Here is a 72,089-nt window from a genome sequence, read left to right as displayed (position 1 = left end):
CTCTTTGACACCCCCTCCTTGGAGTTTTGATGTCTTCCAGGAAGTGACGAATGTCGAAGAGAACCCAGGTCGCTCCGATCCTCAGCTGGATGAACTGTCGGTTCTTCAGGATGTGGAAGATTCCTTAGGAACATGTTGATGGGCCAATGGGCTGAGGCAGAAACCTCCAAAAAAAAAAAAAAAAAAATCTGGAAGTTCAGCATAACAAAGCAAAAAGCATAAGCAGCATGATGCTTTATCCACAGTCGTAATCCTTTTCCGTCGCTGGAGGTCGTCAAGGGGTACTGGAGTTGTCGGAGGCATCAGAAGTTGTCCAGGTCCTGGGAGGAAACTGTTGATCCTTCCCCTTCCAGGTGTTCAATGCTTTGTTGCAGGATTGATCTTGATGGTTGTCTATGATGCCACTCCTTCCTCACGACTTCAGTCCCTTTTCCAGTTTAATCCATCCGTTTGTGACAGGAGTTCTTCTTTAGCGCTGTTCAATTTCCTCAGGGCTCTTCCTGTCCACAACCCCGAGGGTGTTCTTCTGATCACAACCACCCCTTTTATCGTGGCCAGTTCGACGTAGGGTGGAATGTTACATGGTCCGCTGGCCATCACCGGCTTCTGGTTACTTTAGTTAGGAACTGGCTTCAATTGCTCAACTCCTTGGATCCCCAGAGCACTGCACACTTGCTCCAGCATGCCGACAACACTGCTGCCGTTCGCTCTCCTGGCCGCTTTCATGATGACAAATCCCGACATAGAATCCACAATCACTAGGAGGTATCTCTCACCTTTCCTCCCCTTCACCCCCATGGGGCCAGCCACATCCATGCAGATTGAGCCCCAGGGGACGGTGCTCTTGATGGTCAACCCCTCCATACGCTGCCCTCGGCGGCCTGCGTTGTATTGACCACACACCTCGCAGCCCCTCAGCACGCGTTGGACCTCTCTCACCGGGATCCACAAGTTTTGTTCCACCAGTTCCTCACGTGTAGGTCGCACGCCTGCGTGTCCTAAGGCCTCATGCACGCTTCGCACGACCTCCTCCACGTGTTCTTCTGGGACCTCCCGTCCTCTGGGAGTTCTGTCCCACTTCTCGATTCCGACAAACACAACCTTTCTTGATCTTCTTTTCTTGCTTACTTCCACTGGATGCCGAACCACCACAAGACAGGTCCCATAGTTGTAGCGGGTGCAGTTGTAGTGGTCTTTCATCTGCAGCATTGTCTTCAGGTGTTCTTTCAGTTGTTCTTGATTGGTGCCATAATAGTACTGATGAAACATCCTTTGGTTCACTTGAGTCCATGTCTCGAATCCCTCTCTACACAGCATCACTCTCACTGGGGCTGACTGGAGCAGGGATTTAGACAGGGATTGTTCTCCTTCTTTTCTCTGGCTTTGCCCTCCTGGGCCTTGATCATCACTTCCTCGTGGGATGGCTTCCATCTGCTGGACGTACGAATGCGCGTCGTCCTCCTCATTCTCCATGTTGTCTTTGTCCTCGAGTTGCCTGACCCCAAAGCCTCTCTAGGGCCCTTGGAGCAGGGATGGGTTCAAGCTACTTTGGCTACTAGCTGCACTGTTTGGACGTGGTCACTGTCCACAGTGAGCCCCCCTCACCCACACGCCGTGTAGTTACTGCGAGGGTGGTGACTGAGGCCTTTCAGTCACCCACAACTCCACTCCTGTAGAGCTGCTTCTCTAAGTAGGTTGCAATTTGTTAATTTTCAGTATTCAGCCACGCCCTGAACTCCTCCCAACTTTAGCAGACTGACTACTGACCAGCTCTCCGTCTCACGGGTCCGAAAAGACTCTAATTCACGGGTATTACCGCAGATAAGAATTTAGAGAACTTTTATTTAAGCTGGCAGCGGAGATGATTCGTCCAAGTTCTAACTACCTTCATCCAGACGTTATGCCCCGCTTCAGTTCATAACCCAGACATCGGAGTAGCCCCGCCGATGTCCGAACTCATGAACCACACCTGTTCACGGTAGCTCATCTCCTAATTATTAACGTGCACTTGGTAACCGACTTGGATAATTTTAGCGACTAGGAATAAGTCCCAGGGACATTATTTATCTGAACTAAAGAACGTACGAAGCCACCATAAGTTACTAGGACCATAAACATTGATTGTACAACGATCAGAGAAATTAAATCTAGATGACTCAATTAATTTAACTGTCCACAACTTCAAATTAGACTTTAGTATTTTATTAGCAAGCTTTAGCAAGGGAAAAGGACATACAGCATTTTAATAAAAAATATAAGAAATTAAAACTTTTAAGAATCATCAGAAATTACTCCTACTTCTAACCCTACGCTGTGTCTTAATCTAAATAGAGGCTTTGGGGGGAGGCAGAAATACTCAAACCCAGATGCAGAGACGATCTTGGCAGCAGAAACTTTAACATCCATGGATGGAGTCCTGTCGTTGTCTTGGCAGAATCCTTTTAGAATAAATCCAAAGTTGAACTGGTGTGAATCCTCAACGAACTCAGTTCTTTATCCAAAAAGGATCTTGGTATATTCCCCATGTCCACTGCAGCATCGATGAAATCCTTTGGGTTGAGCGTGAGGCCACAGTCGAATCAGAGTCCCGGGTTGTGGGTAAACGGATCTTGTCCCTTTCACTGGCAGCGAGCAGTCATCCCGGGAGGTCATCACGCAGCCCTCCGTTGATTCTGCATCTCCATCTGCTCGACTCGAACGCTGCGGAACAAAGAACCTCGATCCTCCTGTGTTGTATCTTTTTATACCTTCTGCATCCATTCATTTCCCTTATCTTTGCTTTTTCCATCTCCTACGTGTCACTGACCCACGGCCCACACAACTTTCCTCACGTCAACTTTTTCCTTGGTTAACAAAAACCTTTAGTTAACCCTCTTTCTTTCCGAGTTGCACTCTCAGTTCTTCTTCTTCCATCTGCACCTGTTTCCTATGTGCATCTTACACAGTTTCACTTCCTGTTACTTCCCATACTGACTGCTTGGACAGATGATCTCATATCCATCACCATCTTGGAGACATGATGTCTGTTCTGATGACCTAATGTCTTGGTCACCTCTGCTCCCCTTTCGGTTCCTCTTTTCCCCTGACCCTTCACCTACCATCTACCTCCAACACAACATCAGTGACCTTTAGTTACAGTTACACATTTTATACCATTTCAAGTTCAATGTCAAAATCACATTTATAACCTTTTAGTTTCTCTGATTTAGCATTCATTTATCATTTTATAATAACCATTACTTATTAGTTACTCTTATTATAATCATGATGTGAGTTATTACAGACATTTCTGAAAATAAACCAAGAATAATCCATTATTCTAATTATTTGACACCATGTTAAAGTTACTTGTTTCACCTGTAAGTACTTCCATAAGTTTAAGAGTAAGTGCAAATATTCTTATAATCAAACCAACATTAACCACTGCTTAAACCAATATTAATTATTGGTTTAATCATAAGTTATCATTATTAATTTAAGTATTTTACTCTGGGTTTTATCCAATTACTCAAAATGTTTAGATTTTATTCTTTAAACCTTTAATGCTCCGAAATGAGCACTCTGAACTATTTTTAATCACTGCAGGCTGGAAACTTCCTCTTTCTCCAGGAAACCTGCTTTTCCTGTCATATGACTCTCTATCTGCCTGATTATGATTTTTTATGATTAAATAGAAAAAAGTAGAATTAAAGCAAAGTTTGCAGGACACAATAACAACACACACAACCAGATTAATTTTATTACCGTCTGACTCTACTGTTGGGTCTTGATGTCACCTGTGTAATCAGTTTTAAAGATAACTTTATTCATTCTTATTATTAAACTAAATCTCCAGCATGGGGAAGTGGGATGATCTCGACTTTTCTCGACACCCCCTCCTCGAGGTCAGACCTTTCACATGCTGGGAACCCAATACCCTCCTACAGGTCTGCGTCCTCATTCTCTGGAAAGAGAAGATGGTCCTCTGGGATGTGAAGATGCAGATCCTCTGTCCTCACCAAGGCCACAGCAGCTTGGGATGTGAAGATGCAGATCCTCAGTCGTCACCAAGGACTCAGCAGCTTGTGATGTGAAGATGCAGATCCTCAGTCGCCACAAAGGACTCAGCAGCTTGTGATGTGAAGATGCAGATCCTCAGTCGCCACAAAGGACTCAGCAGCTTGTGATGATGCAGATTCTCAAAACTCCACTGCTCTTTGACACCCCCTCCTTGGAGTTTTGATGTCTTCCAGGAAGTGACGAATGTCGAAGAGAACCCAGGTCGCTCCGATCCTCAGCTGGATGAACTGTCGGTTCTTCAGGATGTGGAAGATTCCTTAGGAACATGTTGATGGGCCAATGGGCTGAGGCAGAAACCTCCAAAAAAAAAAAAAAAATCTGGAAGTTCAGCATAACAAAGCAAAAAGCATAAGCAGCATGATGCTTTATCCACAGTCGTAATCCTTTTCCGTCGCTGGAGGTCGTCAAGGGGTACTGGAGTTGTCGGAGGCATCAGAAGTTGTCCAGGTCCTGGGAGGAAACTGTTGATCCTTCCCCTTCCAGGTGTTCAATGCTTTGTTGCAGGATTGATCTTGATGGTTGTCTATGATGCCACTCCTTCCTCACGACTTCAGTCCCTTTTCCAGTTTAATCCATCCGTTTGTGACAGGAGTTCTTCTTTAGCGCTGTTCAATTTCCTCAGGGCTCTTCCTGTCCACAACCCCGAGGGTGTTCTTCTGATCACAACCACCCCTTTTATCGTGGCCAGTTCGACGTAGGGTGGAATGTTACATGGTCCGCTGGCCATCACCGGCTTCTGGTTACTTTAGTTAGGAACTGGCTTCAATTGCTCAACTCCTTGGATCCCCAGAGCACTGCACACTTGCTCCAGCATGCCGACAACACTGCTGCCGTTCGCTCTCCTGGCCGCTTTCATGATGACGAATCCCGACATAGAATCCACAATCACTAGGAGGTATCTCTCACCTTTCCTCCCCTTCACCCCCATGGGGCCAGCCACATCCATGCAGATTGAGCCCCAGGGGACGGTGCTCTTGATGGTCAACCCCTCCATACGCTGCCCTCGGCGGCCTGCGTTGTATTGACCACACACCTCGCAGCCCCTCAGCACGCGTTGGACCTCTCTCACCGGGATCCACAAGTTTTGTTCCACCAGTTCCTCACGTGTAGGTCGCACGCCTGCGTGTCCTAAGGCCTCATGCACGCTTCGCACGACCTCCTCCACGTGTTCTTCTGGGACCTCCCGTCCTCTGGGAGTTCTGTCCCACTTCTCGATTCCGACAAACACAACCTTTCTTGATCTTCTTTTCTTGCTTACTTCCACTGGATGCCGAACCACCACAAGACAGGTCCCATAGTTGTAGCGGGTGCAGTTGTAGTGGTCTTTCATCTGCAGCATTGTCTTCAGGTGTTCTTTCAGTTGTTCTTGATTGGTGCCATAATAGTACTGATGAAACATCCTTTGGTTCACTTGAGTCCATGTCTCGAATCCCTCTCTACACAGCATCACTCTCACTGGGGCTGACTGGAGCAGGGATTTAGACAGGGATTGTTCTCCTTCTTTTCTCTGGCTTTGCCCTCCTGGGCCTTGATCATCACTTCCTCGTGGGATGGCTTCCATCTGCTGGACGTACGAATGCGCGTCGTCCTCCTCATTCTCCATGTTGTCTTTGTCCTCGAGTTGCCTGACCCCAAAGCCTCTCTAGGGCCCTTGGAGCAGGGATGGGTTCAAGCTACTTTGGCTACTAGCTGCACTGTTTGGACGTGGTCACTGTCCACAGTGAGCCCCCCTCACCCACACGCCGTGTAGTTACTGCGAGGGTGGTGACTGAGGCCTTTCAGTCACCCACAACTCCACTCCTGTAGAGCTGCTTCTCTAAGTAGGTTGCAATTTGTTAATTTTCAGTATTCAGCCACGCCCTGAACTCCTCCCAACTTTAGCAGACTGACTACTGACCAGCTCTCCGTCTCACGGGTCCGAAAAGACTCTAATTCACGGGTATTACCGCAGATAAGAATTTAGAGAACTTTTATTTAAGCTGGCAGCGGAGATGATTCGTCCAAGTTCTAACTACCTTCATCCAGACGTTATGCCCCGCTTCAGTTCATAACCCAGACATCGGAGTAGCCCCGCCGATGTCCGAACTCATGAACCACACCTGTTCACGGTAGCTCATCTCCTAATTATTAACGTGCACTTGGTAACCGACTTGGATAATTTTAGCGACTAGGAATAAGTCCCAGGGACATTATTTATCTGAACTAAAGAACGTACGAAGCCACCATAAGTTACTAGGACCATAAACATTGATTGTACAACGATCAGAGAAATTAAATCTAGATGACTCAATTAATTTAACTGTCCACAACTTCAAATTAGACTTTAGTATTTTATTAGCAAGCTTTAGCAAGGGAAAAGGACATACAGCATTTTAATAAAAAATATAAGAAATTAAAACTTTTAAGAATCATCAGAAATTACTCCTACTTCTAACCCTACGCTGTGTCTTAATCTAAATAGAGGCTTTGGGGGGAGGCAGAAATACTCAAACCCAGATGCAGAGACGATCTTGGCAGCAGAAACTTTAACATCCATGGATGGAGTCCTGTCGTTGTCTTGGCAGAATCCTTTTAGAATAAATCCAAAGTTGAACTGGTGTGAATCCTCAACGAACTCAGTTCTTTATCCAAAAAGGATCTTGGTATATTCCCCATGTCCACTGCAGCATCGATGAAATCCTTTGGGTTGAGCGTGAGGCCACAGTCGAATCAGAGTCCCGGGTTGTGGGTAAACGGATCTTGTCCCTTTCACTGGCAGCGAGCAGTCATCCCGGGAGGTCATCACGCAGCCCTCCGTTGATTCTGCATCTCCATCTGCTCGACTCGAACGCTGCGGAACAAAGAACCTCGATCCTCCTGTGTTGTATCTTTTTATACCTTCTGCATCCATTCATTTCCCTTATCTTTGCTTTTTCCATCTCCTACGTGTCACTGACCCACGGCCCACACAACTTTCCTCACGTCAACTTTTTCCTTGGTTAACAAAAACCTTTAGTTAACCCTCTTTCTTTCCGAGTTGCACTCTCAGTTCTTCTTCTTCCATCTGCACCTGTTTCCTATGTGCATCTTACACAGTTTCACTTCCTGTTACTTCCCATACTGACTGCTTGGACAGATGATCTCATATCCATCACCATCTTGGAGACATGATGTCTGTTCTGATGACCTAATGTCTTGGTCACCTCTGCTCCCCTTTCGGTTCCTCTTTTCCCCTGACCCTTCACCTACCATCTACCTCCAACACAACATCAGTGACCTTTAGTTACAGTTACACATTTTATACCATTTCAAGTTCAATGTCAAAATCACATTTATAACCTTTTAGTTTCTCTGATTTAGCATTCATTTATCATTTTATAATAACCATTACTTATTAGTTACTCTTATTATAATCATGATGTGAGTTATTACAGACATTTCTGAAAATAAACCAAGAATAATCCATTATTCTAATTATTTGACACCATGTTAAAGTTACTTGTTTCACCTGTAAGTACTTCCATAAGTTTAAGAGTAAGTGCAAATATTCTTATAATCAAACCAACATTAACCACTGCTTAAACCAATATTAATTATTGGTTTAATCATAAGTTATCATTATTAATTTAAGTATTTTACTCTGGGTTTTATCCAATTACTCAAAATGTTTAGATTTTATTCTTTAAACCTTTAATGCTCCGAAATGAGCACTCTGAACTATTTTTAATCACTGCAGGCTGGAAACTTCCTCTTTCTCCAGGAAACCTGCTTTTCCTGTCATATGACTCTCTATCTGCCTGATTATGATTTTTTATGATTAAATAGAAAAAAGTAGAATTAAAGCAAAGTTTGCAGGACACAATAACAACACACACAACCAGATTAATTTTATTACCGTCTGACTCTACTGTTGGGTCTTGATGTCACCTGTGTAATCAGTTTTAAAGATAACTTTATTCATTCTTATTATTAAACTAAATCTCCAGCATGGGGAAGTGGGATGATCTCGACTTTTCTCGACACCCCCTCCTCGAGGTCAGACCTTTCACATGCTGGGAACCCAATACCCTCCTACAGGTCTGCGTCCTCATTCTCTGGAAAGAGAAGATGGTCCTCTGGGATGTGAAGATGCAGATCCTCTGTCCTCACCAAGGCCACAGCAGCTTGGGATGTGAAGATGCAGATCCTCAGTCGTCACCAAGGACTCAGCAGCTTGTGATGTGAAGATGCAGATCCTCAGTCGCCACAAAGGACTCAGCAGCTTGTGATGTGAAGATGCAGATCCTCAGTCGCCACAAAGGACTCAGCAGCTTGTGATGATGCAGATTCTCAAAACTCCACTGCTCTTTGACACCCCCTCCTTGGAGTTTTGATGTCTTCCAGGAAGTGACGAATGTCGAAGAGAACCCAGGTCGCTCCGATCCTCAGCTGGATGAACTGTCGGTTCTTCAGGATGTGGAAGATTCCTTAGGAACATGTTGATGGGCCAATGGGCTGAGGCAGAAACCTCCAAAAAAAAAAAAAAAAAATCTGGAAGTTCAGCATAACAAAGCAAAAAGCATAAGCAGCATGATGCTTTATCCACAGTCGTAATCCTTTTCCGTCGCTGGAGGTCGTCAAGGGGTACTGGAGTTGTCGGAGGCATCAGAAGTTGTCCAGGTCCTGGGAGGAAACTGTTGATCCTTCCCCTTCCAGGTGTTCAATGCTTTGTTGCAGGATTGATCTTGATGGTTGTCTATGATGCCACTCCTTCCTCACGACTTCAGTCCCTTTTCCAGTTTAATCCATCCGTTTGTGACAGGAGTTCTTCTTTAGCGCTGTTCAATTTCCTCAGGGCTCTTCCTGTCCACAACCCCGAGGGTGTTCTTCTGATCACAACCACCCCTTTTATCGTGGCCAGTTCGACGTAGGGTGGAATGTTACATGGTCCGCTGGCCATCACCGGCTTCTGGTTACTTTAGTTAGGAACTGGCTTCAATTGCTCAACTCCTTGGATCCCCAGAGCACTGCACACTTGCTCCAGCATGCCGACAACACTGCTGCCGTTCGCTCTCCTGGCCGCTTTCATGATGACGAATCCCGACATAGAATCCACAATCACTAGGAGGTATCTCTCACCTTTCCTCCCCTTCACCCCCATGGGGCCAGCCACATCCATGCAGATTGAGCCCCAGGGGACGGTGCTCTTGATGGTCAACCCCTCCATACGCTGCCCTCGGCGGCCTGCGTTGTATTGACCACACACCTCGCAGCCCCTCAGCACGCGTTGGACCTCTCTCACCGGGATCCACAAGTTTTGTTCCACCAGTTCCTCACGTGTAGGTCGCACGCCTGCGTGTCCTAAGGCCTCATGCACGCTTCGCACGACCTCCTCCACGTGTTCTTCTGGGACCTCCCGTCCTCTGGGAGTTCTGTCCCACTTCTCGATTCCGACAAACACAACCTTTCTTGATCTTCTTTTCTTGCTTACTTCCACTGGATGCCGAACCACCACAAGACAGGTCCCATAGTTGTAGCGGGTGCAGTTGTAGTGGTCTTTCATCTGCAGCATTGTCTTCAGGTGTTCTTTCAGTTGTTCTTGATTGGTGCCATAATAGTACTGATGAAACATCCTTTGGTTCACTTGAGTCCATGTCTCGAATCCCTCTCTACACAGCATCACTCTCACTGGGGCTGACTGGAGCAGGGATTTAGACAGGGATTGTTCTTCTTTTCTCTGGCTTTGCCCTCCTGGGCCTTGATCATCACTTCCTCGTGGGATGGCTTCCATCTGCTGGACGTACGAATGCGCGTCATCCTCCTCATTCTCCATGTTGTCTTTGTCCTCGAGTTGCCTGACCCCAAAGCCTCTCTAGGGCCCTTGGAGCAGGGATGGGTTCAAGCTACTTTGGCTACTAGCTGCACTGTTTGGACGTGGTCACTGTCCACAGTGAGCCCCCCTCACCCACACGCCGTGTAGTTACTGCGAGGGTGGTGACTGAGGCCTTTCAGTCACCCACAACTCCACTCCTGTAGAGCTGCTTCTCTAAGTAGGTTGCAATTTGTTAATTTTCAGTATTCAGCCACGCCCTGAACTCCTCCCAACTTTAGCAGACTGACTACTGACCAGCTCTCCGTCTCACGGGTCCGAAAAGACTCTAATTCACGGGTATTACCGCAGATAAGAATTTAGAGAACTTTTATTTAAGCTGGCAGCGGAGATGATTCGTCCAAGTTCTAACTACCTTCATCCAGACGTTATGCCCCGCTTCAGTTCATAACCCAGACATCGGAGTAGCCCCGCCGATGTCCGAACTCATGAACCACACCTGTTCACGGTAGCTCATCTCCTAATTATTAACGTGCACTTGGTAACCGACTTGGATAATTTTAGCGACTAGGAATAAGTCCCAGGGACATTATTTATCTGAACTAAAGAACGTACGAAGCCACCATAAGTTACTAGGACCATAAACATTGATTGTACAACGATCAGAGAAATTAAATCTAGATGACTCAATTAATTTAACTGTCCACAACTTCAAATTAGACTTTAGTATTTTATTAGCAAGCTTTAGCAAGGGAAAAGGACATACAGCATTTTAATAAAAAATATAAGAAATTAAAACTTTTAAGAATCATCAGAAATTACTCCTACTTCTAACCCTACGCTGTGTCTTAATCTAAATAGAGGCTTTGGGGGGAGGCAGAAATACTCAAACCCAGATGCAGAGACGATCTTGGCAGCAGAAACTTTAACATCCATGGATGGAGTCCTGTCGTTGTCTTGGCAGAATCCTTTTAGAATAAATCCAAAGTTGAACTGGTGTGAATCCTCAACGAACTCAGTTCTTTATCCAAAAAGGATCTTGGTATATTCCCCATGTCCACTGCAGCATCGATGAAATCCTTTGGGTTGAGCGTGAGGCCACAGTCGAATCAGAGTCCCGGGTTGTGGGTAAACGGATCTTGTCCCTTTCACTGGCAGCGAGCAGTCATCCCGGGAGGTCATCACGCAGCCCTCCGTTGATTCTGCATCTCCATCTGCTCGACTCGAACGCTGCGGAACAAAGAACCTCGATCCTCCTGTGTTGTATCTTTTTATACCTTCTGCATCCATTCATTTCCCTTATCTTTGCTTTTTCCATCTCCTACGTGTCACTGACCCACGGCCCACACAACTTTCCTCACGTCAACTTTTTCCTTGGTTAACAAAAACCTTTAGTTAACCCTCTTTCTTTCCGAGTTGCACTCTCAGTTCTTCTTCTTCCATCTGCACCTGTTTCCTATGTGCATCTTACACAGTTTCACTTCCTGTTACTTCCCATACTGACTGCTTGGACAGATGATCTCATATCCATCACCATCTTGGAGACATGATGTCTGTTCTGATGACCTAATGTCTTGGTCACCTCTGCTCCCCTTTCGGTTCCTCTTTTCCCCTGACCCTTCACCTACCATCTACCTCTAACACAACATCAGTGACCTTTAGTTACAGTTACACATTTTATACCATTTCAAGTTCAATGTCAAAATCACATTTATAACCTTTTAGTTTCTCTGATTTAGCATTCATTTATCATTTTATAATAACCATTACTTATTAGTTACTCTTATTATAATCATGATGTGAGTTATTACAGACATTTCTGAAAATAAACCAAGAATAATCCATTATTCTAATTATTTGACACCATGTTAAAGTTACTTGTTTCACCTGTAAGTACTTCCATAAGTATAAGAGTAAGTGCAAATATTCTTATAATCAAACCAACATCAACCACTGCTTAAACCAATATTAATTATTGGTTTAATCATAAGTTATCATTATTAATTTAAGTATTTTACTCTGGGTTTTATCCAATTACTCAAAATGTTTAGATTTTATTCTTTAAACCTTTAATGCTCCGAAATGAGCACTCTGAACTATTTTTAATCACTGCAGGCTGGAAACTTCCTCTTTCTCCAGGAAACCTGCTTTTCCTGTTACATGACTCTCTATCTGCCTAATTATGATTTTTTATGATTAAATAGAAAAAAGTAGAATTAAAGCAAAGTTTGCAGGACACAATAACAACACACACAACCAGATTAATTTTATTACCGTCTGACTATACTGTTGGGTCTTGATGTCACCTGTGTAATCAGTTTTAAAGATAACTTTATTCATTCTTATTATTAAACTAAATCTCCAGCATGGGGAAGTGGGATGATCTCGACTTTTCTCGACACCCCTTTCATGTTATTGTTTACATCCAGACATTTTTTGCATGCCATCCATAGCCGCGCTGACATGGTAGAACAATTCTGTTAAAATTAAATCTGGGGATTTCTTTTATTAAACATCTTGAACAATTGTACAGAATCATGTGACATGTATATACAAGAAGATATCAAATTGCACATGTTTAAGACACACATAAAAATATTTCATGAAAAAATTGTATCAGGCATTAAACAGAAGGGAAAAAATGACAAAAATAAACAGCCCCTCCATGGGCTGCCCCCTTACCATGGTGGAAGGGTTTCAGTATCCCAGTGATCTATGCTGTTGGGGGCTTCATGCCCCTGGTAGGGTTACCCAAGGTCCTAGGTGAGGAGTCAGACAAAGGGCAGCGCAAAGATTCCTTATAATGAAGACAATCTTTGGAAACGGTGTTCCCTCGCCTGAACGTGGGTCATCACAGCTCCACTCTGGAGCCAGGCCTGGAGATGGGGCACATTGGCAAGCACCTGGTGGCTGGGCTTTAACCCACTGAGTCTAGCTGGGCACAGCCTAAAGAGGAAACATGGGTATCTCTTCTCATGGGCTCACCACATGTGGGAGGGCCCAAAGGGTTCGGGTTCAGTGTGGGATGGGTGGTGGCTGAGGGCGAAGACCTTGGCGATCCGATCCTCTGTGACCGAAGCTGACTCTCGGGACATGGAATGTCACCTCTCTGGTGAGGAAGGAGCCTGAGCTCTTGTGTGAGGTTGAGAGGTTCCAGCTAGAAATAGTTGGTCTCACTTCAATTCTTGAACCAGTCTCCTTGAGAGGGGTTGCACACTCTTTCACTCTGGAGTTGCCTATTGTGAGAGGTGCCGGCAGGAGTGGGCATACTTTTTGTGCCCCATCTTGGTCCCTGTATGTTGGGGTTCACCCCAGTGAATGAGAGTCTAGCCTCCCTCTGCCTCCATTCTGACTGTTTGTACAGTTCAGATTATTTCAAAGACCTCCTCAATCCCACCTACATTCCTTCCATTGAGGAAGCAGAACCTGGGGACTATGGGTTGGGCTATCTAATCTCTGGGGATGAGGTCGCAAAGGTGGTTAAAGAACTCCTTGGTGGCAGGGCCGCACGGGTGGATGAGATTCGCCCGGAGTTCCTTAAGGCTCTGGATGTTGTAGAGTTATATTGGTTGATGCGACACTGCAATATTGCATGGACATCAGGGGCAGTTCCCTGGATTGGCAAACCGGGATGATAGCCCCCCATTCCGAAAGGGGGGCCGCAGAGTGTGCTCCAACTACAGAGAGGTCACACTCATAAGCCTCCCTGGTAAGGAGGCTGGAGAGGAGGGTCTGTTGGACAGTCGAACCCCGGACTGAGCAGTGTGGTTTTCGTCCTGGTTGTGGAAAACTGGACCACTTCTACACCCTCAGTGGGGTCCTAGAGGGTATGTGGGAGTTTGCCCAACTATTCTACATATGTTTTGTGTACTTGGAGAAGGCGTTCGACCGTGTCCCTCAGGGAGCCATGTGGGGGGGGGTTCATCGAGAGTATGGGGTACCGTGCCCTTTGACACAGGCTGTTAGGTCTCTTTATGACCGGTGTCAGAGTCTGGTCCGCATTGTCGGCAATAAGTCCAGCTCGTTTCCAGTGAGAGTTGGACTCCGCCAAGGCTGCCCTTTGTCACTAATTTTGTTCATTACTTTTATGGACAGAATTTCTAGGCACAGCCAAGCTGTTAAGGGAATTTGTTTTGGTGATCTTAGGATCGCATCTCTGCTTTTTGCGGATATTGTGGTTGTATTGGCTTCATCAGGTTGTGATCTACAGGTTTCACTGGAGCGGATCGCAGCCAAGTGTGAAGGGACTAGGATGACGAACAGTGCCTCCAAATCCGAGGCCATGTTCTTAAACTGAAAAAGGGTAAAGTGCCTTCTCTGGGTAAGGGAAAATGTCCTTCCCCAAGTGGAAGAGTTTGTGTATCTTGGGATCTTGTTCACGAATGAGGGAAAAATGGAGTGGGAGATCAGGTGGATTGGTGTAGCGTCTGCAGTGAAGCAGGCGATGTACCAGTCTGTCGTGGTGAAGAGAGAGCCAAGTTATCTGCGTTCTACGTTCATACCCCCATCTATGGTCATGAGCTTTGGGTCATGACCGAAAGAACGAGATCACAGATACAAGCAGCCAAAATGAGTTTTCTCTGTGGGGTGTCTAAACTCTCCCTTAAAGATAGGGTGAGAAGCTCAGTCATCCTGGAAAGACTCAAAATAGAGCCGTTGAGAGGAGCCAGTTGAGGTGGCTTGGGCATCTAGGTAGGATTCCTCCTAGACGACTCCCTGGTGAGGTGTTCCGGGCTCGTCCCACTGAGAGGAGACCCAGGACACCCTTGAGGGACTGTGTTTCTTGACTGGCCTGAGAACCCCAGAGGAGCTGGCCCAAGTGGCTGGGGATAATTGGAAGAAGATGGATGGATGGACAAATAAATAGAAAAAGACATAGGGGCACTAATTCTCATCAATTGAGTTCAGGTTGTAGGTGTTAAAGAGCTGTATTCCATGCTTGCTTTTCATTAATTTTAACCCTCCTAGTACCAACCTGTCGGCGCCAACAGGATTCGGCTTGTGTAATTCTCTTAACCGTAATTCCTGAACGGTGCAACGTATCAGAAAAATTCCAAAAGTACAGAAAAGCTGAGACATTGCGCTTTCAAGGCATATATGATACATTACGGTAGCTACCCGGGAAAGTTTGATATGAGCTTGACCAATCAGAAGAAAGATTCATGGTTGCGTCACATTTGTCACCCAAGCTACTTTGTATCATAACTCGTGAATGGCTGGCCGAATTCAAAAAATTTCAAAAGTATCTGAAAGTGCATAAAAAGGGCTTTCCAACGGTGTATCACATCTGCATGTTGCAATAAGCTTTCCATAAGATTTTTCCGTTACGTAATTTCAATGCGAAGCTAAGCATTGCATCCTCGGAGCAGCGGTGCGAGAGAGAAAGGAGACGACGGAAAAGGAGACGGCAGAAGACAATTTGAAAGATATGTATAAACGAAAATCAGAAAGAATAATCAAGAGTCGCAGAAAGGAACATAACGAGGAATATATTACTGGGACAGAACCAGGGTATGTAAAACACGTCGTTTTTTCATATGTATGCTGCACAACGCTAGCTAAACGCTTAGCTTCATCTTCATTCCTGCATAATTTGTGCAATAATTATTTATTATGCTGAAAATAGGAAATTATTTCCTTTCAAATTTTATTTTTATCTTTTTCATAATCCTGCTATAAATTTACATTTGTAATGAGTAGGTTTTTTGTGATTTTACTGTATATTTCTTTTACTTTAGGCCAGGGGTGTCAAACTCAATTTCACCGAGGGCCACTTCAGCATATTGGCCACCCTCAAAGGGCCACATTGACGGTACAAATCAGGAGTGCCCAGCTGCAGTCCTTCAGACTGCAACTTTTAGATGCATCCCTGCTAAAACACACCCCAGGCAAAAGGTTGACTTCCCTCATTAGCAGCAACTCAGTTCTGTAGAGCCTTATAATGAGTAAATGATCCAGGTGTGTTAGAGAAGGAACGCATCTAAAGTTGCAGATGGTAGTGTAAGAGCGGAAATACTATCTAAGGAGTTGTTTGGCGGAAAAATGACACTGGCGCCTCGGCGAAGACTTTGGCTTCGCACCAGGTCAACCTGACCAAATTCTTTCCTTCCATTTGCGTGCAAAGCGCAAATGGAGCCAGAATTTACTGGAAAGGATGTCTGTTTGTGCAAGATAAAATCAACAATTTGAGATAAATTGTTCTATTCAGCAATTCTGAAATGGAGCAGATGTTGAGTTCGTGAGGTCCAAAATATTTTAAAGGTCGTCCAATACACACTCAGTATAAAGCGTGCCAGAATCTTTCTGCAAAACAACAGTTGCACGCCATTGGTTGAAACTTTCCAACACACACTGATGAAGATGGAAAAGTATAAAACAGGTCGAGATTAAGACTTCGAGGAGATTTTTTGTGACAAGACGATGATGATGAAGATTTTGTATTGAACTGAAGAAACTGTAAAGAGGAAGCCGTGGAAGTGTAATAAATCTCCAGCTCGTCTATGGCCTAGCAGCAAGAACTACGTCTCTGTGCGTTATTTCTTTTACTTAGATATTTAAGAGTATAGCCACCTTTCTAATCCTCAATAAAAGTGGTGACCCCGACGTTTGAATGAACAATTGAACAACCAGGAGAAGGAAGGTGACTCGCTTCAGCCTGACTGCGGACGGGAGCCGTCTGGGCCCAATCACAGGAAAGAGGTAAGCTTTTATCTCTTTTACTTGTTAAAAACAGAACGGTTTCCTGTCTGCTGGCGGTCTGAAGTGCTAAAAAGAGTGATTAAGTTCTTTCTGCTTACCATAGGCGAGTAATTTCTTTGCGCAAAGAACGAGCTGCCAAAAATCTGAGACTCATAGGTATCTCATACATTCTGGAAACATGCAGCTCGGAAAATAAGCACTTTTTCAGTCTGGTCTCACCCGTTTTGGTGACGGTAACAAGGAATTTCTTCCATTATAAGTTACCATATATCAGCCAATCTGGTGTAGTTCTTCTGAGCAGGCACTTTCATTGAGCTGACTAATAAATAATACATCACGATTTGTTAAATTTGGCAGGAGGCCAAGAAGCTTAACTTTAACATTAAACCAGCTGAGCCACGAAGAGAGATTGGGATCTCTGTGGAAAGCGCTATAAAAACAAAGAATAAGAATAAGAAGAGGCCAGGAGAGGACAGTTCTTCTTTTCTCTGTGAGACCACCGAATGTCTCCATGAGAGAGACAGCGGAGTTTCCTTAGCGGAGGGAACGTGTTTTTCTCCGAGGAGTGACCACGACATATCCCATCCACGAAGAGAGCAAAAAGCTCGTCTGGTGGGAGAAACCAAAGTCCTCCATGAGATGATGTGTGGCCTGAAATAGAGTTGAAAATGAGTAAAAAGTGAATAAAGAAGTTCAAGTGAAGAAAATAGAGTTTTACAGATTACTTTGTGAGTTAAACTGCAGTAAATGTTCTTTAATTTCATTCCCTTGAGTTTTTGGTGAGGAGTTTAAGTGTTTCTGTCAGCCTTGGCTAAAATAACTGAAGTCCTAATATAATTAATTGTGTGCACACATTAAAATTGGACAGCGGCTAAACAGCCAACTAAATTTATATATTTATAATAAATATATTAATAAATATAATTACACTAACTAGAATCCCCGGGGAGGAGAAGGAGTAAGGAAAGAATAAGGAGTAGAAATGCAAATGGAATGAATGTTGCTGAGATGAATGCTGAATAATTGGGAATATATGTTGTCTGTTGTGTAAGTATTTGATTGGCATGCCTGTATATATTGTAAAAATCTGAAATGTGCATGTTTTTGGCTTTTTGGCTTATTAAATAACTGACTGCTTTCAAAGTAATGTTGAGCATTAGAAGCCGCCGTGCTCTGTATTAAAGTTGAAATTTGGTCTTCATTTTGACTGCAATTGTTTAACGCTGTTTGTAACGTCTAATTTTATGCTGTGCAATATAGATAGGAAATATCCATATCTCGCTGCTATATTTCAGAAAAGTTGGGAGAAAGAAAAGAGTTTCTTGGCTGAATTCCCAGAAACACACACACGAACTTTCCCTCCCACCCCTTCTCTCCCTATCCCTTGACCTCCCTTCCTCACTCTCTTTCCTCCCTCACCCTTTCTCTCTTGCCCTGCCCCTATTCTGCCCCTATTCTGCCTCTCTCTCCCTCTCTCTCTCTCTCTCTCTCTTTCTCTCTCTCTCTCTCTCTCCACAACACGTCATTCGGTCCCAGATCTGTCGTGATCTGAGACCATTCTTTGGTTAACACCCATTTGTAGTCCATAGTATTTAAGACGGCCCACTTCCTATTACGCAAAGTTGGCCCCCACCTTTGCTCATTTCGGACTGAAGCAGACTGAAGTTTAGTTTTTCCTTTTTTCTCTCCTCTGCTTACAACGGTGAACAGGTCCAAGCCTAAAACCTTGCGTTGACTCACATAATACAGACTTTTATCCAAATAATCATTGTTTCTGTGACACTGAACTATGTTAAACATTTTTCAAATGTATATTTTACTGTAAATAGAGTTGAATAACTGTAAAAAACTTGGTTAACAGTTACACTTATTGAAGAATACTTAACACATGTAACAATATATAGCAACTATAAGCAATAATACTACAAGGAAAAAATATTATAAGAATAACTAACTAAAAATCAACTTATTTTTTACTAAATTGGAAAAATTAAAAAGTTAAAGGACAACAAAACTGCAAAAGACAGAATTCTAACAGACAACTGCTAAATAAGCAAGATGAGCAACATACCTATTGTCATTATTGGTTCAAAAAACCCAGAATATGCTTCTCAAATTCCAAAAATTTCTAAGAAGTGGCAAAAGAGAACGCAAGGACTTCCATGCCCATGGCCAGAAAATGGGAGCTTTGACTTATCTCTTTGTGAACAGATGGAAACTCGGATTGCAGACTACAAAGCAAAAAACAAAGGAAAGAAAAGACAAGCCAAAAGAGAACTAGAATTAAACATTTTACAACTATTCAAGGAAGAAGGTGAAAAATACCGGAAAAACTTAAAGCAGCAGGTAATTGAGCTAAAAAATAATTATGAAAAACCAGACGATGATCAAATGAACCCTGCTGGGTTGTATCCAGCCCTGACAGGAGTTCTGAATATCACAGGTGATTTTGGATACAGGAATGATGATCAAATTAGGGACATTAAACAAGGTAAAAACAATGAGATGGAAACTCAATTAGACAGACCCTCTACAGGGCACACACCACGATCAACAGTGGTTCAAACACCAGCTCCACCCAGAGGTGCACCACAGACGAGCACAAGTGCTACAGACAGTAGCACAAATAATAAGCACTCAAAAAGCATGGAACTACCAACGTCATATGCAAATGCAGATGGCTATAAGCCAGCTGGCAGATATGACACATCATTACCGCCAATCCAACCCAGAAGTCAAACCTCTGGTGCCGGATGTTCCACAACACGGACAGTTGGAAATATTAAAATTCTTGACTGCTACGCTGGAAGTAATAATAATAAATTTTTTGATGGCTACGCGGGTCATCTGAAAAGACGCAGAAGCGGAGATGCTTATTGGTTAAAGTTAGGTCCAGAAGTCTTTAATATAGAACGTAAAGCAAACCAAACACAGATACAGGAAATAGAGGAAGAAATTGGCCTTGTATGATTAGCTGAAACAGAGTCAAGATGTGATAATGGTGAAGACGGAGCAATGGCTGGTCCAAGTACAAGCACTCCGGTCAAAGAACAAAAAGCCCCAAACCAAAAAGAATACGATTTGAGATCCAGACCTGACATACGCAAACCTGATCGTTATGACCCCTCAAAACAATTACCAATCATATTAAAAGGAGATATTGCTCAATATTTGCCATTTGCCTCGATGGATCTGGTAGGGTTAGTCTCGCGGTTGCCGGACATTCATAATGGTGCAGGAAGATGGATAAGAGCACTTGAAGAAGAGACAGTTGGCAAAATCCTGGCACTTGGAGACATCAAAGCCATTCTAGCAAAAGTTGTTGGAATTCCCACCATGCAGAACATTTTGAAGGATCATCCCTGGATGCTACAAGAAAGAGCAGACGGGATTGAACTAAATGCATGCCGGACAATGATCTGGGCAGCCTTGAGGGCAGAATTTCCAAACAAAGTGGACCCTAAGAACATGAAAGCGGAACCAATTGGTGACTCGGAGAATCCAGCATCCTACGTCGCCAGGCAGTTGAGAAGGTGGAACGAAATAATGGAGTTTGATGTTGACGAGTACCCAATGATTGCAGGTGTGTTTCGAAAGTCATTGGTGGATGTAATGCCTGAGCCAGTGCGCACCAAACTTGAAGAGGTGGTGGCTCTGATGTCTATGCCACACAAAGAATTTCGTGATCATGTGGTACACACAATAGAAAAATACCGAAAAGATGAACAAAAACGCACTGACCAAGACAAAAACATCCAAAGGAAATTGGCTCAATTACAGCTTGGAGAACTTCAAGGAAAAAACAAGACTAAGACCCAAGCTGCAGTGGTAAGGGGGGACCAGCATCCCGCCCCAAATGTAGCCAACCTTCCTAATTCTGTGAATTCAGCGCCACAGATGTATACTCCAACTTCGCAAATGACTCAGCCTTCTCAACCAGTGGTGAATATTTATTCACAACCATGGAACTCACGTCCATTTGTGCCTCGAGGAAGGCAGCAAAGAAGCCCTTCATGGCCTAACAGGGGACGAGGCGGTCCGCCCAGAACACCCGGAGCATGCTGGACATGTGGTTGTTTTGGACATCGTGCTGACCAGTGCCGAAATGGTGACAACTCATTCCAAAGACGGCCGCGTGGCAGAGCCAGACCAGGTCCACCGACAGCCCCATACAATCACCAAGCAGTTCCATACAATCAACAGGGAACTCCATACGATCCTCAAGGAGTCCCATACGATCCACCAGTTCAACAAAATTCATCAGCTCAATACAATCCACCAAATTTTGGATACTAGGGATGCCCAGAGGACCCTAGGGGAGAGAGTCAGTACCCAATTCTAACTACAGGTGCTGACGATGAACCAATATTGAAAATTCAAATTGAAAACAGAGAAACTCCAATGTTGGTCGATACAGGAGCAGCTTACACTTGTGTAAGTCCAAACTATGCAACGCATCTCCCCATGTCTGATAAATTTGTATCAACAATAGGGTTCTCGGGAACAAGACAATTAATCCAAATGACAGCTCCTGTTCGACTTACAACAGATGACAATGAAATAAAAATACCAATTTTGGTATCTGATCAAACCCCAATAAACCTGTTGGGAAGAGACGCTCTATGCAAATTAAAAATAAAAATCTGGTGTTCTCCTCAAGGTGTGTATGTTGAAAAAGAAGGTGTGGATCTTCAAATGTTCATGCAACAACATGAAGCCAAAGTTTATTGGCTTGGAGACATTAATAACTCTATTGAAGAGGTAATTTCCAAATGGGGACAGTACATTCAAATTCAAATTCCAGAAGCTAAGAAACCATTTCTAGACTATCATTGCACAATGTACTATGACATTTCAAAAAGTACAGAGTTTGAAGAACAATGGGACAAGGAAACACAAGGTGAAGCGGTGAACCTTGAGTCCCAATATATCATTGTTGGGAGACAAGGAGCAGCGCTAAATGTAGAAATTAATGATTTCATTTCACAATGGTACAACGTTGCAGAATCTGTACCCCACATAACCTTGTTTGTAAATAAAAACTTTCATGCCAAAGATCTTGGACCAATGATGAAAATTGCAACACAGATTAAATGGGAACAGACAGAAAGCCCATTAATTTTCCAATCAGAAGATGCAACAATGATTAAAATAATAAGTGAAACTACTATGACAGCAAAACCACAGGTGGTAACAGTACCGATTAATGACACAAAACAAACAGAAGAAAAAGATGAGTCAGTTGAAAACCCATTAATGCAGGACATGTTAAAGCTAGTTCCTGAATCAGTATGGTCAAAACATGAAACAGATGTAGGATTAGTGAAATCAGCTAACCCATTTAAAGTTGAACTGAAACCAAATGCTAAACTTCCATTTCGTCCTCAATATCCATTAAAACCAGAAGCAGAAGAAGGAATCAGCAAAACCATTGAAGGATTGTTAACAGCAGGAGTGTTGGTGGAAATTGAAAGTCCATGCAATACGCCAATTTTTCCAGTTCTGAAAGCAGATAAGTCAAAGTATCGCCTGGTACATGACCTTCGCACAATAAACGATGTAGTAGAAGACAGATCATCGGCAGAAATGCCCAACCCACACACACTTTTAACCGCAATCCCTGCTGAAGCAAAATTTTTCACGGTGATTGATCTTTGTTCAGCATTTTTCACCATTCCCTTAGCGGAACAATCTCAATACTTGTTCGCATTTACCTACAGAGGTAAGAAGTACAGCTACACTCGATTACCCCAAGGCTTCAAACACAGCCCTCATTTGTTCAATCAAGCACTCAGACAGGACTTAGAAGGATTGGAAATAAATAGCACATTGCTACAGTTTGTTGACGACATTCTAATTGCGTCACCTACATTGGATGATTGCCATCAGGATTCGATAAAAGTCCTTGAAAGACTGGCTGAAGGAGGGTACAAAGCCTCCAAAGACAAATTACGGTATTGTCAGACACAGGTAGAATACCTGGGTAGACAACTCTCAGAAGGGAGCATTGGCATATCACCTTCTCAACTAGAGGGTGTCAGCAAAGCTCCATGTCCACGAACAGTTGGAGAAATGATGACATTTCTCGGTATGACAGGTTTCAATGCTGATTGGATAGAAAGTTATGCAGAAAAAACAGCACCACTCAGAGAACTCATGAAAGAACCAGGTCATCAAAACCAAAAGAATCTGCTAAATTGGACTATAGAAGCAAAAGTAGCATTTGAATCTCTAAAATGTGAAATGCAGAGTGCACCAGCACTAGCAGTTCCAAACTATGACAAACCATTCTACCTATATGTTGCGAACAAAAAAGACATGTATGTCACAGCAGTTTTGATGCAAGAAACATGTACAGGTCGAAGAAAACAACCAATTGCTTATTACAGCACAAAGTTGGACAATGTAGCACAAGGCTGGCCACCATGTTATCAGGGGCTAGCAGCAGTCTACCATGCTTATGAAAAAGCTTCAACCATAACAATGGGTTATCCAGTCACAATATTAACTCACCACAAAATTGCAGAGTTAATAAATCTAGGAAAGTTTGTCGTAACACAAGCAAGAAGTTTGCAGTATATGCTACTTCTGACATACCCTGACATAACTATTCAAAGATGTATCACCAACAATCCAGCAAATGTGATTCCTTTGGATTGTGACGGAGAACCACATGAGTGTGTAGCAGAAACAATGAAATACACAAGACTCAGACCTGATTTGGAATCCACTCCATTGCCTGACGCAGAAGTCACATACTTTGTTGATGGGTCATGTTTCAGAGACCACCTAGGAAACCACGCAGGTTTGCAGTGGTACAACAAATAGGTGAACATTTTGTAACCATCAAAGCTGAAAGATGTGACCAACCATGTTCTGCACAACTTGCGGAACTTAAAGCATTAACTGAAGCCTGTAAAATGGCTAGGTCAAAAGTCGCAAATGTGTTCACTGATTCAGCCTATGCCCACGGCGTATGCTTTTTATTTGCCGCAATTTGGAAACAAAGAGGTTTCAAAAGAGCAGACGGAACCCCAGTGCAGCACGAAGCACAACTGAAAGAATTAATTGCTGCCATGATGCTTCCTTCGAAGCTGGCAGTGATCAAGTGTCAAGCACATCGCAAAGGCAATGACATCGTTGTGAGAGGTAACAACATGGCTGATGAATCAGCAAAAATGGCATCCAGGAGCCAAATGGCCATCTTGGCACCTGTGATAGCTTTAGAACCAGCTGTAACACCGGAAGATGTCATTTTGATGCAACAACAAGCAAGTAACAGTGAACGTGATCTTTGGGCACGAAGAGGTGCTACGATGAGTGAAAATGGCTTATGGAGGTCACACCAAGGCCTACTAATAGCACCAGTAGCATTATTAACATTATTGGTCTCAGAAGCCCATGGCTTAGACCACTGTGCCCGAGGAAAAGTCATGGAAAAATTGAAAGAACAAGGTTTCTGGTCTCCATACATGCAAGACATGGTGGATGAAATTCTAAGCCAGTGTGAAATATGTGCCGAAAATAATGCTCGGAAAGGCATAAAACCAGGTATTGGACACATTCCAGTTCCAGACGGACCTTTCAAACACCTGGTGATAGATTATGTAGACATGCTCAAACCAGTTCAAGGTAAAAGGTACATGTTGGTGATAATTGATCGTTTCAGTCGATGGGTCGAAGCAGTACCATCAAAAACCTTAGGAGCAGACACAGTTATCAAATTTTTGACAAGAGAAGTAATTCCAAGATTTGGAATTCCATCTGAAATCAGTTCAGACAATGGTTCAGCTTTTGTACAAAAAGTTGTTAAAGGCATTTTGCAAAAGCTACAGATCAAACAACGTTTTGGCGCAGTCTACCACCCTCAGAGCCAGGGAATGGTGGAACGCATCAACGCCACGTTGAAAGCAAAGCTTCGGAAAATTTGTGCATCAACTAAACTAAACTGGGTAGATGCTTTGCCACTAGCATTAATGAGCTATCGCATGCAAATGCACAGAAGCACGCATTTAACACCGCATGAAATGCTGACTGGCAGACCTATGCCTGTGCCGCAATGGAGGTTACCTTTCAAGGGACCTCCCCTTGAGCAATTGCAAACTGAGTTGAAAGACTATGTTGAACAACTAACTGCTATCCATAGAGCTATCTATTTGCAGGAAAAATCCAGAAGTCCAGAGTCGACGGTGTGGGAACCACCGGTGAAACCTGGAGATTTGGTGTACATCAAGGTGTACAGACGGAGATGGCATGAGGCCCGATGGGAAGGACCTTATGAAGTCAAGAGAGCAACCCCAACGGCTGTCCAAGTAGAAGGAAGTACCACTTGGCATCATTTGACTCATTGCACTAAAGTTCAAAATAAAGACAAACTGAGACTTGAGTTTCACAAAGAAAATGAGCAGAAGCCTCACAGCGATGAGACTGATACTGATAACTGTCCAACTGTGGATATTGACAGAAGTGGTGAACCAAGCAGCAGTGACGGCAGAGACGAACTTACACAATCTGCAGCCGACACTATGGACCAAACCAACCACGACGAACCACAGTGACAGAGAATGGACTCAAAGACAGCCTCCAGGGGGGACAAACGGTGATTCAACGATGACTGTTCACAACACAAGATCCATCCCCAATGACAAAGATAAGTATCACACAACTTATAGAAATCCAGACAAGTACATACCAGTGTTCTTTCCAGCAAGTGTCAATTTAAATGTACCCACAAAATTGATTCGTAAAACTAGATATGTGCACTTACAATGGAAATGGACAGCAAGTTTAACAGATACCGAATTTCTAACTAATTCATAAAATTAAATTACCAGTAACCCTAGTGTATGAAGGAGTTAAAGACTTAGTAGGAATGCACAACAATAAAACAAGGCTTCGTAGAAGCCTGGGGGATTATGGGTTGAATGAAGGAGTATATTTAAATCTTATAGGTCAACCAAGAGGAATTCCAGATGAATTCAAAGCGCAGCATGAACTCCGCGCAGGTTTTGAATCTATCTTACCTTGGATCACAATTAACAAAAATGTTGAATGGATTAACTATGTTTATTACAATCAACAGAGAATGATCAACTTTACAGTTGAAGGATTTATGGCCCTAGGAGAACAACTCCATGAAACCAGTAGAATGGCAAAACAAAACAGACAAGCGTTAGATTGGATCTTAGCCAATATGGGAGGAGTTTGTCATATGTTTGCTAATGAATGCTGTACTTATATCCCTATGAATACCTCACCAAAAGGTACATTTAGAGCAGTAATGACTAAGTTGAAGAAACTGAAATCGGAATTCAAAGAAAATGCAGGAAAGAACACTTGGTCATGGAAAAGTCTGGAGGAAATTTTAGGTGAATGGGGAGCCTTTGTAGTTAAAATAGGAATAACTCTGGTAGTAATACTAATTGTTATTTTTCTGCTTGTGTGTTGTGTGATCCCTATCATGAGGAAATGGATTGTAGGGACTGTATACAGATGGATGACCAAGGACGGTAAACATCAGACGGACTAAGCACAAGGCCGCCCGGACCAGTGAACCTATGACCGATTCGAAGGACTGCTGAGCTCAAGGACAATTGATGCCTGAATTAAAATGGCTTATGGAATGTTGAAAGATCAAAAAGGTTCAAGGGAAATGAAGTCGAACTTGGGTTGGAATAAACGGACTCATGGGAAAGACACTGTTTGCATACACCATTACACATACTTATTACACATATTATATACACATTAAATACAATACAACACGGGTGGCCCACACATAGTTAACACACTAGGAACACGTGTGAATGAGAATGAATGTGAGACAGTATGAACAAGAATGTGAGTATGAATGATAATGTAAGAGAGCGTGGATGAGCACAAGCATTAAGCGACCAATACTTTGATCATTATGATTAGCATTTAAATCACACAATCACTCAGATTATATGTGCGTCATGGACACTTCTTCATAATTGTCATCAAGATTATGTATCAATGTTGAAGTACTATTGTTACCATGTATATCTATGATTTTGGTCACTGTGGATCCATGATTGTGTTACATTTGTGCCAGATTATGGAATACTGGTGGTCGCCCATGGCGAGCGGGGGCCATAAGGTAATTTTTTCCCTGGAAAGCAACAAAAGGCCAACAGGGTTTTTCGACCTTATACAGATGGAAGAACAATCATGGAAGCAATGACCAAGCAATGTTTAATCAATGTATTGGAATTGTTGTATTAGTTACAGTAACTCATGAAACAATGTTGCCCCCACTATTCATTTTATTTCACTTTTAAGTGACTTCTATATATATTTCTAAGGTTTATATACAGAGTTGTACTCACAGGTAAATATGTAAACTTAGTATAGCAATTAACCAAACAACTGCTAAGGTTAATTAGGATTCCACTTGAAAGCGGAATAGGGGGGATTATGTAAGAGCGGAAATACTATCTAAGGAGTTGTTTGGCGGAAAAATGACACTGGCGCCTCGGCGAAGACTTTGGCTTCGCACCAGGTCAACCTGACCAAATTCTTTCCTTCCATTTGCGTGCAAAGCGCAAATGGAGCCAGAATTTACTGGAAAGGATGTCTGTTTGTGCAAGATAAAATCAACAATTTGAGATAAATTGTTCTATTCAGCAATTCTGAAATGGAGCAGATGTTGAGTTCGTGAGGTCCAAAATATTTTAAAGGTCGTCCAATACACACTCAGTATAAAGCGTGCCAGAATCTTTCTGCAAAACAACAGTTGCACGCCATTGGTTGAAACTTTCCAACACACACTGATGAAGATGGAAAAGTATAAAACAGGTCGAGATTAAGACTTCGAGGAGATTTTTTGTGACAAGACGATGATGATGAAGATTTTGTATTGAACTGAAGAAACTGTAAAGAGGAAGCCGTGGAAGTGTAATAAATCTCCAGCTCGTCTATGGCCTAGCAGCAAGAACTACGTCTCTGTGCGTTATTTCTTTTACTTAGATATTTAAGAGTATAGCCACCTTTCTAATCCTCAATAGTAGCTCTGGAAAACTAGACTTGGGCACCCCTAGCATAAAATGTATGAAAATACAATGTTAAAAATAAATTAAACACCTCATATTGTTAAATAACTCTTTGGAGCTTCTGGTTAGGAAGCGCATTCGAAACCTTTGTTTGAAATGGCGCGTTAAATTCAAGTCTCCATTACAGACCAGAGAAAACTAAAGAGAATGCAACTTTGTGTTAATCCATTTGAGGAGCCGGTAGTTTATCTTGAGGAAATAAATGACGATGCAAAAGTTAATTAGATTGTAACATGCGCAGTGCGCTGCTCAACCACTGCGGAGGCAGTTACGTTACGCCACTGCGAAGAATTAAAAACCGCTGGGAGAAACTTATCCAGCGGATTTAGCAAATGGAGCCTTCTGGGTTCACGTTACCCAGGAGAGCCGCTCTGGAGGAGCTGCAGACGTGACATCTGTCCGTTTCGGAGAAGCGAAAAAAAAAAAAAAATCCTTAAAGCGCACACCGGACCCCGCAGGGTAAAACACTCAGAGTTCAGTTGATCTGTTTGGATCAGACAGATCCAACTGACTGATGAATTAGCGCAGATTTTTCTGCAGATTTGAACTAGGAGGAAGTGCGTTCAGACCCCAGCGGGTGAAGTGATGCTAATTTAAGTGAAGTCGCTTAATTTAATTTATTAAAAGTTATTGGGGCCTCAGTCAGTGGTTTTTTTGTCACTACGGAGAAAAATGTAGATGCATTTATCTGCTTAATTTGTGATGGGATCTGGATTCACGGTGAATATTCACTAAACCGCATAAAATGCGGCTAAATAGCCGATGTTAATATGATTATAATTTCACGGATAAAAATAGTACAGGGCCATTTTTTTTTTTTTATGTTGTCGGTCAAGATAACGGATAACAAAAAAAAGTCTAGCGCGACCTGCCGCCCTGACACCAACTCACACACATCTTCATTCACAGTCTTACTTGTAGATCGATTTTTCTTTTCTTGGACGTTTTGATGTTAGCTTGTCGAAGTCTCAGTTTTATTCGCTGGTAAAATCAATAAGCAGCTTAAGGTGACTGCTGCTCTCTAGTGGCGAGAAGCCGTAATGTTGGCTGGTAACAACCGGAATGCATTATGGGAGATGTAGTTTGTTGTCAATTCGTGCTCAAAACCTATTTTAAGTCAATCATGGACCTATAAAACGCTGGGGGGCCACATAAAATGACATGGCGGGCCACATGTGGCCCGCGGGCCTTGAGTTTGACACATGTGCTTTAGGCCATTCTCTGAACCAGAGGATGAACTTACCCCTGGTCACAGGCAGGGTCGCAGCCACATTCGCAGTGACCAAGGAAGAGGAGATGTTGTCCGCAGCAGGTCACCATGTCGTTCCTCAGTAGCTGCATGGAAAACCACGCTTGACCCTGACATCACTCCCCCCCCACTGAAGTTCAAGCCCAAACGAGCTCCTGGAGTTCAGCCACCTCTAAATTCCCAAGTCTCAACTCCAGGTGAAATGTTCTCCCACTTTTTTGATGAAAAAGTTTTGAAACTTCTGTGCAACAATTCAAACAAGTATGCAGTGAGAAATCATCGTAGTGGAAGAAATTTTGCCTGGAGTGAGATCACTATAGAGGAGATGAAGAAATACTTGGGTTTGTTACTGTACATGGCTTTGCTGGAGCTCCCAAAAGTTTCAGATTTTTGGAGGAAAAATACAATTTTCTATGTGCCCTTCCCCTCCACTGTCATGTCCAGGAACAGATTTAGGGTTATTTCTTCAAATCTTCATATCAGCGATCCAGCAGAGGATGCACTGAATGATCAGAGGAAGGGGACAGGAGAACATGACCGTCTCCACCGGGTACGACCTCTCCTTGAGATCATGAGGAACCGGTGCATGGCTTTTTACCATCCAAAGCAGCATCTGTCAGTTGATGAAAGAATGGTGGCCACAAAAGCCAGGATTGGTCTGAAACAGTACATGAAAGCCAAGCCTACTAAGTGGGGGTTGAAGTTCTTCGTGCTGGCTGATGTGAATGGCTACACTGTTGACTTCTCTCTTTACCAGGGGAAGTCAACAGCATCGTCAGGGAACGGGCTCTCCTATGATGTGGTGACGTCACTAGTAAATAAAGATTACCTCGGGTCGGGTTATATTATTTACTGTGACAACTTCTACACAAGCCCCCTCCTCTTCCGCTACCTGGGTCAGCAGGGATTTGGGGCTTGTGGCACTTACCGGCAAGGGAGGGTCGGTGTTCCTACGACCACAGAAAATGCCCTGAACCGAGGGTCACCGAGGGGTTCCATTCGATGGATCAGGGAGCACGACCTTCTCTTTGTAAAGTGGATGGATACAAGAGAAGTTTCCATCTGTACAAATGTCCATCCAGTTTACAAAGGGGAGACAGTGCTCCGCTGGCAGAAGACAGAGGATGGGAAACGCCAGAAGCTGCCTGTCCCCAGACCAACAGCTGTGGGGGAGTATAATAAATTTATGGGAGGGGTTGACACTTCCGACCAAATGCTGGGAACACACTCCACCAAACGACGAACCAAGAGGTGGCCAGTAACCGTTTTCCAGCACTTTCTGGACATTGCTGTCACCAACAGCTTCATCCTTCACAAGGAGCTGTGTGCCAGTAGGCACCAAAAGCCGAAAACACGACAGCAATTTCAGGAGGAGGCATCTCTTCTCGGCGTTTCACTTCACAGCATGTCTGAACATCACCCCTCTGAAGACCACTTCCCTGTTGCCACGAGCCAAAAGCAGGAAAAGGCCCAGAGAGCCAGCATGGGGTGACGACAGTGCACTGTGTGCAAAAGAAGCACCCCATGGCAATGTGAGGTGTGCAGAGTGGGACTCTGTGTGCAGCTGGAGAGGAACTGCTTCAGAGCCTTCCACAAAAAATAAAAACGCCTGAAATAATAATAAAGAAAACAGGCATAAAATCTTGTAAATTGGAGGCCAGACTTCACAGTTTTCTCTGCATTTATGGTATATGTTGAAAATTGAAATTGTACATCTCAAATTCTTTGCCCCTGTCATCTGAAAGTTTTTATTCAGTAATAAACCTGAACATTTCAATTCCGATTTTTGTTTTTTTTCTCTTTAAACTGTTTTTTCACAATTTTTAATAGACAAAAATGTTAAATGACCATCAAATACTGAAAGCTGAGGGTGTTTTGGAAAAAAGAGCAAAAATTCAGACTCATTGCACATTTTTAAAAAATTTTACAGCCATAAAATCAAAAAATGCCAGGCGGACCAGTTAATATTATGGTCTGAAGAGGGTTAAGACTCTCAGGTGGTTGTCCATTGGAAGGCTTTTAAAGACTGGAAAGACAGGTTTTCTATTTCCCCATTTACTGGAGTGGATGAAGAATTTGGCAAGGATCAGCAGATTGTTAAGTATAAGGTCAATTATTCTGTCTCTGAGGGTGGTTCCAAATATTATTGTGAGGATTTAGTTTTGTGTTGTTTTATAGTTAATTTAGTTCCTGGGTCGTCTCGTCTGCCCGATTGCTCCCAGTTGTGTCTCGTGTTCCCTGATTAACCTGTGTATTTAATCCCACCTGTGTCTCTTGTTCCCTGTGGCATCCTTGTTGTATGTTGGTTGTTCCTGTGTCTGCTTTCCTGTGTTGTGCCGTTCCAGTACTATCAGTGTCTGAGTTCCTAGTCTCATTGCTCACCTGTGCTGCCTGGACTTCTGTACACTTTCATTAACATTAAAACCATAATTTTTCCCCTCAACCTGGGTCCAGTTGCGACCATCCTCACCAACACCTACCACAATTTATGACAATTATATCCTCTCTTTTTAAGGGATGAAGTAGGAAAAAGGTTTTGTTGAATCCTGAATGTTTTCCCAAAATGTTCAAGTGTGTACACAATAGAAAAAGAGATGGTCTGTTTCAATATCGTCACAAAAGGTACAGTTGTTAGTGTCAAAGTTGAATCTTTGTCATAATAGTTCCCTGGATGGAAAAATGTTATTGAGAATTTTTAAATTTACTCCTTTAGTTTTAGAACTTGAGAGGTATTTAAGATAAGGAGTTCTCCACTTACTAACCTCTGAATCAGAAAACAAATTTAAGTTTCTATGTGGTCGAGCTGGAACTGTAAAATCAGTTAAATGCTGACGTATCGTTACTTCTATCCAAAAGATTAACTCCATACAGTTAAAGTGCAAGTAATTGAAGGTTAGCTGATTGAATACTTAAATTTTGAACCAGATATTTGACTGCAATAGGGATAGAGTTCAATACTGTGCTAAACTGAGTAAGTAAGTGGTCCAGATTATACTATAAGCAAAATTCCTCATTCAACCAATCTCCATTGTCATTAGGAAGTGTGTTATGGACCAAATACCTTTTTCCATCCAGTGATCAAAATACAGAGACTTATTTTGGTAACACTTTATTTGAAGGGATGTGCATAAGACTGACATGACACAGTCATAAACATGACATAACATCTGTCATGAACATGAACAAGTCTTTATGAATGTCTATGACTGTTGTCATGAAGTGTCATTCGGTAAATAATGACACTTTTAATCCAAAGTTGCTCTAAAAGTTGCATTGAAAGTCCATTAAAAATGCCAACTTTGTATTAAATTATCGTAATTTACAAAATCATGCAAAGTTTGCATTTTTAATGGACTTTTAATGCAACTTTTAGAGCAACTTTGCATTAAAAGTGTCATTATTTACCGAATGACACTTCATGACAACAGACATAAACATTCATGAAGACTTCCTTATGTTCATAACAGGTGTTATGTCATGTTAATAACAGTGTCATGTCAGTCTCATGCACACCCCTTCAAATAAAGTGTTAACCTTATTTTTGTGTAGCACATATCTATTATTCCAGACAGGAATTTGGTGAGGAGTAAAATTGTGGGTCTACATAAGTTTCCACCATAACAAATCCTGTGTGTGAAAGGAAGATAGCTTAAGAGGGAGTCTGTCAAACCTAAAGTCACATCTAAGAACAAAATCTATGTATCCAGTTTTTTAAACAAACCTTTGCCAAGACAATTCCATTCATTAAAAAGGATTTCAACTAGTTTACCTTTAAGACCACATTTAAACATTCAAACTCAACGGCTTGCAAACCACCATCTCTAAACTTCTTAACATTGTTTGCTTTCTTTAAGTAGTGGACTCAAATTTTCCAGCTTAAATTAACTGATTTATAGCATTAATGTATTTGTTGGGGACAGCCATGGAATATGCTGGGTATTGCTGAGTTGCAGATGATGTAGTACCGACGTCATGCAACGCAGATGGGGGTCAGGAAGTAAATGCAGTCCATTTACTTCTGTTGATCCAGCTTCAAAATGCCCAAAGTCTGTCGTGTACGGTTGCTCCAACCGTTCTAATAGAGAGAACAATAAACTTTATTTTTGTGTTACAAAGATAAATGGTTACAACGGAGTTAATTTTAAAAAACGTACCGATAAAAGACGAGAAAAGTTACAGGTGATGTAAATTCCCAAGACTGGACCCCTACTGTTAACCTGGGCTGGAACTTTTTCCCACTCTCTCTGGCCACAAACTATGTTTTAATGGGGTTTCTGTAGATTGCTGCGAATGGTTGACCTACATTGTAGAAATACAGTATAGCACAACATTAACATATATACATACAACTCCAGTACATGGGCGGAAATCCCGGGGTTATCTGTAGGGGTCCAGACCCCTCCCCAATCTTGGAAAAGTCTAGAATTATCCCTCCCTAAAGAAATCATAAAAGAAACCTTTGTATCTAAACAATATCAATATGAAAAGACAATAGAAAACAACGAATGAAATAAATCTGCCATACATCTAAGAAAAAAAAAAAGAATTTTTAGGTCCACTTCTACCATTGTTAGAACAATGGTAGAATGTAGGAACAGCAACAGCAGCGCTGAACGACACAGGCTCTGTTAGAGCCGCTAAGTGAGGAGCTAGCTGTTAGCTGTTAGCTGTGGCTCTGCAGCACAAATAACAAAACCCTTCCAGTAAGTAAATACTTAAGGCAAAAGACATGTTACACATTTTATTGACTTTCACTGCTCAATAGAGTGAAACACATTAACAATAAAAATCAGACTGCAGTTCATTATTTCATTACTTTGACTGAATCATAATAAACTGCCACGTTATGCCTTGAAAATCAAAATGAGCAAAACTGGCTACATTGCTTTCATAGACTTAGTTCTTTTTTTCTGTCAAAGGTAGCCAATATTTGTATTATATTTAGTTCTCTAACTCTTACTTTAATAAGAAGAGTTTGAAATGAGAAATGGATTACCTGTGGCTTGCATTAGCAATAGCGTTGTTATTATAGACTAATTACCATATTTTCTGACCTATAGCGCCCCCATCACTATAAGCCACACCCACAAAGTTTTTTTGTTTTTTTTACTTATTGATTGGTTTATTCATCTTCCTCCTGCGTATTGAAACCACTGAAGTCATCTTCAGTGTCGGAGTTGAACAGCCTCAGAACAGATTCATCATATGCCTTTTCTGTCTCTATTGCCCCTTTTCCACCGGCTCTACTTCAGCAGCCCGGCTCGGCCCAGCTCAGCTCGGCTCTACTTCAGAGTGACCGCGTTTCCACCGACTGGCTGGCCCTGTTCCGAAGTAGGGACCTAAAAAGCAGGGCCAGCCTCGAAAAAAAGCTGGTGGAGTAGAGCAGGGGTGAGCTGAGATGGTGGGAAAGGGGCATAAGTCAGTGTTGTTCTCCGTGTCGCAGAACATTTTCAAGTTCAGGCCACCTGCTTTTATGTCTTCTGAAGGCCTCTGGTTTTTTGGCAATCAGTGAGTTCTTCCCACTGCCGTCTCTCCAATGCCGAACCATGGATTCATTCACGCCAAGCTTACATGCAACGACTGATCTGTTAAGACAGAGAAGTTTGCATCTGAAATTTTGATGATAAAAGCGACTAAAGTCAGAATATGACAGCGATGGATTTAGAAAGAAGCGACTAGAATAGTGTGGATTGGAGTGAAGAGGAAGAGCTGGGTGGTCAGAATGAAGAGAAAGTGGGAAAAGGTGGGGAAAGGTGGTGTGAAGCAGTGAGCTTCTGAAAGAAAGAAAGAAAGAAAGAAAGAAAGAAAGAAAGAAAGAAAGAAAGAAAGAAAGAAAGAAAGAAAGAAAGAAAGAAAGAAAGAAAGAAAAGTGAATGAGAAGTGAGGAAATACAGAAGGAACTGTGAAGGCATTGAGGAAAGAGAAGAAGAATCAAAAATCCAAATATGAATATTATAGTAAGATTTGATGAAGGAGAAGGGGTAAAGAAAATTGAGTCACTTAAGTTAACAAAAGCACTTAATGCTCATGTTGGAAAAATTAAACATACTAAGATATTGAGAGGGCTGCACAGTGGTGCAGTTGGTAGAACTGTTGTCTTGCAGCAAGAAGTTCCTGGGTTCGATTCCTGGCCTGGGGTCTTTCTGCATGGAGTTTGCATGTTCTCCCTCTGTGCATGTCTGGGTGCTCTGGCTTCCTCTCACAGTCCTGTTAGGTTAATGGTCTCTCTAAATTCTCCTTAGGTGTGCATGGTTGTTTGTCCTGTTACTACCACCCTGGTGATAGTAACAACCTTTTCAGCATGTCAATGTTCTTAGGCCTTCTAATGAGCCATCATTTGATCCAGATGTCTTGAAGTAGAGACACATCTAAATGTTGCAGGAAACAGGCCCTCCAGGCCTGGAGTTGCCCACCGATGGCTTAAACTGTGAGGGTTCCTCTGTGTGTGTGAATGTGAGTGATGCATCTTTTCCAATAAAGATCTTGGTGGAGCTCATCGGCTTCATCAGAGTGCTGGGAATAAAAGAGCAGCAGAGCCTTCACTCAGTGCTGCATGATTAATGCTTACTGGTTTGTCTCATTGAATTTTCCAAGAAGGATCAATCAGTTCTGCTGTTTCTCCTCCTGTGTATCCTACCTTCAAGTTACCTACCTACCTGCTCTCCCGTTCCTCATTTCTGCACCCTGCTCCATCAGACCCCTGGCTCTCTGTGTCGCCACCCTCCTCGCACTCGTCTAAGGAATCACCATCCATCATTCTCCACACAGGACCCTGGCCATCTTTTCCTCCATGCCTCATGAATCGTTCTAAAGTAAGCTCTCTTATTTCATCCCTGATCAACTCGTTTCAGGCCACCATTAACTCCACTCTCATTCCAGACGCCACTGATCACATGACCCTTTCTACCCTCCAGAAAGATCAAGATCTGTCAATTGCTGAAAATCAAACCAATTCTTTATTTGAACTCTGATTCTGCATGTGGGTCAGAAGGTTAAATCTGAACATCATAAACCAGTGAAATATTTCAACTGTCAGGAATTTGGACATTTTGCAAAAATGTGTAAAGGAAAAAGGAGATGTGCCCAATGTTCAGAAGATCATGAATATGGAAAATGTGGAGTTGGAGTAAAACCAAAGTGTTATAGTTGTGGAGGAGAGCATAGTGTTGCTTTTTGGGGATGTAAAGTGATGAAAGGGCAAACAATTACACAGAATTTTTATTTAGATTTTTTAGATAATCTTACATGTTTGAATAATGGATGAATTATCCCTTCTCTACTGGAGAATGAAAAGAGCTTTGGGTAGAACTAGGAATCGTGCTCCAGGTAAAGATGAAGTGTGTTATATTATGTTAAGACATGTAAATGATGAAGTGTTAGATAAGATCAATAATGGAAATGGAATTGATATGAATTCAATTTCCATCATTAATCTTGTATAATAAGATTTGGAAATGGAAAGAAGCCCCATTGTTATCCCAGTAAAGAAACCTGGGAAATATCATAGTAATCCTGGAAACTACAGACTGATTGCTTTAACATCTAATATATGTAAACTGATGGAAAGGATAGTGAATGACAGATTAATGCAATATTTGGAGTCATGAAATATAATTGCTCCTTATCAGAGAGGCTTTCATAGAGGGAGAGGAGCAATGGATCCTATTTTATGTTTAGAAGATGATGTTAGGAAAACTCAGATTAATAAGGAAACTGTTGTTGCTGTGTTTCTTCTTAATTTATTTTTAACAGACAAAAGTAAAATCAAGAAAGAATAAAAGTTAAAAGATTATCATCCCAAGTGACATGCAATTTTATATTATCTGTTCGAAAAGGAGCAGGTAGAAGATACAATATCTTATAATGTCCTGCCCTTTTCATACTCATCAACTTATAATCAGTTAAATGTCGAAACACCAAAACAACGAATTTCCACCTTACATGATATTTAAATCTCACATCTTTAGATTGACAATTATTTAAACACTTTTTATATCATCAATAACATTTATGGACTTTAAAACATTCATCTTATAGATCATATTTCCCAATAAACTCCTTTTTAAACAGTCTTTTAAGCTGGTTTATATTTGTACTTTTTTTAAACTCATTCAATCCATTTCATACATCTACTCCACACACCAATAAACAAAAACTCTTCTTGTTCTAATACATTGTTTTTTAAAATGTCCTTGTCACAAAACATTTTTTGTATATTGGGTGGAAGTTGATGATTTCTTACCTTAAACATGTACAGTTTTAAATGTTACAAGGTCCCAGAATTTCAGGATATTTGATTTAAAAAATAACAGGTTTGTGTTCCCAATATTCCACTTTATGTAGTATTCAGATTTTTTTTTTTTTTTTGTATGACGTATAATGGCTGTAAATTTGTTTTGTATGTATTCCACCAACCTGGAGGATACTAATATAAGTAAAATCATATTTTGTAGTGATTCATTATCTGCATTGTTGAGTATTGAAAAGGGACGTACAAATAATCATCAAGATATATGAGGTTATGGCTGTTCATCACGGAATATGTGAACAAAATAAAAATGCAATATTATTTTTGGACTCCTGCTCATGTAGGTATTATGGGCAATGAAAGAGCAGATAGGTTGGCTAGGAGGATATTGATATGCCAATAAAGTTATCTAAATCTGAAGGCAAAAGTATAGTTTGGAGAGAAGGCAAGAAGATATGGAAAATTAGGTGGGATAATGAAATAAATGGAAGATATATAGGATACAAAATACTGTTAATGTAGTAAGGATCAGAGGAATAAACAGGAAGGAGGAGATAATTATAAATAAAATAAGAACCGGTCACAGTTTTTTTTAAATGAAACTCTTTTTAAGATGGGAAACATCTTATTGGTTTATGTAGTTGGTGTGATATTGTAGAAACAATAGAACATGTTTTTATTAGCTGCAGGAAATATGTGAATCAAAGAAGATTATTAAAAAATGAATTAGGTTTTAATAGGGAATTGAAATTTGAGAATGTTGTTGATCAGTTAAATAGTATTGAAAGAAAAAAGAAGGTTTTTCGGTTTGTTTTTTTTTAAAATACCAGGCTCATTAGGAGAATTTGAGGAATAAGTATTGGGTCCAACAGATGGCAGTAGTACAACAATAATAGATGCAAGCTGCTGTTAAAATCAAAAGAACAAAAAGAAGCGGTTGGGGTCTATGCTTGGGCCCATAGACATGAATACGGGGCCAACCTTGACATTTCACAATTCGCCTCGCTCTGAGAAGAACGCTCTCCACGTTCTACGTTTGCAAGGCGTCGGCTCAGGTGATTGTTCTTATTGTGGGGAAACAGAAGGAGTAGAACGTGGTCTTTTTGTTTGTTTTTTTAACCATTCAACATGTCTTCAGTTTAATAACCCCAGTTGAGGATAAAATTAATTTGTTATGGCTCTGCTCTCTGATTAATGTCAAGACCAACCTTGAGGCATGCCAAGGCCTGACTGGCCTCCAGGAGCTCGTGCTCCAGCTTAGAGCAGTTTTCCAACACCTCTGACAGCTCAGAGATGGCGAACATTTCCTCTTTTATCAGCTGACACATCTCTGTCACCTTCTCTGTTAGCTGCTTCTGAAAGCTGCCCATCATTTCCTGGTCTCTGGTTTGCTCGTGGTTTATTTTTTCCACCATTTCTTGAGCTCTTTTCCTGATGCCATTAATGTACGAGCTGCTACAGTTCTCTTGAATCTCAGTCATGCTCACACTTGACTTGCTTCTTGACAAATCACAATCTGTATCTTACACCATCAGCGAGTCTTCATGTCCTTTCTTAGGAGTGGAAAGGGAGCTGGATGGAAGGTCATCAAAGAAGAAATCCATTTTGGTCTGTCTGACCATAAGGCAGAGTCTGTCACCCGGAAGTTATGCGATTGTATTTTTTTAGGGTAACTTTATTGGGACTCACATGTGTTAATTAATTGTAAGACATACATAAGAGAGGGAAAACAAATGTTGCCCTGCAACAGACTGGCGACCTGTCCAGGGTGACCCCGCCTCTCGCCCGGAACGTTACCTGGAGAGGCACCAGCAACCGTTCCGACCCCACTAAGGGACAAGGGTGTAAAGAAGATGGATGGATGGATGGATGGATGGATGGATGGATGGATGGATGGATGGATGGATGGATGGATGGATGGATGGATGGATGGATGGATGGATGGATGGGGAAACAAATGGAACGGGTAATGGAGATTTCAGCATCTATGACAAATTTTTTAGGGAAGCATCATTCTCAAGGTATAATACAAGCACTTATTAAATATTTAAAAGACACAAAATTAGACAGGATTTTGTGTGAGAGAGAGAGAGTATCAGTGTATATATATGATATAGTTATATTAAGGTTTTGAAGATATAAAAGTGAATTTCTGAATTACATCTCCGTCCAGTTGATGGCGGTAATGCACCTAGTTTGTAAACTGCCAGAAAAACGCTATAGAAGAAGAAGAAGAAGAAAAAGAAGAAGAAGAAGACGAAGAAGAAGAAGACGTCCCAGCTTCTTGGTAGCAACATCCAGTGTGTCATCGAAAGGCCTTGGGGATCTGACGGGATCCCTGCTGTTCTCTGCAGTGATTGACTGGATCTCTCGCGGCTTTCAGGGGATTTGGTTCACTTGTTCCCGACGTCGGAGGCCTTTTTGTTTTGCTTAATGCGTTTGAGGCCATTTGTTTGCTAACTGAGTTTTAAGTACCGTTTGAATTTCTGGGCTGCCAACACAAGACCATTTTAGCGACACCTGAGAAAGCAAACAGGGTCAAGAACTCGGACAAATTCAAATTTTCTACAGAGCTTTTCATCTAATTGGAGGATGTGTGTTTGAAGCCTGATCAAATTAAATCTCTGAATGTTAGATCTCTCCGATTTCCTCCACCTACAAAATGTGGTTAAAACTTTTCTTTTTACTCCTGTATTTCATGATGTTGTTTTTGCTAGCTCGACTTTTTGAGACTGTGGTCTGGTATGAGACTGGCATGTTCGCCACGCAGCTTGTAGACCCAGTTACTCTGAGTTACAATAAGTTGAAAACCATCTTGGAGTGCAGAGGACTGGGATACACCGGCCTGGCTGAGAAGAAGGACGTCAGCGAACTGGTGGAAAAATCAGGTAAAATCACTGGGAATGAATGGGTGAAAGGTGTTTTCGAAATATATATATATAAATATTTATATTGTTATACTTAAATGTTTTTTGTGTAATTTGGACTGAGGAACTGAGCGATTATTGTTAGAAATAATTACTTTTCTGTATTATAAAATTAAACTATTATTCTTTATTTCCAGAGATTTTAAAGTCATTTTTGTACTTGTTAACTCATGAAAGCCTATTTGAAGTTTGTTTAAATATTCTTTCTAACTCCACAGAGAAGACACATTTCATAATGTTAAAATTAGGCCTCTTCTGATTTGACCAGGGGTCTTCAACTCCAGGCCTTAAATGATGAAATCATAAAAATGTGTATATTGCAGTGACATTACACCTTTTAGGACCTTCAAAGATGCTTTACAAAAAAGAATAAAACTGCTGAAAATTGAGGAGGCTGTGGTGGATAGACCAGTTTACACAGGTGGGTTTTGAGTAATAATCTCAAAACCCACCTGTGCCACCCCACCTTCCAGAGAGGTGGGGTGGCAAAGAAAAGGCTCCATCCCCCATGGTACATGCTTGGTTCTGATGGGGGGTAGATAATTATTTGAGCTGTGGAATCAGAGATAAAGAAGGACAGACATGGGTAAGGTTGTGTATGTGGAAGAATGATGTCCTGGTGATGGCATTGATGTGGTTTTGGAAAGAGAGGGAGGAGATGGGAATGGTGCCAAAGTTTTGCACTATGGAGGAGACGGTGGCTGTGTGGCCATAGATGAGGAGGGAAATGGTCTGGGCTGAGGATAAGAGTTAATTGGGACCAGTAAAAAGTAGTTTTGTTTTGTTACTGTTGAGTTTTAGAAAGTTCCAGAGTTTGATATCATAATTAATAATAGTAATAATCATTTAATAACCTTTATTTAACCAGGTTTGTCCCATGAGAACAAAATATCCTGGCTAAGACAGGCAACATTCAGAGACAGAGGGAAAAGGTCAGAATTGTAACAATAAATATATATTAAAACATAAAAAAGGAATAATTAAGAAAATTAATAATTTCATTAGAGACTACAATTAATAATACTTCAGTTAATATAAATAGAACAGTAAAAAGAAACTCTAAAATGGGGTTTTAGCATTGATTTTAAAATAACTGGTTTTTCAGCAAATAGATCCACAATGATCTGTTAATGTCATTGAGGGAAAATGCTCAGTTTTAGGTTTTATTAGATCTTAGTGCTACCTTTGACCTGCACAGTGGCGCAGTTGGTAGAGCTGCTGTCTTGCAGCAAGAAGGTCCTGGGTTCGATTCCCGTGCTGGGGTCTTTCTGCATGGAGTTTGCATGTTCTCCCTGTGCATGGTGGGTTCTCTCTGGTACTCCAGCTTCTTCCCACAGTCCAAAAACATGACTGTCAGGTTAATTGGTCTCTCTAAATTCTCCCTGGGTTAAAGTGTGTGTGCATGGTTGTGTGTCCTGTATGTCTCTGTGTCGCCCTGCGACAGACTGGTGACCTGTCCAGGGTCAGGTGACCTCACCTGGAACGTTAGCTGGAGAGGCACCAGCAACCCTCCTGATCCCACTAAGGCACAAAGGTGTAAGAAAATGGATGGATGCTGCCTTTGACACTGTTGACCATGCAATCCTGTTAAACAGACTAAAGATCCTGGCTGATGTTTCTGATTCAACTTTGGACAGGTGACTCCGTCCCCTTAACGTGTGGGGTGCAACAAGGCTCAGTTTTGGGTCCACTTTTGTTTTCTTTTTATATTATTGCTGACATTATTCAGGCCTTTTCAGATATCTCTTATCACATTTACGCAGATGACATTCAATTGTGTTTTTTATTTAGACCTCATCAACTTGACAGGTTGGCCATCGTCGTCCAATGTTTGTCCCGTATCAGTGACTGGCTCTGCAGTAACACTCTGGTTTTAAGCACCAGTAAGACAGAAACTATGATTTTTTTCTCCCAGTCACTTGTGCCAAAATATAAGCCAGACAACTGCCTCCTGCCTGTTAGTAAAATCAAAGGTAAAAAAATCTAGGTCACACTTAATTCATCATTAGGCTTCGACTCACATTAAGGCTGTTTCCCGTTCTTGTTTCTTTCATTTGAGAAACATTTCTAAAATTAGACAAATGCTCTCCAGAGATCACCTGGAGAAAATCATTCATGCTTTTCTCTCATCTCATCTGGACTACAGTGATGCCCTTTTTAACTGCCTGGATAAATCCTCAGTTTCACGTTTGCAGTCAGTACAGAACGCGCCAGCTAGACTCATCTCCAAATCTAGTAAATTCTGTCATTTTGCTCCTGTTCCATATTCATTACACTGGTTCCCAAATTATTTTAGAATTTGTTTTAAAGTTCTTGTGTTGACATGCAAAGCATTACATGGCCAGACTCCTGATTCTTTGTCAGCTTTTAACTAAACATTCAGCTGCACATGGTCTTTGGTCTCAGTCTGAATCTTTTGGTTGTCCCACAAACATGGTTAAAAACTAAAGGGGGCCGGGCCTTTCAGTCAGTGACCCCAAGGCTGTGGAACAGCTGGCCCTTGTAGCTCCATTTTGTTTGACTCTGTGGAGGTTTTTAAAAAGCAACTAAAAAAGTTTTATTTTTCCAGGCTTTTATCTCTTGATTTTATTGTGTTTCTTATGTTGGTTTTATGTTTTGTATGGTTTTAAGGTTGATTTCTATTGTACAGTGCTTTGTGATTTTATGTTTGTGAAAAGTACTTTATGAATAAACTGCTTACTGACGGTGTTCAGGACCAGCTGCAGCTCTCTGAATGACTTTAAGGCAGACCTGTGAAGACAATACAGTAATCAGTTCGACCAAAAATATATCCATGGATGAATTTTTAAAGTATCCTTTTAAAAAGGCTCTGATGGTGGCTTTCAGGTCCTCTGAATCATTTTTTATTCTGCACACAGGAGAATTAACACAAGGGGAGCTGTATTCAGCCATCAAGAAAGCAAGAGAGCAGACAGAGGCTGGAAATTCCAGCACTACTACGGCCTTCAGTGGGGAGATGCACTTCTATGAACTGGTGGAGGACACAAAAGATGGAATTTGGCTGGTTCAGGTAAAACTGGGAATTTGTATGTAGTTATGGATAGAAAATGCAGAAAATTATTAGTGTCCTTTTAGCTTGGAAAAGCAGGGAACAATTCAGTTTTTAAAAAAAATAACAAAGGTCATACCCTGCTCTGAGAGTAACAGTATCAAAAATGCCAACTTGAAATACTGTGTTCAGTTCCTTTAACTCTTGTGTGATCTTCCATTAGACTGTTTTTCTATACCAGGGGTGGGCAATCCTGGTCCTGGGTGCCGGTGTCCTGCAACTCTTAGACGTCTCCCTGGTCTTGAATCTAACAGCTGAATCTCCTCCTCAGTGCAGTCAGGTTCTCCTGAGTCCTGCTAACGACTCATTATTTGACTCAGGTGTGTTGAAGTTGAGACACATCTAAAAGTTGCAGGAGGCCCTCCAGGCCTGGAGCTGCCCAGCCCTGTTCTATACAGATAGTTTATAATACTTCTCCATCTGCAAGCTGGATTAAAAAAAGCAATTGGTCACACAGAGGTGGGTACAGCATGCAAAACTTGTACTACTGTAAGAGTTGCACTTTGTGAACATATTTTTAAGATGTAGTCAATTACTCAAATGAGTAGAAAAAAGTATTTTAAAAAGCTACTGCGTAACAGGACATCTCATTTAATATTGTGAAATGTCAGACTGAGAAAAATATAAAATGTGTAAATTCATTTCAGACTGAAATTAAAATAATAAATGTATGTGTTGTGCAAAAATATTCATAACTGTTACATTTCCATATTTTGTCACATAACCACAAGCAAATATATTTCATAAGGATTTCAAGTGAAAAACCAACAAAGTTGTATACAATTGTGAAGTAGAAAATTATAAATGGTCCAAAACAATTTTTACAAATAAAAAACTGAAAAGTGCAGTGTGCAAAAATATTCAGCCCCATTTTCTCTGAGTGCAACCACTTGCCCGCAGCAGTACTGTGACCTTTGTGTGTGTGTGTGTATATATATACACACACACAGACACACTCTAACCCCTGGCTACATTTGTCTGTGAACCGTTCCATTATAGATTTTGCTTTATGTTTGGGATCTTTGTCTTGTTGGAAGATAAATCTCCATCCAGTCTCAGGTCTTTAAAGACTCCAACAGGTTTTCTTCCATTATGGTTCTGTATTTGGCTGCATCCATCTTCCCTGTCCCTGCTGAAGAAAAGCAGGCCCAAACCATGATGCTGCCACCACCATGTTTGACAGTATGGATGGTGTGTTAGGGTGATGAGCTGTGTTGCTTTTATGCCAAACATATCATTTTGCATTGTGGCCAAAAAGTTTGATTTTGGTTTCATCTGAGCAGAACTCCTTCTTCCACTTGTTTGCTGTGTCTCCCAGGTGGCTTGTGGCAAACTTTAAACAAAACTTTTTATGGATATCTTTGAGAAATGGCTTTCTTCTTGCCACTTTTCCATAAAGGCCAGATTTGTGTACGACTGATTGTTGTCCTATGGACAGACTCTCCCACCTCAGCTGTAGATCTCTGCAGTTCATCCAGAGTGATCCTGGGCCTCTTGGCTGCGTCTCTGATCAGTCTTCTCCTTGTTCGAGGTGAAAGTTTAGAGGGACGGCCGGGTCTTGGTAGATCTGGTCTGATACTCCTCCCATTTCAATATGATTGCTTGCTCAGTGCTCCTTGAGATGTTTAAAGCTTGGGAAATCTTGTTGTATCCAAATCCGACTTTAAACTTCTCCACAACAGTATCTTGGACCAGTATCTTGATGCTCTCTGTGCTTTAAACACAACTCTGAGACCATCACAGAGCAGGTCCATTTATAGGGACTTGATTAAAACACAGGTGGATTCTACTGATCATCAGTCATTTAGGACAACACTGGATCATTCAGAGATCCAAACTGAACTTCTGGAGTGAGTTTGCTGCACTGAAAGTAAAGGGGCCCAATAATATTGCACACCAAGGGCGTAGGTTTGGTCTAAGTTTTGGTGGGGACCTTGACACCCCCCCCCCCCCCCCGCAGCACAGTGAAATGCCGAAGAGCACCGAACATTTTTGAGAACGGGGGAAACCACATTGGCTTAATAACCCCTCCCCCCAACCATAACCATATCATACATCTTGTGTATACAACCAGATACAGTCATACTCAGCAGATCAGTTCAAGAACACTTTACTTTTTCCTTTACAAAATTCAGCAAACGTTACAAGTAAGATCAAAAGAAATATCCTCTGGATACTCCCTGGTCACTGGCACTCACACTGACTGCCTCCTATAGAGCAAACAAAGCGTAACCTGGTTTGTATTCACACTAGCTTAACTTAATTTAAGACTAACACTTCAAATGCCATATTTACTGAGATAATTTCACAGTATATTTCATATCTGAGAACTAACACCTCACCTGGAGCCCTGAAGCTCCAGCCACCTCTCCATCGTTCTGCTCTGCCCCTTGCTCTGCTGTCTGAGCATCCTATGTGAAAAAATATTACATAATTAACAGACCTATTCTACCTCACATTCAGTGCTGACCTTACTAAACACCGGACTTTACAACAAATGCGTTGCGTGATAGATATCTAACTTATGGGTCCACTCACTGTACTTACAGCCAACGTAGCGAAATAACTTCTAATGTCTGTCCTTTTCTTTTTTGGTGGCGACATGGTCTCGGAGACTCAGAAGGAGACGCGTGTGCCCAGCTAGCCGCCGCCTTTTGCAGCTAATCAAAGAACGTCCGACGATTCAACTGACTCCCCCTCCCCCCAGCCCCCCGACAGCACCGTTCCGACACGGTCTCGGAGGCTCATAATAAATGTCAAACTAAGAAGCTTCCGTTCCGCGCACCGCCTGTTGCTGCTAATCAAAGATCGTAGATCCACGTTCTTTGAGTCAATATGGCAAAAATTGGTCGGGACTTTTTCATATCCCGTGAATATTGGTCGGGACATGTCCCTACCGTCCCTACCCAAACCTACGCCCATGTTGCACACCCCACTTTGCAGTTTTTTTATTTGTTAAAAAAGTTAAAAATAAAATATCCAATAAACTTTGTTCCACCTCACGATTGTGTCCCACTTGTTGATTCTTCACAAAATAATATATAAATAAAACGCATCTTTTATTTATATATATATATATATATATATATATATATATATATATATATATATATATATATATATATATAAAAGATGTGTTTATCCAGTTTGGTTTACTGCACTTACCATAAAAGTAGAGAAAAATATGTATTCAAATTGGTATTCCTTTAAATACAGAGGGACACTATTTTTTCCCCCCACAAAACAACTGTCTGTCTGAACATGTTAATTTTCACTGTGACATCATCATATCCACTTGTATACTTGCAGGTTGTAGCCCAGGACCAGGAAGCTGTGCTCAGTCAAACGAACTGGGGAAAAATGGTGCTGAAGCTGTCTCAGTTTGGAATCAGAACTGGAATCTTAAACTGCTCCACTGACTTTAGGTAGGAATTGGCTAGTTCATCCCAAAATGTGCTTTTTAAACTAACTGTACAGAACCTAGTTATATGGATTGGTGCTCTGTTAAAGTGGTAATAACTTTGAAGTGTTTTTGAAAAGTTTCTTGTCATGGAAAAGATGCAAAGCAACTAAAATGAGTCGGCGCAGTAGGATTTATTGGATGTATAGAATAAGTAAACGGTATTTGGCCTGTACTCCTGGTCCACTGGATTTATCAAGTCCAGAGGACCCCAAAGCACGTCACACTGCATTCAGTCCTTCATGCACAGTTTGACAGAGGTGAGACTGCCATTCACTGGTGGGTGAAATGTCTTGCCCAAGGACACAATGACAGAGGCGGTCAAACCAGCAACCCTATATACCAGTGTTTCTCCACCCTGGTCCTGACCGCCCCACTGTCCTGCATGTTTTAGGTGTTTCCCTTCTGCCACACCTGAATTGTATCTCTGGGTGATTAACAGGCTTCTGCAGTACCTGATGGTCATGGTGTCATTTGAATCAGCTGTTCTGGAATAGAGGCTCCAGAGCAGGGGGGCGGTGAGGACCAGGGGGGAGAAACACTGGTGTATAATGTAGGGTTGAATGGCCTATGGAGGCATACAGAAAATAGCCATCAACTGATCTGAGTCCTTATCATTATGTTATCAGGAAATATCAGGATTTATTTGAGTCTAGAACTACAACCTCGAGGTTCTCCTTTGGTGAGTGCTGCAGATGTCAGGGGAATATTGAACACAGCTGCTGCGCTGATGGCCTGCCCACAACGAGGAACAGACAATATAAAAGGAAAATCTCATTACATGAACCGTGACCAAAGCAGTGTTGACCAATTTCATGATAAGACTGCACATGACCTAAAGCAGAAGAGGGGTAAGGAGCACATTACAAAATGTTGCATTATATGCCAGTGCATGACAGCCTGACCTCTGACAGGTTACCCCAGGGCAGCTGTGGCTACAGTCCAGTAGCTTGCTACCATCAGCATGAATGACTGAATGTTGTGTGAAGGTGTTAGGGTTTTTTAATCAGGGTACACTTCAGATTTGTATAGTTTCTCATTGTAATTTTTAGAGCATAAATAAAAATTTTTCTAGTCCTTCTGTCAGAATATTTCCTTCTTAACTTAAGTAGAACGAATGATGTTTCTTGGTCCAGTATTTCTTTTAGTTGTGCTCCACAGGGGCAGATTCAATGTCCCTTCTGAAGCTTATGTTCATCCTTCAACATTTTTTTTCATTATGTTCTTGGTTTTTAGCTGTTGTGCAAATGATTATCCATCCCCCCTGCATGTGGCCTTAAAACCTTACCATATTATTGGATTGATCATATTTAAATGAAAATATTTTTACATTTTCTCCTTTATTAAAGTAATATGTTATCACCCAAGACTGATTGATTAAACCTCCATTGTTTGATGTAATTTACTTAAAAAAGGAGGAAAAAGGAAGGAGCATAATGTGCAATAAGAATTATAGATTTAGGAATTTACCACATTTTGGAAATCAAGCTCCAGCAGATCAGAGCTGTGTGATCATGTGTGAGGATCACAGGCTTCAAAAAAAGGAGGTTTAGATGGATGCAAGTCTGGACTGAACACATTCTTCAATAGGCTCAGCTCTGGAACAAACTAAGCATCCTCTCCTACCCCAAGCCACACAGATATCCCAGCCTTCTTTGACTTTCTCTTTTCTGTCACACCTCAAATGTTTTATGTTCCACCTCAGTCATGGAATCTTCTATAAATTTATCTTCAACCAAATAAGGTTGCTACTCCCTTTGCCTACCAATTCCACCCGTTTATCTCTAGAAGTCAGGTGAAGAGGCATCTACACTCTAAGAAATAATCCTGTAAATTTACAGTAACATACTGGCAGCTATAGATGCCAGAAGTTTATTGTAAATGCACAGTAGCTGTACCGTAATTAATCCTGACTGTAGATTACCGTCAATGCAAGTACAGCATAGATACTGTGAAAGAACGGTAAACTACTGGCATCTGTAGCTGCCAGTAGTTTACCGTTCTTTTGGAAGAATGGTAAAAAATAAAAAATAAAAATACTGGTAGCTACAGACGCCAGTTTTTTTTTTCTTTTTTTTTTTTTAACCGTTCTTTCAGATAAACGGTAAAAAAAAAAAAGCTGCTGTCTGTAGATGCCAGTATTTTACTGGACATTTACCTTTTTAATCCTGTACCTTTTAAAGTGGTGTACTGTAAGTAAATAATGTAATGACGCCAACAGGGTTTATTAGAAATAAGAGCGAGCTGCTAGTCCTGAGGCTGCAGCTCTGAACTCTCCACTCTTCCGGTGTTCTGTCAGATCAGCATCGGTCCTGGTCCACCTGCTCCCCTGATCCCCCCTCCACATGACGGGTCCATCACATGTGAGTGGAAGTCAGCAGTCAGACAGGGGAAGCCCATAACACTCTACACATAACAGTGATCACAATGCAACTTACAACAAATACACATAACCATATGGACCCCAGCAGAACTAAAATACAGAATCGTTAAAATACTACGGTGGTCGACAGGTGCAAACACGAGAAAAACAAATACAACAAAGAAAAGACGCAAACAAAAAAGAGATGCAAAAAATATATAAAAACAAGTGTTCCAGACCACTAGAGCTTTGTGTCCGAGTTCAGGGTCTGCATCATTTCAAGCTTATTCTTTCATGGGCTGAGAAACGACCCGGTCTACGGAAGAGGGGTCCTGTGAAGGCAGAGAGCATTGCAGAGAAGCTGTAGCCTTCAGCTAGCTGCCTAGCCTCCACCTCGGCGTTATGTTGCTTAGCAGCCGTGATACAACATGATTTAAACAATGTTTGTAGGCGAGAATGTAGATGTACAAATCTCACATTTCTGCTCGGTTCATCAGTGCATCACCTAATTGCAATATCTGTCCGACGTTTTCGGAGATGTCTGCTCCTGCTGTATTAGCACCCAGCTCCCCTCGCCTGCTGCCAGCTGGTCCAGGTTTAGTATACCACGGGAGAACACCTGACTCATTTGGGCTTTCCCAAATGGCAGTTAGTTAAACACAGATATTAAGTCAGGTAACATCTAGATGTAATATTTTGGTTCACTCAAATATTTCATTTATTCCTGAGCAAATCGGTTTGACTTTTTAAAGTTAAGCCTAAAAACACAATAGTTTGATTAAACTGTATTGTCTTACCTGAGATTTGGAGAGTATTTGAAAAGGGATACTTTGCTTACATTCCTTGTGTAAATGTGCTATACGTGTTTGAACATTTTAGAATCAGACTAAGATTTTTTAAATATGCAACAGCCTTTATTACAAAAGGTGGAGAGTAATAGAGAAATCAGGAGAAAAAAAAAATACTTCGAGTCCCGTTGTTTTTTCCTTCACCGCTGTGTGATTCACGTTGTCACGGTTGCTAAGCAACATAACGCCACGGTAGAGGCTAAGCAGCTAGCTGAAAGCTACAGCTTCTCTCTTCTGGTTGTCGAGGACCCAAGGATGCAAAACCTGACTTCGGACACAGCTGTTCTTTGTTCAACTCCTCCTAGTGGTCTGGATCACTTCTGTTTTCAGCATTTTTTGTTTGCATCTCTTTTTTGTTGCATGTGTTTTTATCGTCTTTGCTGGGTGTTTGTACCTGTTGGCCACCGTAAAATACAGTGGTTAAAGTAAATATACCTTCAAATACTGGCGTCTGTAGGTTCCAGTATTTTTTACTGTAAATTTAGTTTTACTACTGCATTCACTTTGAGTAAGCTACTGCAAAAAAACTGTAATGCTACTTTTTAAAGTACAGTCTTAGTTTTACTATAGAACATATTAATGTTCTATCTATCAGGTTAGGTATTAACCTAACCTGAATGAGATGCCACTCAAAGTCCATCAGGTTTTTGATGAGGGTGGAAACCTGAACATTGACCATCACTTTTTATTTTGAATGGTCTTTCCTGTCTTTTTGGATACCATCTTCCCATGACCAGCTTTTGTGCCCCTTTCTGGGTTAATCCCAATGAAGCGACTAAAAAACAAAATCAAAAATGAGAAAATTTCTGAGAATATAAATAGTGTGGCATTTTGAATACAGCTGGTACAATATATATAAATAAAGCTGTTTTTAATTACGTAAAGAGAAAACATCACCACCTTTATCAAATGTTAATTATAACTTGCTTTAGAACTTTAAAACCATGTCATTGTAAAAAAAATTATAGGAATGGTTTTACCGTTGAATGAACCAAAGTCTTGGCTGCCTTATGTTAATATTGGAGGTTGAAGATGAAGAAGATGGACAACACTGTCCTGTCTGGAATGTTGGCTGGAGCCTCTCAAAGACAATATGGCCTTCATTGCTGACCATGCAGAAAACTGCTTGCCACAGGGACTGTAATAAACCAAGTCCTTAATTGAACGAACATAAAACAAATCCTCTTATTGATACAGTATGCATTTAAATGATCATCATAATAAATAGTGTCCACTCTGCCAGGTAAAGTAAAAGCAAGGATCTTAAACTCCTCAATTGTCGTGCAAGTCACATCAATGTTGAAAACTGTAGGCTGGATTAATTTACAGAAGTTGTAGAGAAATTCATGGTACTTTGCACTGAAGGTGAAGTGTGCATTCAAAGTTAATCAAAAACTACCTTGGATGATCTTGTGATCACTGAAGGTGAAGTGTCTTTGGTGCTGCTCTTGTTTTCACCAAAATGCAGGAGGAAGAGCTGTCCTGGTTGCACGGCAATGAGGAAGGCTTCAACACTGGCTTGCGTCTTTGACATAATAAGACGAATAATAAAAATTATTAATAAATATATTTAGCAGCACAGCTACATTCAGATGGCAAACAAAGCCAATGAGAAAGTGCTTCTACAAAGACGTAGGATCATTAGAATAATCACATATCTGCACATATCTGAAAACACGGTCCACAGTTTGACATGAGGCATTTTGGATTCTTCTTGTGGCCTTTAGATGTAGGACGAAGCACATGAACCAACAGAAGAATGCCTGGTTTTCTCAGCCTGGAGGAACCACAGGATAAATAGCAGACACATTAGGATAATAAATAAACATTTTAAAGAGAATTGTGACCAAAACTAACCAGACCCACCTGTGTGTGTGTGTGTGTGTGTGTTTGTGTCACCATCACAGTCATTCAAAATACTTTGTCCAACCGGTTTATCCTGGAGAGCATTTTTCACCACCTACAACATAAAGCATAAAAATGTCAGAAATAATTACCATGAACACATCTCAGACATTAGGCATTATAGAAATTAGTCAGTTTATAGAAACATTCTGGAGAGGATTTCTTCTACCAGCTTGTGAGAAGAAATGTGTTGAAGTCATCATAACAGGCTTCAGTCACCAACATGAAGTACTAATGAAGAAAAAAGAGGCAGCCAATATGTCATTGTTTATTATCATTATTATTTATAGAGACACTCTCCCCATTATGCCGTCTATAGCCGAAAACTTCAAGAAAACGACTCCGCAGCTAAATAATGTTAACTCAAACTGCCTTTCTGACAGTTTTAATGTTTGTTTAACCACCGACACCCCGTGCTACACCTGCTTGGCTAGCTTTAGCTGCTAACAAAAATAATAACCAAGGGTGCTCACGTCAAGTCCTCGAGAGGTCCTGCAACTTTTCGATGCATCTTTACTCCAACAGACCAGGATCAGCTCCGAACGGACCTGCTAACCAGCTTTTCATTTGACTCAGGTGTGTTAATTGGAGCAGGGAAGCATCTGAAAGTTGCAGGATAGCAGCTCTCAAGGACTGGACTTGAGCTCCCCTGTACTGAACAGTCGTACCGCGATATTCAAACAAATAAACTTATGTTAAGCATAAGTTGATACTCTTGCGCAAACAGAAAGTTATAAATCATAAAAAAATAATCAAAATCAAAAACATGATGATCTTAACATGGAACTTATCTTGTTTTGTTTTGTTGTTTTTAATAGATCTTTATTGAGATACAGAATATATAACAGTACAAACACAGCATATATTGTGGTATAATGTCCGCTAGGGAGTTATAAACATTGAGACAATACATCACCAGAACAAAAAGGGCAAGTTTTAATAGCTTTGGGGAACTTACCTTGATAAGCTCCAGACAAGACGCCATACTGCTGTCTCCCAGCAAACACGTGACGTCACAGATACGTTGCGATTGTGGGAGCAACTCTTTATGAAACACCATTTCTTTAGGGAAACTGACAAACCTATCTTTGAATTTGACTAAACAAGTAACATTGTATTTTTAACATACAACACCAACACTGGTAATCTAACACTTTGATTATGCTCTATAGATTTCGATTCATTCCCTGAAAGATTTATTATGGAATGTATTTTTTTCTTTCCGTTTAATATTGTCTTTAAATGCTGGTCCTCTAAGATGCAAATACAAGTAAAATGTCTTGCCTTGGAAAAAAACTATATTGTACAATTATTTTATGGTAGTTTACTGCCAGTCATCAGTCTTGATTGTGACAACAGAAGAAGACATCAAATTGACAATATCCTACCGTATTTTGGAATAACAGTATGTTACTGCTGGAATTTCGCTGTAAATTTACAGCCATTTCTAAGAGTGTAGAGAGGTTGAACTCACCACACTGTTTCTGTATACTATGTATGTGTGTAAATATGTATGTGGGTATCTGTCTGTACATATGTATAACATCTCACAGCTTGCATGTACAGATGGATGTAGCATTGTAATACAGCTGCCATCCAGAAGAGGGCGACACTGGCCATCCTTAAGCAGAGCCAGTTGATGAGACAAATAATCTTAATGGAGGCATACCAGAATAGGGTCCAGAGTCCAGTATGCAATGCAAAATGCACTTTATGCAGTTCTGTTCTGAAATATAAATACTTAACAATGTCCTTAAATTTCACCTTAATACTGGTGATTTATCTTTGCTGCTTATCAGAGCAGGGCTAACAGGAATTACTACTAAGCTATACAGGTGAGTGTAATTCCTGGAAAGCAGAGGGCATTATGCAAAAAACTTGTAACATGATTGAAAAAGACAAGGTACCAATAAGCAATGTGGATGGTGAGGGTTTTCACAAATGAATGCATTTCCTGGAGCCAAGTCCTTTGAAACAACCAGCTGCCCGTATAGAGGGGCACTACAACAAGAAGAGAGCTGAGCTGAAAGCATGACTAACAGCACGAAGTTAGTGCATCTACAATCACTCTCAACACTGATTGTAGACTGCCCTGACAGCAGAGCCTAAAATCTTTAACCTAAATGTTATAGTGTCTTTATAGTTTTATATTTCTTTGTTCACGAGGGAACATGGAGGAAGGAGTTTTACATTTTAATTCTTTGTACCTTTTTGTATTCAGCAACCTAATAGATTACTATTATATAGTTATATGTTATAAATATTTAAGTTCAATAACATTGTTCTTGTTTATTCGGTAAGTATTCAATACAGCCGACACAAAATTATTTTTTTAAATTTAGGGTTATGGCACAAGAGGTGGCACAGTCAGATTTAAAGCAAGGCTAGATACAAAGAAAACACAAAGCAGCTGTGCAACAGATGGACTTCATCTTCACTGTCTGCACGTGCATACAGTAACACTTAGGAGTCAGCCTGCTTACTTTGAAGGAAAATGCTGTTGCTTGTTTCTTCCTAAACTTGTTGCTTCAAAAACTTGATCCTTAAACACAGCCTGTTTAAACTCCCCTATGGCAGAAGACTACAGTTCATCCGGACCAGAACTTCCTGCCACTAGAACAGTTTCTTTCCCTTAGCTATTAGACAGTCGAACAGTCGATATTTGATTCTGGCATAACACAGTCACTTGATCAACCTGCTACTCAGCACATGCATACATATTTTTGTTTTTCATATTTTTTTTCATTATTTATTTTTTACATAAAAACAATTTCCTAACCTGCGAACTTGTTTACTGGCAGTGGCAATAAAAGTGATTCTGATTATGTTCATTTCCAAAACGCATTCACTGTCAGTAAAATGGATCTCTGTAAAAATGTATTTGACATCTTGGTTGTCTTCTTTCCACTAGGTCATGTATCAAACGTGGTTGGCAACGCTCAATGGTCATCATGTCTGCTCCTCAAACTTCAGCTTCAAAGGGTAAAGTGATGCTAAAAGAATATGTTGGACAGTACATTGAAACTGAACACATCTTTCGGTGGATGACCTCCCACCTGGCTCGTCGAATCAAAACTGTACATCAGTCTGCACAACTACTTGAGGAGTGGCACTCTGATCCAGCTCATCCAATCAAGATGTTTCTGTTCACCCATCTGTCCCAACCTCCTGCCTTCTTCTCCTCACTGTCTGTTAAGTTCACTGGCAGAATCGAGTTTATTTTTGTGGATGTACGTCACTGGGACAACCGGAGCACCCTCTTAGATATTGGTGTGACACAGAGCCCTTCTTACATACTTAAGATGCCAGAGGGTATCTATCACTATGGTAACAGGTAACAGTGAGCATGGACAAAATGTACTATAATTTGTTAGAGACAACTGTAAATTGTCTTTTGTCTTTCATGCTACTTTTTCTATGTTTCTTTCTTTAATGTTAGAATTATACTTCTTTTAAACTTTTTTTTTTCTTCTGTCTTCCTGAAGCACTGGGGAGTTTCTGTCTCTTGCTGCCATGGATACATTCCTGCGTTCGGTCCAGCCTGAAGTCAATGACCTGTTTGTCCTCAGCCTGGTACTCATAAATTTGCTGGCCTGGATGGACTTCTTCATTACACAGGTCACTTATTATGTTTTAATCAGACACTTTGGGGCAAAGAGCAAATCCTGAAGTTGTGTGGTTCTCTTTTAAGCTGGTTTAAAAATGTTTATTTTACCAGGCTATGTTGTAAACAAGAACCAGTTCTTATTCACTGCATAATCCAGTTAAAATGTTCTCTAAAAGTGCTAAAACACAAAAATGAAATTCAATGTAGTCCAGATAATAGCAGGTGTCGTCTCAAGGCACTTCACAAAAAAAGATAGTTTCAATTCAATTACACATACATTCCTATTGATGCATGTGGCCTGTATTTGTGTGGGTTTTGTACGACACACACGATGCGCGATGGAGATGTAGTCGTGCTCTTGCGTAATGCGCATGACCCACTGAGAGTAATTTTTTTTTACAAATTACGCTGAATAATGAAGACATGAAAGCAAAGCCTACCCCTGTGATCCATGGGAAGAAGAGGATGGGGATTCCCAGGTTCAGGTGGTGTGTCTAAGATGGCTAGATTTTTGATTAGATTTAACTGTTTAACCTTCCTGCAATCTTAACATGACGCTCAGGAAGAGCATAGTAGATGTCATGGTTGTCCAAACGGGTGACCCATCAGCTCTTCAGTATGTGAAAACTCAAAAAAGCTCATAAACCGGCGACCCCGCCAGAACCGCACACACGGTAAAGAGCTCAGGCGAGATCCAAACGACCGGAAGGGTTCAAACTCATCATTCATTTTTAGCTTACAGAAGAAGAGTCAAGCAGCCAAATAAATACAAGTAAACTGACCAATAACATTTAGGCTTAGGATGGACATGTGTCCACCCCCACAGACTCACACAGATGTGGGCTACAAGATTTTTTAATACAAAAGATCTTTTTTTCCTCCATAATTTTGTTGCTAGTAAAGAGGGTTAGATAATAAAAAAAAATCCAAAATCTATTCTTTTCTTTTTTTAGAGAAAAATCTCAAGGCATGCACAGTACATACAGCTGCACGTGCTATGGTCTGATCACATAATAATGCAGGGTTTCCCCCAGAAAACTTGCTAAGCTCGGTGATCGGGGTGCCGAGGCGGTCCACCGTGTTTTTGTATTAAAATATGTTAAGCAGACAGGAAAAGTAAAAATATTACTGAGTAATTATATGTTACGAGAAAACATTGCCAGTGAAACCTGTCTAAACCCACAGCTAGTCTTAAAAACAACAAATCAAAAAATACAATTAAAATGAATATCAATTATTTGCACTTCTGTTTAATCAAAATTATGTCAGCACCTCCATAAGGCCCCAGGCCTTCAGGGGCCCATAAATGCTAATATTTAAACACAGACCACATATGTGTAAATGTAACATTTGTTAATTTAGATCACAGGTGTCAAACTCCAGTCCTCGAGGCCCGGTGTCCTGCAACTTTTAGATGTGCCTCTGCTGCACCACACCTGAATAGAATAATTAGGTCATTAGCAGGACTCTGGTGAACTGATCTACACAAGGAGGAGGTAATTAAGCCATTTCATTCCAGTGTTTTGTACCTGTGGTACATCTAAAAACTGCAGGACACCGGCCCTCGAGGACTGGAGTTTGACACCCCTGATTTAGATGTTCAATGCTGCTAAATTTGATTCAATGGTTTCAGCACATGTAAATTAAAAGATTTTAAATTGTTTAACATCTAAATGTTAGATTTTAAGGAGCTGGCAAGTTTACTTTGTAAAAGTTCAAAGAACAATATTCATAGATTGTTTTGTTCCCATAGCTACAATCTGATGCTGTGAGTTTAATCTTTTAGTTTGAGCTCTGTTTATTCACAGATACAAATTAGTGAACTGCAATTATAACGTATTGGTTTTAGGTTGTCCAGTTAAATTACTTCCCCTCTCTCAGATTAAATCCAACACAGAAGCTGTTAGTGGTGCTGATGATTTTAGCAGGAAGAGGGGCTCCTGAGTCAGATTCTGCTCCAGGCCTCATGCAGCCTTGGACCGGCCCTGCATGATGAGTTAGATCCACTGCGCAACACACGGGAGATTTAATTTAATGCTGCTAATGTGGCTTTAGTAGCTCTCCCATTTCATATCTGTTGCGTTTTGGTAACACTTTATTCAAAGGGGTGTGAATAAGACTAACATGACACTGTCATGAACATCAGTAAGTCTTCATGAGTATTTATGACTGTTGTCAAAGCGTCATTCGGTAAATCATGACACTTTTAATACAAAGTTTACATTTAAAATGTCTTCGTTATGACAGCTTGTAATTAACCAAGAATCATATGTCATAAATATGTCATATAGGAGTCATAATGATTTAATTGTTATCACACTAACAAAAGCTTTAACAAAACAGCGATTAATATTCCCACTACCTGAAATAAAGCGAAACAAGTAGGACCAACAAAGATTTAATTAAGCTTTATTACACTGTCAAATGATTTTATAACAGTCAAGAACAATTTCTTTTACCTCAAGTGAATTGAAACTAGTAGCAACAATTACAAAGATGTCATTTAGTTTTATTACAGTGTCAAATGCTATGCTAACAGAGTTACTGATATTAAGTCTTACCTCAAATGTAGTGAAACACACTGGACTACTTATAACTACCATCATAACTGCAGAACAAACCCTTTGTACATTGGAATAAAACAAAAGATAACTTGTTCTAAGATAACAGAGGGTTTAACGTCTGGTCAGTATATTGTTACTCTGAAATGCTGATTGAAAAACTAAAACAGAATTACTTATTCTTTAACTTAAGAAAATAGGTTCTTTCAACAGTAACATTTTTTGCTTTATGTCAGCCATCTCCTTCGTAATAGTCTTCCTGTAATGCTCTGAAAACAGGAGATCTTCTTCTTGTCTTCATTTCCTGGAAGCAGCTCTTTGAAGGTGTCCAGAAATGCTCAGAAATTTCAGCTGTTCTTGCAATAGTTAATCATGGTGAAAGCCTTTTCATGAATTCAAACTTGGTGAATCTCTTCTGGACATTCTCATAGTCGGTGATGACTCAATTCATTGTGGTCACTTAAAAAAAGAACAAAAACAAAAAACAATGTCATCATATTCCAGCATTTATTTAAATACCATTTCAAAAATGTCCCTTGCTGCTCACTGTCAGAATGGTAGACTGGCAGACAAATGCCTAGTTAACATGACTGGTTGTTATAAAGTGCAATACAATTATTTCTTAATACAAGTGGAATGATAACTGGAGCTGAACAAAATTATTCTGATCAAATATTTGTCTGGCAGAAGTTCAGACAGACTGTCACTGTTATTCGAATGCATCATTTAACATATAGTTTTAGGCACATGAATGCATCTTTTTACTTAATGAGCATTCTAAATTATTTCTAACCAGATACTCTAACTTAGGGTTGTTTGCAAGAAGCTTATTAATAAATAAATAGATTTAACATCAGTTTTCGTTGTCTAAAACGTAACTTAACTCAGCTGGTGAATGTTGATTCCTGCTCCCCATTCCCCTCTTACCTGGCTGTCCCACCCCACTTCACATGGTGAAAATATTAACACAAAAACGACTTACCTAATTTTCTTGGGGAATATTTCATCTGCTTCTTTCTCTTTGGTCAAATATGAACTTCTTCCTCTGGTGGCTGGTCCTTATGATCATCCTCCACACTCGTAGCATGTCTTCATTAGCCAACTTTGTCCTCCCCACCATGTGTCCTTAGGCTAGCCTGGGTCTTCATGTGGCTAAACTTGCCAAAGCAAAGAACACAAACTCTGTGTCACATCAGCCAAGTCGCTAAATAATGCACATAAAGGATAACTTTGACTAATATATTAGCTTTTAATTGCTAGATTAAAATTGAGGGAAAAAACCTATTTACCTGTCTTTAAAATATATTTCATATTAAGGGCTAATGTTACAGTAATTGTGTTTAATAACTTTAGCTAACATTAACTTACAGCAAGGTAGGATTGGCTTGAATTGCTTATAGCTAACATTACAGAGAAAGAGAACATAGTCAATGTTATTTTCTCAAAGAAAATGTAAAGTTAATAAGACACATACCTCATATGTATTAGGTCAGTGGTCCCCAACCTTTTTATTACCGCTCCCCGGTCAAGACTTGGAAATTTTGGTACAGCCTGGGGAGCGGGGGCGACGTCAGATAAGGCTTCTGCATGTTGATGTTCCCGCTAAATCCTTAATATACCCAATTTGGGTTGTCTTGGCCCTTTTATCACAGCCTGTGGGTTTTTTCCTGACTGGGAACGAGAATACAACCTGTTGAATGTGACAGGTAGCCAATCAGAAAGCGCGGTGACGTAAGAACAGAGGGGAATCCCAAACAGCTGACATATCGCGCAACTGAGAGTCCGGTGGATATCGGAGATGATATATGGAAATGTTTATTATTATATGTAAAGGTCATTATTATATATGTTTATGTTTATTCAGTTAAAAATGTTAACTATGAAAAAACATATTCACCTCCAAATCATAGTGCAGCAAATAGAGCGGCTGCTCCCGTCGTCTTTTATCACCGCCTTTTCTTTTTGTTTCTTTTATCTCTTAAAATGTCTCCACAAACTGTCACTATTGCTTCTACATCGTCATCCGTGTTTGGTTCTTCTAAATTCCCGTATGCTATGTTGGGGGTTTTGTGGATTTTCTTCTGGAATCGGGATGTTCGTGACTGGAATCGGTTCGTGTGGTTTGTTGCTCCTGCCTTGTGGCTGAACACGAACCGATCGAACCTGTTGTACTTTTATCAGCTCTGTGGTCACAGAGGTTTGGAGAATCGGCCGACAATCCTTAAATCTTGCCGTCTAAACCAGACTTAAGACTCACAAGCTCTACTCATCTCCTCTCGACCACTGCCCAAACGCTCTCTGACTCTGGTCGCCATGGTAACGTTTACATATCCCTTCAAAATAAGATACAGATGCGCCACAAAATCTAACATTTTACTTTCGTGAAAATTTTAACTCATGATAACGACTAACTGGAGCCCTGAGCTTGTTTCTCTGCAACAAGACGGTCCCATCTGGGAGTGATGGAGACAATGACACCCAAAGTGTTGCTTATATCCACAGCCTGCTTGGTCTCTACGAGGTGAAGCAGTTTGAAGCTTCATTGCCTCATTAGCAGCCGGTTGCCGCATGTTACACAGAGCGGCTTGTAATGTTTGACTCACCTACTGGTCCAGGATAAATCCATCCTCCTGTCTCTTCTCTGGGGCTTTTCCCCTTTGCAAAGAAACTTTCCAAAGACATCTGATCTGTTTCTTACTCATTTTGCTGCTTGTGCGCTCAGTGTTGGCGCGCAAGTAGCCGAGAGAATCCGGTTAAAGGATTTTCAAAATAAAAGATCATCCAGACTCAAATAATACATAAAACGGAAATATTTAATTATTTCTTGCGTGGCCTGGTACCAATTGGTCCATGGACCCGTACCGGTCCACGGACCGGGGGTTGGGGACCACTGCGTTAGAGAGAGAGAGTGAGAAGTTCTTTTAACTGGGAGGTCTGCTGCTCCTTCACTTTGAGAGGAGCCAGTTCAGGTGACTTGGGCCACCTGAACTGGCTCAAGGCTCGAGGATGCCACCTGGATGCATCATTGTTGAGGTGATCCAAATAAACACGCTCGTCTTGGCTGGCCTGGGTCTGCTTTAGGATTCTCCTGGAGTAGCTGACCCAAGTGGCTCCTCTACAAAAGTTTGGGCCGCTCTGCTTAGGCCATTGCCTTCGGGTTGTGAAAAAAAAACAAAAAAAACAATTGAAGCTTACTGTAAAAATGATAGTATATTAAAATGATTTAATACTTAAAATGGAACTAAACCCAATGTAAAAGCACAAGCCTGCTTGATGAGTATGGCCAAGTGTGGGAATAAGTGGAGGTGGTTAAAGGGGGGCGGTCAGGACAAGGACAAGACATGGTTTCCAACTTAGCAACTCAGTCAATGCACACAATTCCAACTCCTGACTGAACTTGCGTGTTTGAGTGAGATGGTTTTACACCCAAATGCAGGGGTGTGATGTAGACATCGACCAAGCTGTACAGTTTTTAGTCAACACAAAAATTCAACTGCAGCAGCCTTCCTTTAACCCAAAGAGGGCAGGATTAAGACAATTTTAGGCCAAATAATGCAAAATAAACAAGTTTACATGGAAATGTCACAATTTGCTCAGTAACAAGAGATAGCACCCTTAAGGCCAAATTTATATAGCTTATCTGCACAAAAAGCTTATGTGGGGTTTACCTATATTTGAAAGAAATATTATTCTACGTAGTGAGTTCACGCAAAGCTATTGTTCTTTATACAAGGTCACCTTGTTTTCCTGAAACTATATTCATATATTCATAAAATAGAATGTTACCTTTTTTTCTTCCTGCCATTAATTTTTATTTATCATTCCTATTTATTTTCATTCACAGGGAGCAACAGTCAAGCGATTTGTTGTTCTGATCAGAACACTTGGAACCTACAACTCCATATTGCTGGTGTCTTGGCTTCCTGTTTTGGTAGGAAACCATCTGAATCGTATTTTTACAGCTGCCTTCTATTCAATATTATGTTAATCAATTAATGGGTTGAAACACTAAACTAAAAAATAAGTAAGTAAATATACTGGCTTGCAAAACTACTCATCCCCCTGTTCACAAAGTTTTATTCCAAAGTACACAGGGTTTGTTCCAAAACTATCCTGCTAATTATAATAGTCCAGTGTGTTCCACTTTACTTCAGGTAAGATTTTAATATTAATAATGACTGTTTTTTTAAAGCATTTGACAGTGTAATAAAGCATATTGATGTATTTATTATTGCATCTACTTGTGCCACTTGAGGTAAGGGGAAATATTAATGACTGTTGTTAAAGCTTTTGACTGTGAATAACACTTAATGACAACTATAACTAGTCCACTGTGAAAGGGAAAATATTAATGTCACAATTATAATGACTCAGTTAGGGCCAACAAGAAATGACAGGGAAATGTAATAATACACAAAGATACATAAAAACCTTTTAATGTTTGATAATGTTTGATAATTAATATCTGTTTATGACAAATGATTCTTATTTAATGTCGAGTTGTCACAACAAAGACATTTTAAACATTTTAAATGTGAAAAACCCACCCCATAAAATCCAGGCAACCAAAACTTCCTCTGTTGCTCTAGCAGCTGCTAACCTAAACTACCTTTTGCCTTGATATCTCCGCCTTAGCACCTCTGAGAGATCTAGAATTATAACATCAAAAGATTTTGTTGAGTTAACCCCTCTGAGCTTTTTCAATTTTTAAAGCCGTCTGCAGCCAAATTGCTCTTGTACAGAGCCTGTAAGGAGACAAGGAGGGGAAGAAAATCCCAACTTATTTTCTTGCAATCCCGGGAAACCTTTTAAAAAATCATGCATTTCTTTGTTGAGTGAAAAGGTTGTTATGCAGTTTCTGCAATGCCAGTAGTGGTGGTAGAGTCTAAACAACAGACATAGAGGACAATTTACAATGCTTTCTATGGTCTAGAGGTGTCCCAGATGACGATATTATGCAAAGAGTCACAAAGCCAAAATTGGTTTCCAATTGCAGCTTCCAATTCGGGAAGGGCAAACAGGGCAAATCCACCTTTTTTTTCACCAGCTTCAGTATCTTTCATTTACTGTAGTTAAAAAACTATAACACCTAGACTTCTCAAACCTGGGCTAGATTATTCTGATCTAATAGCAGAATATTTAAAACCAAGTTTGTGATTTGTGAAACTTCATTAAAGGGCGATTTCAATACTTTATTTGCATCCACATGATAACTGAACTCCTCCTTCACCAAATTGCTGTTTGGCACTTTTAGCTTTCTATTTTCTCTCTCTTTTTATATTCAGCGTAGCGAGACTTGATCCTACTTATCAAGCAGTGTAGTAAGCTCAGTTACTTATTCGAAGTAGTTTAAAATGTTTATTTCTAAGGAAACCCAGCAGATTGCATCCAGTCATTGACTTGCAGCGTTCAATTTCCTCTTGGACCAGCAGGCAGTGACGGTAGAAAATGGCATGTATTCAGGGACAGTTAGAGTAAATCAGAAAAATATTCAAAAAGGTAGCTCAGCGATAAACTATGTGCACTATATGAGAAGTCTACAGTCAGTCAGTTTTGGATAAAATGTAGGCATCCAGAAATGCACTGGAAAACATAAAGCACTGCTGAGGCTATGATCAATCAAAGCATGGCCAAATAGGAGAGGTAAGATTGTGACTGAAGCAATATGAGCATCCAAAAATAATTATGTATAAAACACTGTTAGTTTATAAATCACTGAAAAGCTTAGCACCACAATACATTAAAGGTCTGCTGTTGTATCAACCTTCCAGACCCCTCAGGTCTTCTGGCTCTGCATCTCCAGAACCAGAACCAAACATGGAGAAGCAGCATTCAGCTTCTATGCACCACAAATCTGGAACAAAGTTCCTGAAAACTGCAAAACAGCTGAAACACTGAGTTCCTTTAAATTCAGACTTAAAACACACCTATTTAGAGCTGCTTTTGAAACATTACAAATGAAACATTGATAAACATTCTGATGTGCAATAATGCCACAAGACAAGATGTAATGTTTCAGTTGTTTGTGCGTTCTATGACTTTGTATTTTTGTGTTTTTATGATGAAGCACTTTGAACTGCCTTGTGTTTAATGTGCTACACAAATAAACTTGATTAACTGATGTATAAAAAACAGAAAAATAATTCAAGTGATTCATAACTGTCTTTTTTTTGCAATGAGAGAGAAGAGCTTCTCATGCAACTATGAGCAAAAATATATGGACATTCAAATCTCTAAAAGAAAAATTGTCTGAAATTTTTATGGTTTTAAATAGAACTTTTCATACTAACACAAACTTCCCTATTTTGACTTTTCTTTCCATCCTCAGGATTTTCCCCAGAAAACTTGCTAAGCCCGGTGGGTGGGGTGCTGAGGCCATCCACCGGTGGTCCACCGTGTTTTTGTATTAAAAGATGTTAAGTTGACAGGAAATGTAAAAATATTAGTGGTTAATTATATGTTACGGGAAGACCTCGCCAGTAAAATACTATTTAAACCCACAACTATAGAGTCTTAAAAGAAACAACAAATAAAAATATACCATTAAAATTAATATTTGCACTTCTCTTTAATTCAAATTAAGCCAGCAGCTCCACAAGGCCCCGCTGGCCTTCAGGGGCCCATAAATGCTAACATTTTACCACAGACCATAGATATATAAACGTAACATTTGTTTATCGAGAATGCCAATGTTTCTAAGTTTGATTTAATGGTTTCAGCATACATAAATTAAAAGATTTGAAATTGTTTAACATTTAAATGTAATATTTTAAGGAGCTGGCAAGTTCACTTTATAAAAGTTCAAAGAACAATATTCATAGTTAAATTGTTTTGTTATCACAGCTGCAACCTGATGCTGTGAGTTTAGTCTTTGAGTTTGAGCTCTGTTATCACCACAATTATCACTCATTGCCAATTAAACTACCCCCTTCTCCCAGAATTTACTAAGTCCATGTTGAAATGCTGTTTCCATGCATTTCCATGCCTGGAAATGCATGGAAACCTGACAGTTTTGTAAATATAACTTGAGCAAAAATGTCAAACAATGGTGTCAACGCGCTAAGTACATTAGTGGTGCTAATGTGCTTAGCAAGAACAGGGGCCCCTAAATCAAATTCTGCTCAAGGCCTCATACAACCTAGGACCAGCCCTGCATGATGAGTTAAATCTGCTGCACTACGCATCTCTCCTCTGGATACAGAGCGGAAGATGGCAAGTTCAATTTATGTGGCTTTAGTAGCTCTTCAATTTTGTGATTGAGTTTTTAATAAGCGCCACAGAAACTGTTTGGTTGCTCGAGCTTTATGGGACAGGTTTTTCTGAGGTACGTGTGGCTGCTCAAATTAAGCTACAGGCCGCTGGACTAATCCTGACGTCCTGGCCCCAAACACGTCAGCGAGGCCCGGATCCAGAGGGAAAACTCTGCTCCATGAACCCCTCCACCCTGTTGGAGGGGTTCACGGAGACAGGCACCCTCAGCTTCGCGGACTCAGCCCCTGCCTCAGTTATGTAAGTCATTACGGCGGAAAACTGAGGCCAGATGGGGTCCGGACGGCGACTCAGGGCAGAGTCAAACCGTCCCGCCAGATCATTCAAATGTGGCGGAGGAGGTTGGGGGGTGGGAAGCACCTTAGCACTAGTCGCCTCCTCGATCAAGCTAGGTAGCTCGAGGAGGCGCGAGCCCACAGGTAGGAGCGGGGTTGAGTCAGATATACGGAGCCTGGGGTTGACTGAATATCCACTCAGCCGCCTCTCTTCCATCGCGGTCCTTCCCAACTGGGAAGCAACATCCGAACCGCTGCTGGTCCTGCTGTCATCCTCGTCGCTCTCGTCCTCTCTGCTGGTGGAATCATCCGATTCCCGCTCAGCATAGCTAGCATCTCCCACGAGCATCAACCGGACTCGGTGGGCCCGCCGCCCTGCGCAATCCCAGGTGAGGCTCAGCTCGCTACTGCCTCACCAGGTGCACTTCCAAGCATTTGAATGGGGAAATGCGAAAATTCAGCAATTTTGGAGAAAAAAATGATCAAAATTGGTTAGGCTAAATAAAAAATAAATACTTTACGTACAAACCACAGGGTGAAAATAGCAATATAAATGACTTTATCATATTTTTCCATTATGACAGGTGAGGCCCTGCCTCACTTGCCTCCCCTGACCGAACGTCATTGTTTGATTACTGCCTAGCCTCTATGTTGACTAGTTGCCTGGTTCCTTCTACAGAAAAACATTCCAACAGCAAGATTCTTCCCTTGACATTCTTCACTGTGGGGACGGTTTTAGCCAGGTCATGATCAGTTGCCATTTCCCCCTTACATGACGTTTTGCAATCCAGCTAGAAAGTTTTATTTTAGTTTCAGCACCCTGGAAAAGTCCTGTTATGAGATTGTCTACACTGCGTATCTGCAAAATTCAGATAGACTGAAATGTCCTATCAACAAATGTTAACATTTTGGGTAGTCCTTCTACCCAAAATGGTACAGGGGAAAATTGGAGTTCTGCAAAAAGCTTTTGCCAAGAATGTTTTCATTAATCCAGAAAGGACGTTCTTAAGTTCTTATTCATTTTCTATAAGCAAGAACTTTCATCTGGCTCTTTTGAATTTAGCACACATACACTGTAGAGATTTTCAGAACAGGAGAAACCTTCCTGGGACTATGCAATGGTTTCTTCATCACCTTTCTGTGCACAACCCTTCTTCCATTATTACTTAGCTTGATCAGTGACCAGATCTTGGAAATGTTGTGGTTTGTTTATTTTTTTAAAAAAAGACACCAGAGTTCTTTTGGAGATTTGGTGCCACTAAATGTCTTTTTTTTAACCTTCACCAACTTTTGTATTTTGAGATGGTAATCTCAAAATAGAGATTCTCTAAAGACAATTTCTTTGATTTTGTTTGGTTCTTGCTCTAAAATTGGAAATACTTTATATAGACCAATGTTTCACATCATATCATATTTAACCAATCAGATTTACCACAGGTGGATTCTGTGACATTTTAGAAACATCTGAAGGATTTTAATTTGACACCAGATGCCCCTAAGCTTAGATTTTGTTATATCAAAGACTGTGAGTACCTATGTACATGTGATTTGTTTTGATTTCTATTTTTATAAACGTCTAAAATTGTCGCTTTGTAATAATTGCTTACCATGTGTAGAATGCTGATGGAGACGATTGACTATTATTGCAATAAATAGTTAAGTTTTTGCAAAGGAACTGTGAATTCTTTCCAGATGGACTGAAACTAACATGATTTTCTGATGTGTCCCAGATAGAGTAACATATGTTCAGAACAAAAATATATATTTGCAAAGATTTTTATTTTTACTTTGTTGTTGTTCAAAGTATATTGTGCTTTAAAAACAGAAACAGAAATAAGCTTGAAAGACAACTGAACTAGAACATTAATTTAAAAAATTATCATGAGGGAACTGATTATTACTCAAGCCATGCAATTTTTATTGCACAAAAAGGTCCTCCCATGCTTCTTTAGGGTGCACCCACAATATTATAGAAAGAAAATGCTTATATTCACTAATCAGCTTGTGAGAAATGGACTTATATTTGACCAAGTAAGGCATTAGCTCACAGTACCATGGGTTTTTAAAAAGTTGGGAATATTCAACCCAAAATAAAAAAAAACAACAAAACAACAGTTAAGTGAAATCACAGGGCCCTTTAAAAGAGGTCAAAATCACCCAAGGTTTAGCTTCAGTTACAATTTAATACAACTGGTTTAAAGGTAAAAAACAGACCTATGTTACAAGATAGAAGGAAATTAAATACTGACAGATCCAACCAGTTTGGTATAAAGGGGAACTAAAGAGTTAGAAATTACTTTTAAAAATAGGCCAAACCACACTAACAACCAGTTCACTCTTCATTTAAGTTACTAATGATTAAACATTACTTCAAGTAAAATAACACTCCTACATTAAAGAAAAAACATTTATGGCAGTTGAATATTTTTTTTCTCACAGTGATTGAAAGGGGCAGTACTAATGCCCAATCACCACGTCCTGCCTGAAGTGATGCCGCGCACCCTCAGTCCAGAGCCACCAAAAGGCTAAATAATGAACTATACTTAGTACTTTTGTTCAGAAGGCTTTTATTTCAGGAAAAATGCTCTGCCACAAATTTTGGCCAGTAAAAGTCTGTAGTTTTTGCAGCAGAAATACACATCTTGGTATATGCAATTGTATTAAATTTTAATGTTATAAACCTTAAATTGAAGTGATAAGTGAAATTGCCACATAATCAGAAAACTGTTTAGTTTATTGTTGACATGGTTTCAGAGAATAAGGAGGCCGTTTATTCCGTGTTGATGAGAAAAGTAAACATTCAATGTGGTGAAAAACAAAAGATAGTAAAATATAGTTGATAGGAAAATAAAACACTGTTCCAAAATATATTTTATACACAATACTAGGAAGTTAAAAATATGCAAATGCAATAAAGCTGCTTCTAATTTCCACAGCACATAAGCACAGGTTAATGGTGGGTAATATGAACTACATTCCCACTAAAGTGACTTGCATTTACTGCACCTAATAAAGTGAATTCAGTTACAGACTGACTACTTGGGTACCGTATTTTTCGGACTATAAGCCGCTACTTTTTTCCTAAGCTTTGAACCATGTGGTTTATTACGGAGCCCTCCAGGGGACATGGGGAATTTTTTTTCTTTTGTGTTCCCTCGCAATAATCTACTGATCAGTTCATGCAGCATAATTGATACTATAAGCCTTTTTTACGGTGGCCGCTGTACTTTCTGCTTTAATACAAGCTTATAAGGTTTTTCCATGGACTATTGAGTTATTATCACAGGGTAATTAGTCATCTGATTGTCTCTATTGTGTTCGTGTCTGAATGGTTTAAAGGGCTGCTTTCTGTGCCGTTCCATCTGAGCCTTTCAGACATAAACATGCAGTAAATAAATCGATTTTCAATCAGATTTTTGCATCAAAGAGTTAATAATAATAAGCACGTTTTATTATTATAAAACACAGCAAACTAATGGTGGTAGAGGCAGTGGCGCAAAAAGTGGGTATGCAGCGCATGCAACGCATAGGGGCGCTGCACCAGAGGGGGCGTCAAAACCCCGTCTGGAGGGGGCGACGCACCGATTATGTTTTCCCATACACTTCACCACGCCTTTACGCTCCTTCACCTCACGCACATGTAAATGTAAATGTAGCGAGTTTTACCTTTCTGGGGGGGCGGGTAAACATACGGTCGCTCATACGGATAGAGCAACCGTATGTTTTCTACGCTCCTTCACCCTTACGTACCTTCCTTTGGGGGAGGGGGGGCGGGGCGCCGATTTATGTTTTCGCATCCACCTGAATAATATGTAGTTGCGCTCCTGGGTAGAGGGCCGCACTGGGTTAACTCGGGGAATCTCATCTGTCCGTGTATCAGTCAACTCCTAACCTCTTCTTTGTTCTGTCACAATTATCGATTTATTTCATTTTTATTATCATTCTCCAAACTTTGCAAGGACTGACCACCACGCTCACCCGCTTCCTCACACACACACACACACACACACACAGCCAGCAGCGTGTGTGTCCCATTCATACCTGTGACGTCACGCCCACATCGACACGCCCACCACCAGGTGTCAAAGCCGCTGCTCCTGTCATATCAATAATTACTTATTTCATTCATATTGCTCTTATAGAGCCTCAGTGAAAACGTGTTTATTATTATTAACGCTTTGGTGCAAAAAACTGATTGAAAATCGATTTATTTACTGCATGTTTATGTCTGTTAAGGTTAACGGCACTGAAAGCAGCACTTTAAACCATTCAGACGAACATAGAGACACAATCAGATGACTGATTACCCTGTGATAATAACTCAGAAATATTGGATGAAAAAACCTTATAAGCTTGTATTAAAGCAGAAAGTACGGCGACCACCGTAAAAAAGGTTTACAGTATCAATTATACCGCATGAACTGATCCGTAGATTATTGCGAGGGAACGCAAAAGAAAAAAAATTCCCCATGCCCCCTGGAGGGCTCCGTAGCTTATAGCCCAGTGTGGCTTTTCTGTGGATTTTTCTTCAACCACCAGGGGGCGCTTTAGCAGGAAGTGAACCATTGGAAGTCAAAATTGGAAATCAAGGAAGAAACTGGTGATTTTCAGAACAAGCACATCCTAGCAGCAGGCACGACGGAGAAATGTTTTCAAACCCAAACGTCCTCATCATGGAAACCACACAAAGAAGTTCATATGACGCAGCTTTTAAGTTGAGGAGTATCGATCTGGCAGTACAGGAGGGAAATAAAGCCGCTGCACATAAGCTTGGCGTGAAACAGATCCATGGTTCAGCATTGGAGACGCAGGGCTGCATCCTTAATAGATCCAGCAGATTTGCGTCCTTTGAAAAAACGAGAGCAGCGGAGAAATCAGCAGCTTATAGCCCGGTGCAGCTTATATATGTACGTTTCCAGTTTTAAAAAAGAAACTTTGTAGATGCGGCTTATAGTAAGGTGCGCTTTATAGTCCGGAAAATACAGTAATTTTGGCTAAACAGACAGGTACATTTAAAAACTCTCCTGGTAACTGTTGTTTCTGTATCTCCCCACAGGCTCTCATTCAGCTCCCCTATCTGGACACACTGTATGGTTACAGTCTGAAGTTGATTCGTTATGCAGACACCACCACATTTGCAAGTTTAGTTAGGGCTGACTGGACCTTTTACTCATCCCATCCAGCTCTCTTTCTGTCCACCTACCTGGCTCATGGCCTGTTGATTGACTACTTTGAGAGGAAACGCCATTGTGGTACAAGGAACCAAGAGAACTCAACAACCAACCTTGAGTGGCTAGCCAGTCTGTGGGACTGGTACACCTCCTATCTGCTTCACCCTATTACATTAGTGCAACAGTTCCCATCTGATCTTTCAGAGTGGGAAGATGATCCCAGCTTTTTATTTGAGCGTTTGGCTTTCCCAGATCTCTGGCTTCACCCACTAGTAAATGTAGACTACTTAAACTCTCTTCCAACCTGGAAGGTTAAAACTGTTCTCCAGCAATGCCAGTCTGTATCTTGTGTACATCAAGATGAACAGGATAGACTGCCATCAAACATAAACTGCCAAGAACTGACAGATTCCTCTCCTCCAAGCCTAAACAGACTTCCATACAGTAGTTTAAGGCAAATGGGATCTTTGTGCAATCAGGACAACAGGCTCAATATTTTGTGCAGGGACCAAGATACCAGCAGTAGTCAGTTTGTAAAGTCTGTTTCTCTTAGCCCATCTTGCTGTTGCTACAGAAATAAAAGCTTCCAAAAAGTTGACAGATTTCTTGAGGATGGTAGCATCATTCCTGTAGGAGTTTCTGTTAATCAGGTAAATTGGTCTGGGTGGCCCAATGACATGCTTCCTTGCTCAGAGTGTGTGGTGTGTCTTGAGAACTTTGTGAATGAGGAACTGCTCATGGGCCTGCCCTGTGGCCATGCCTTCCACCAGCAGTGCATTGTGGTATGGTTAGCAGGAGGTAAGCACTGGTGCCCACTATGTCGCTGGCCCAGCTACAAGAAGAAAAACATAGTTGCACTAAGCACTGAAAACACAATGTAGAACTGATTCATTGTTATAATTAAACTCTGCATCTTCTTTGAATCTTATTTGACAATTACCATGTTTTACAGTCACAATTAATCAGATTCAAGGTAGACTGGTGAAGCAATGAAAATGCACTAACAATCCATAATATTTGTTGGTTTCATTCCTAGTATTATACAGTGCAACAATCATAATAGTGGATACAAGCAAGACCCAGGGACAGTGTTTTATGTATAAAAGGTCCATTCTGCATCACAAAGACAGGAAAAGTGGAAAGATATTGGTCTATCTGTTTAAGATTTTAATGTATGTTCTGTATATTTATAAGGAAATCTGCTTCTGGCCAAAATAAAGAATAATCTTCCAGATGAAATTTGTCAATAGCATTGACTGCAGTCATTTTTTTCTTTCATGCCTACTTAGTACTTGTGGGTTTGTAGAAGGGCTGGTGGTCCTTCCAGCTTGTCCATTGGACATTGGACACGAACAGCTAGTGGTGTGATAAACACAAATATCTCAGTTCTGTATGTACTACAATTTTAAAGTCATTTTTAGTTTACTTTAATCTAGAAAGGCCAAAAAGTGACCAACCTAGAACTGCTTGGAGATTTTGTTTGATTTATTTAAAAGCCACAGCAATATGTAAACTCAAC

At 40.9% G+C, this 72,089-nt stretch overlaps 1 protein-coding gene and 2 long non-coding RNA genes across 4 annotated transcripts; 2 read left to right on the top strand and 1 right to left on the bottom strand.

The window, feature by feature from the left end:
• Window positions 1-15,839: 15,839 nt before the first annotated feature.
• Window positions 15,840-27,503, top strand: LOC148156638 (uncharacterized). Its single transcript, XR_015764402.1, has 2 exons — window positions 15,840-16,546; window positions 24,709-27,503. It is a non-coding gene; the product is annotated as an uncharacterized LOC148156638 (long non-coding RNA).
• A 6,091-nt stretch (window positions 27,504-33,594) lies between these two features.
• On the bottom strand, window positions 33,595-51,312 carry LOC148156637 (uncharacterized). The gene is made up of 3 exons (XR_015764401.1): window positions 51,182-51,312; window positions 42,744-42,793; window positions 33,595-34,452 (listed from the first exon to the last, which is right to left on the bottom strand). It is a non-coding gene; the product is annotated as an uncharacterized LOC148156637 (long non-coding RNA).
• On the top strand, window positions 39,373-71,809 carry rnf103 (ring finger protein 103). Of its 2 annotated transcripts, XM_088009270.1 has the most exons (7): window positions 39,374-40,003; window positions 42,922-43,073; window positions 46,422-46,537; window positions 54,599-55,021; window positions 55,173-55,305; window positions 61,700-61,786; window positions 70,456-71,809. In XM_088009270.1, the coding sequence occupies exons 1-7, from the start codon at window positions 39,778-39,780 to the stop codon at window positions 71,449-71,451; spliced, it is 2,133 nt and encodes a 710-aa protein (XP_087865396.1). In that variant the 5' UTR covers window positions 39,374-39,777; the 3' UTR covers window positions 71,452-71,809. The 2 variants fall into 2 exon arrangements, with proteins under 2 accessions (XP_087865397.1, XP_087865396.1); XM_088009271.1 differs by lacking the exon at window positions 61,700-61,786 and having other exon boundaries at window positions 39,373-40,003.
• The last annotated feature ends 280 nt before the right edge of the window (window positions 71,810-72,089 follow it).

The sequence above is a fragment of the Poecilia mexicana genome, unplaced genomic scaffold, assembly GCF_051168715.1.
Source record: "Poecilia mexicana isolate PSO_F unplaced genomic scaffold, ASM5116871v1 scaffold_10, whole genome shotgun sequence".
NCBI lineage: Eukaryota > Metazoa > Chordata > Actinopteri > Cyprinodontiformes > Poeciliidae > Poecilia > Poecilia mexicana.
The sequence above is the reverse complement of the archived record's forward strand: the minus strand, read 5'-3'. Positions and strand labels throughout refer to the sequence as shown.

Coding starts and splice junctions, on each gene's coding strand:
- rnf103 (XM_088009270.1), top strand. CDS start 39,778: ATGTGGTTAAAACTTTTCTTTTTACTCCTGTATTTCATGATGTTGTTT. Junction 55,306..61,699: donor TGGACTTCTTCATTACACAG/GTCACTTATTAT, acceptor TTTCATTCACAG/GGAGCAACAGTCAAGCGATT. Junction 61,787..70,455: donor TGTCTTGGCTTCCTGTTTTG/GTAGGAAACCAT, acceptor ATCTCCCCACAG/GCTCTCATTCAGCTCCCCTA.